The 72,089-nt window shown below is 38.4% G+C and overlaps 1 protein-coding gene across 2 annotated transcripts; it reads right to left on the reverse strand.

Moving 5' to 3' along the window:
• Positions 1 to 20,149: 20,149 nt before the first annotated feature.
• LOC109692221 (butyrophilin-like protein 3) lies at positions 20,150 to 53,667 on the reverse strand. 2 transcript variants are annotated; one of them, XM_074057505.1, is made up of 8 exons: positions 53,435 to 53,667; positions 48,527 to 48,874; positions 25,867 to 26,142; positions 25,314 to 25,427; positions 24,068 to 24,088; positions 23,949 to 23,975; positions 23,545 to 23,571; positions 20,150 to 22,936 (listed from the first exon to the last, which is right to left on the reverse strand). In XM_074057505.1, exons 1-8 carry the CDS (start codon positions 53,508 to 53,510, stop codon positions 22,365 to 22,367), a joined length of 1,461 nt encoding a protein of 486 aa, XP_073913606.1. In that variant the 5' UTR covers positions 53,511 to 53,667; the 3' UTR covers positions 20,150 to 22,364. The 2 variants fall into 2 exon arrangements, with proteins under 2 accessions (XP_073913606.1, XP_073913607.1); XM_074057506.1 differs by lacking the exon at positions 23,545 to 23,571.
• Between the last annotated feature and the right edge of the window lie 18,422 nt (positions 53,668 to 72,089).

Genomic DNA, 72,089 nt, shown 5'->3' on the forward strand with positions numbered 1-72,089 from the left:
TAATTTTACTTTTTCCTCTCTAGCTTAGCGTCCTTCCTATCTTTTCCTTGGTTAATTTATCTGCTGGAACTTCCAGTACTCTGATGAAAAAATGTCAAAAAGTGGTCATCTTTGTCTTCCTGTTGATCTTAGAGGGAAAAATTTTAGTCCTTTCCCATTGAATATGGTGTTCACGGTGAGTTTGACACATATGGCCTTAGTTGTGTTAAGAAAGTTTCCTTCTATTACTAGTTTGTTGAGGATTTTTTATGATGACATGATTAAATGTAATGTAATACAGCACATTAACAGAATAAAGGAAGAAAAACAAGTGGCTATCTCAATGACTTTGTACAAAAAAACATTTTATAATATTCAATATAATCATGAATAGGTGTTTGATTTTGTGTCAAGTGCTTTTTAATGCATACATATTAATTTATGCTTTTTATTTTTTAATTGTGTGATATATTGGCATATATAAGTTGACTTTTGAATGTTGTATCACCTTTCATACCTAGAATAATTCCTAATTGATTATGGCAAATAATTCATTATATACACTGCTTAAATTAATTTAATAATATATTTTTATTTTATTGAATTTATTGGTTTGTTTTTATTGTTTTTACATTTATTCATATGTGTATACATTGTTTGGGCCACCTCTACCCCCTGTTCCTCACCCCTCACCCATCCCTTCTCACTTTCAGGCAGAACCTGTTCCGCCCTCTTGTTCTCCAATATTGTTGAAGAGAAAACGTAAAGACAATAAGAAAGACGTAGCATTTTTGCTAGTTTGAGAATATTTTATTTTGACCTTCCAAATGAATTGGCAAGCATTTACTCCTCTTGTATATGCTAGGGAAAATTGTGTAAAATCGGCTATAACTGTTCTTCATTTTATTTCTTATTTTGAGTGTTATGACTTGTTCTTATTTTGAAAACTGTTTTTGGTTTTGGCATTGCCAGGCTTTGGACTCAAGGCTTCAAAGATTTCTAGGCAGAGACTTTACCATTTGAGCCATACTCTCAGCTCATAACTGTTCTTTAAATTTTTTTTAGGACTTACCAGTGAGACCATCTTTGCATTTTAATATCTTTAGCATGAAATTTCAAGTTATAAATCAAACATTTTTAGTGGTTATACAACTATTTATTATGACTGACTTTTGGTGGCTTGTGGTTTTCAAAGAATTAGTGTGTTTCTTCCAAGTTGTCAAAAATATAAGTATAAAATTGTTCCTAGCATACCTTATTATCCTTTTAATGGATCCATGATTTGTAGTGATACCTCCAGTTTAATTTTTGACATTAGAGATATTTATATTCTTTGTTTTTATTTTTGCTAATCTTGCAAATTTTATTTAAGAACCATATTTTTCACTGATTTTCTTTATTGTTTTCCTATTTTAATTTAATAGATTTCTGCTTTTATCTTTACTAATTACTTTCTTCTATCATCTCTTTTGCCCCACCATCCTATTTTTCAACAGCTTTCAGTGTGTTTCATTCTGCCATCTTTATTCACAGAAGGAATGTATTTCGGTATTATTTACTGTTATTCTCTTTTAATTTCCCACCTCCCGAAGTCCCCTCAGTCCATATATGTATATGGTCATATATTTATTTATGTATACATTTATCTTTATCTTTTAGGTCTAGCTTCATCTGAGGGAAAACATTCAACCTTTGTCTTTCTGAACCTGGTTAATTTTGCTTAACATGATGATTCCCCAGTTCCATCTTTTTACCTGCAGAAGTCATAGTTTCATTCTTCTTTATATCTGAATAATGCTCCATTATGTATATGTACATTGGGGTTTGAACTCAGGGCTTTGTATTTGCTAGGCTCTACTTCTTGCATCCTGTTTCCATCACCTCTGTCATGTTTCTGAGTATATCACTGTGTATAGTTTGCTTAGCAGTTGCTCTGGGTTTTATGGTATAAACCTGTAACTGATCATACTTTGCTGATGCTGACTTTATTAATATTTCACTTTGTGTAAATGTGGAAACCTTATTCTCACTTGATTGTTTTTACATTTGCCACAATTGAATTAATGTTGTTTTCAGGATTTCTTGCACATACATTCAGATCACATCAGAAAGAGTAATAATTTTTATATCAGCCATCAAATATAATTTAAGAAATCCACAAGAAGGTGGTCTTTTGTATGTACCTTAATTTTTGCTGCTTTCATTGGTTTTATTCCTTAGGGATGTTCTAAGATTCTTTCCTTTATCATTTCATTTCTGTTTGAGAAATTTTCTTTAGTCATCCTTTAAGGCTTGGATTGGTTGAAACAAATTCTTTCTCTCTTTTTTTTCCTTCAGGAGAATATCCTGACAGCTCTTTTCTTTTAGTACTTGAAAATTACTGGGCCACTTATTTCTGATGAGAAATCTGCTCTCACTCAAAAGGAAGTTTCCTTATATGTAATGTACAGTCTTTCTGGTCATTTCCCAGATTTTTTCTTTGTCTTTGGTTCTTAGTAGTTGAACTACAGAAAGTCCAGGTGTGAATTTATTTTGATTTTCCTTATTCAGCATTCACTCAGCTTTTATTTTCTGCAGTTTTATGCCTTTTCATCAAATTGAGAATTTTTCAAGCACCATTTCATCAAATGCTTTTTTTAGATCCATTCCTTGTCCTGTCCTTCTGGGACTCTGATGATATAAACATTGAATACTTTGATTTTGTCCTATAGGCCACTGAGGGTATATTTTTAAAAATCTTTTGATTCCTTGTTGTTAAAATTCAGTGAATTATATTGCTCTATACTCAAGTTCACGGATTATGTCTTCTATCAGATCTACTTTACTATTGATCCCATTCAGTACATTTGAAATTTAAGTTATTTTATTTTTCAGTTGTGTAATATCCATATGATTTTTATCTAAATCTTTTTGAAGGTTTTCTATGCTTTTCATATGTTCAAGAGATGTTATAATCATCATCATTATCACTATTATTGTTATTATCATTATTAGTCTGTACTGGGGATGGAACTCAGGGCCTGGTGCTTGCTTGACAAGTGCTCTACCCCTGAGGCCATGGGCCCAGTCCATTCAATTTTTGTTTGTTTTTCAGATAGAGTCTCATGCTTTTGTCCATCATAGCCTAGGACCACAATCCTCCTACCTCCATCTCCTGAATAGCTGGGACTGCAGGTGTGCACCTCCACACCTGACTTATAATCATTCATTGAAACCTTTTTGTGGTAGTTACTTAAGACTCTTTGTCAGATAATTTCCAACATCTGATTAACTTTGGTTTGGTATTAGTTGATTATCTATTCTCAATGTAATTGATATTTTCCTGGCTTTTAGAATGAGGTGTGATTTTTGTTTAAAGGGGGCATATTAGCCGTTATGTCAATATACTCTGGATCTTATTTAATGCCTGTATTTAATCAGATAACCATACTCTAGGGTTAGTACTAAGATCCAGGTCTGTTTTTTGCCAGTTGTGGTGATAAATACATTTTTAAAAAAACTTTTGTTGCTTCCATATATTTGGATAATTTGAAAATCCTGGGGTTTCTACTGAGTGCTTCTAGAGCCGCCTGTAGAAATAGGACCTGCTTAACCAGGGGAGACTTCCTGCATTTCTAGGTGAGTCTCTAGGACAGACCCCAGCCTATAGGGACAAAAGTGCTTCCCCTGTTTTCTTGTCAGTGAGGCTGCTGTTCAATTCTTCTCCCAGTGCTACTGGGCCCCCTGTTGTTGTCAGTGATGTAGGGAAGAGTGAGACTGCCTGGGACAACTTCTGTTGCTGAGTAGGGGACTGGTAATAAAGTTCTGAGCTGCAGTAGCGTTCCTTCAATCCTAGGTTTACAATTTTACTTAAAAGATCAGAGAGAGATGAGTCTACACTGCATTATTATATGGATCCCTTTCTTACAACCTACACCATTCATTTGTCCATTCCCTCAATTAATATTTATAAGGTGTATGCATTGGGCAAAACTTAGGGACTTGCCCAGAATGGCAAATTTCTGTCTGGAGTGGGGAGATGGGTAATAACAAATAATGAAATGTGTTTTAACTCTATAAGGATTGCTCACCACAGTGTTCAAATTATAAATGGAAGTTAGGCTAAACCCTCCTTGGATCTAATTAATTCTTTGACACAAATCCCCAAACAACTCCTTTCTTAGCGCCTTTCACATCTTTTGCCCTGTTATTCTCTGATCTGAGTGAGACACTAATGTGTCTGGCTGGCCACCCTTCTCTTTAGGACTCCCTGAAACCCTGTTTCATGATGCTACACAGTGGATTTCTAAGATAATTGTCAAATCATAGCTACCACCTGATGGAAACCAGTCAATAGCCTTGTGGTGACTTTAGTATCTACTATGCTTACAAGGTATGGTCCACTTTCCTTGAGTCAGTGCATTCATCCACGGTTTAGTCTGATTCTGTGCTAGTCTAAGATCTCATTGCCCATCCTTCTGTTCTTGTACACTACAATGTAGAAATACCAAATGCTAGAAAGTGTTTTTTAAAAGCACTGTGTCATGGATTTCATGGTTTTTACTTGCAACTTTGCCTGGAGTGCCTCTCTTATCTCCTCTACTTGTCCAGCTATAGAACCATATTTATGTGATACAACAGGGTACCAATGTCACCCTAAGGAATGTACCCTTAAAGTCATTCCTTTTCTCAATGTGAGTAAGAGAGAGAGAATGAGAGATTTAAGGTGAGTTGTTTTATGGATGGGTTTGATAAACCTGGATTAGGACACCTGTGACTTTGAAACATGACATTTGTTTTCACTCTGTTCACTCTGCAGAGATGGGCTTAACTCCTCTCATTTCTGTTGTGGGATATGCTGGTAGAGACTTCCAGCTACTCTGTCAGCCCTCAAGTTGATCATCCCAGCCCATAGTGAAGTGGAAAGACCTAGAAGGATTTGAATCACCTGTAGACTCTGAAATGAACAAAGATGTTTCATAGTCAGTTTGATGTGGAGACCTCCTTTACAGTTCAAGAAAATTCTGGGATCATATCATGTTGCATCCAACTCACTAAATCAGAGCCCAGAAATGAAATCCAGAATTTTGACAGGAAGTGAGTAGAAACAGGCAGGTATTGTGTAGCATTTTTGGAGGAAAAGAGTATCAAGATTGTTTTGTATTGTCTTATTTTAATTCTTAGTTTTGAAAAGTCAAAGTAAATGAGGTGTAAAAAGAAAGTATAAACATTCAATTAGGTGGAAACAGAATGGCTTACTGTTCTTAGGATTAGAATTAAGTGTTTCCTAAACCACAAGAACACTGTATGGGAACTGTTTAGGAGGAAAGCTAGCAAGAAAGGGCGGGGGGGTGGTGAAAGAAGAGGGTGATGGGGGAATCTGCTCTAAGTATATTATGTGTATGTATTAAAATAGAATAAAGAAACCAATTAACATTGTTTTTAAAAATGTGGAGGGGGAGGGAGATAAGAAAGTATAATAGAGGGATAAATATGACCTAAATACATTGTATGACCATATGGAGATATACAGTAACCACTTTGCATAATTAATATATATATATAAAAAATCACTCCATGGAGCACCTATTCAAACTTAATATATACAATTTAAGAAAACTAAATTTGGAATAAAAAATATTGGTTACTCATTTAAAAGCCATTACTCTATGAAACAGAATAGAATAAAAATATAATTTCAGGATGATTTAGAAAGTAATAGAACAATTAATGCTAACTCAAACATTCCAGTTATTACAATCAATGTGAAGAAGTTTTATTTTACAGTTAAAACACAAAATTGTCAGACTGGATTAAAATTACCAATTGTTGTATTCAAAGAAAAAGAAAAACATTTGAGTCATTTATTGAAACATAAAATGGAAATAAATAGCCAGGCTCTGGTGGCTTATGACTGCAATCCTAGCTACTTAGGAAGCAGAGATCAGGAAGATCAAGGTTTGAAGCCAGCTCAGGCAAATAATTCATGAAACCCTATCTCGAAAAAACCCATCACAAAAAGGGCTGGTGGAGTGGCCCAAGATGAAGGCCCTGAGTTCCAACCCCAGTACTGCAAAAAAAAAAAGAAATATTTGAGACAAGTGCAAGTTGTAACCAGAGAAAAACCATAAGAGATATATTAGTGTCATAAAAAGTTTTAAGAAAAATTATTATAAATGGAATTATTTCATAAATATGAAAAGTTAATTCACCAGGGAAATATAAACATTAAAAAATATAAAAGAACCTTGTATGAACCTTATATACTTAACACATATAAAACAAACATCCATGGAAATAGAAGGAAAAATTGGCAAATTATGTGTTCCAAAACTGTTTAGATGAACTTAAAGTTAGCAAGAATATTGATAATTTGAATTGCAAATGAATTAGCATGAACTAATAACTATTAAAAGGCTGCACTTCAAAAAAGTTTTTTGCATTGTTGGGTATCAAACTCAGGGCCCTGAATATGCTAAGCAAGCACTCTACCACTGAGCTACACACACTGGCCCCCCAAACATTAATTTAAAGCACAGAGGGAACATTCACAAAATTTTACCATGTATAAGCACATAAAATTGTTTTCAGGGGCTGGTGGAGTGACCCAAGTGGTAGAGCACCTGCCTAGCAAGCATGAGGCCCTGAGTTCAAACCCCACTACCACCAGAAAATCCAATTTTCAGAAAATTGCCTGGATACACTGACATTGAGACAATGCTCTTTAATTACAATAAATAAAATATCTGTTTAGTATATATTAAAATATTCTATGGCTGTGATGAAAGAGCATGTCACAATTATGGGCACAGAGACAGAAGTGGACCAATGGCACAGAACAGAGCCAGAACACATGTGCAAGCCTAAACAGAAACTTAACGTAGACAGAGGTGACACTGTGTATAAGTGTGTAAGGAAAGTCCATTAATACATGATACTGGCACAATTGTTCATGTAGAAGAAAACGAAATCGAACCTCTACCTTATTTAGATAGAAAAATAAAATTCAAGTGGATCAAAACTTACTCAGAAATCCAAAGGTTTTTATCTTTGGTTTTTGTTTGTTTGTTGCAGCAGTCTTGCTATGTAGCCAAGGTTGGCCTTGAACTTGCAATCCTTCTGTCTCAGCCTTCCAAATGCTGGGATTACAGGTGTGGCCAGAAATGAAAACTTTTAACATACAGAAGAAATTATAGAAAAACGTCCTTGGGATGCAAGAGGATTCCTTAAATGCAAATCAAATGGCCTTTGCAGTTAAACAAACATTAAGAGTTCTCACATTGTTTTTCAGAGGCATTTTTCAGACTTCACCCTGGTTACTGCCTTTTATTGTACTGATGTCACTGATGGATCTCTGCATTGCTGTCACTGCTGAATTTGTTTAAATCATTAGGAAGAGGTTTATTCTCCAAATGTTTGTGTGTGGGGAGGAGAGAGGAAGAAAATAGGGAAGAGGAAGAAGAAGAAAGAGGAGGGGGAGGGGGAGAAGGAGAAAAAAAGAAGGAGAAGAAGGAAGAAGGAGGGAGGAGGGAGGGAGAGAGACAGAGAGAGAGAGCGAGAGAGGGAGACAAGGCCAGGATCAAAGATATTTTCAGACCTCTTGGATCTTTTTTTTTGTGGGACTGGGTTTTGAACTCAGGGCTTCATGCCTGCAGTTGGTGCTCTATTGCTTGAGGCACACCTCCAGTCCTTGGGTCTGTTCTTACTGTCCTGTGCTTCAGAGTCCATTATCTTGTCCACAGAAATCAGTCCTTATCTTCCCCTATGCACAACCAGGCTTTTCCTACATGATGGAGGACCCAGATGAAAGAATGATTTTTTTCAGATGCTACAAGGCTGATAAATATTTCTGACAATGACATCAAGTCTTCAGAAAAGAGGGTCACTATGTTGAAAAGAATTTGAATGTGTGTGTATATAGCAGTAAAAGTGGAAGGTGAAGCTATATTTAGCCTCAAGAAGAGTTTCCATCCCCAAGAGTCAATATTTTCTGTTTTGGAAGTGATACTCCCCCTGAGGATGCATGCCTTAATCTCACCTCCCCAACTCAGTCAACTTCCTCCTGATATCCTCCATCATCACAACCACAGGATCCTGGACTTTAGATGATCCTGACACTTGTTTGACTTCAGAGAGAGATGTTCAGTATCAGGACTGGGGATTTGTCACAGAAGGAGAGTTCCAGGAGAGGCCCTGTCATTCACACTCTCAGCTTGTCCCACCTAAGTTGTGAGCCATGTTTTTGTTTGTACTTTCAACATTACTCTGTTGAACAATAAATGATCTGTTTGTGTTTTGGGAAACATTCAGGAACATAAAAAACTTAAGTATCTTGTTATGTTTGGACCCTTCCACACACAGTTTTCCTGAGGTTTAGATGGTTTGAACCATCTGTTCTCTACTGTATTTAACACTGGGCAGTAAGGTTCAGCAATGATAACAGTTGGTTTGCTTTCAGCATTTGTTAATAAGAAATCAATTCTTATATATCTGGAAGTGTTTGTAAAATGAGAAACCAAAGTATTTTGGCTTTAGAATGGGAATCTCAGTGTAGAAAAATTCTATAACTGTCTACAAATTTTACCTATTGTTAAATTTCATGCAGTAAAAGAACAGTAGATTACATGAGCACTCTGAAGGTGTGTGGACCCAGAAGGCTGAGGAGCCTGTGGGGTTTCTCCCTCCACTCCCTTCATTATTTGAGTCATTATCAAAGCCTGAATCACCACTGGATATTCTGCTTTCTCTCTCAGGGAAAATTCAGGAGAAACTGGGTAAGAGCATTGTCACTTGCAGAACTTTCCTCCTACACGCTCCCCATGGTCCTGTCCTATGATTTGTTTCTCTTCTGTGTTTTTGGCTTCAAATTGGAGAGAACTTCAGAGATAGGAAGGTTAAGAGAACCATTCCTCCTCACCCTCCATTTGTTTCTTCCTTTTATGTCCCCAGGTTTATGAACTCTTGTACCTGAGGCCCATAAATCCCTAAAAAGACAACCTTTTGATGGGCTTCAAAGTTGTTGAGACTCTGAAGCTGTCAGTGAATACTGGGTGAAGCACATTTGAAAAGAGGTCTTCTTGGTCTCTTCAGATTTCAGATGAATCCATGTCCCAAAGAGGGCAACCACCTTTATTTCTCTCATCTCCTGTTTCCTGCTCTTCGCATGAAGAGTCTGCTCTTTCTGCTTGTTTTCAAAATGAACAGAAGCCAGGAAACATGCAAATACCAAGGGATGATAGGGTGGCAATGGGACAGAGCCTTGGACAGGCATAGAACAGGGAGCTGATGAGTAACAGATATTGGGTGGCTGAGTGATATTGAAGGCCATGTAATCTGCATATGATGACTAGGTGATCCACCAACAGGGTGCCTTTCCACATACTTCTCAGTCAAGATCTCAGATGCCAGATTGTCAGTGAATGGGGATCATAGACAAAGCTTCTGGAAATTGAGGACACTAGTGACTGGACAGAGTGCTGAGCTTGGAGAGGTAAGTTGGGCAGGAATTGATATATGGGAAGAAATTGTATAGTAGAGTCATTTGAGGTTTCCCAAAAAACTAATGGATTTATATTTAGGGACAGTGGTAGGGTCATGGTGGTACACAAACTGTACATCTAGACTTCCAATGTCAGTGAGGCCCCAGGCTACATTAGAGATGAAGGAAGGTCTAGGAAGGCAGCGTCCAGTGGAGTCTGTCTCCTAGACCTAACCTAATACCATCCTAAGTATCAGCTAGGAGACAGGGTGACCTCTGGGCCCAATTCCAGTTCCTTTCTCTCACAGAAACACATGTTCTTTCTCCTTCCCTTGCTGTGACTAGTGAAGTTGACTCTGGATCAAGATGTATCTCACCGCCAGCTCTATGTTTCAGATCTGAAAGCGTATCCTATAAAAATATTCCTCAGGATGTTCACTTATTGAAGAAGAGTTGAGAATGTGTGTAGTGGCTCCCCAGGTTTTTCAAGGATGTAAATATTCCTGGATATGACTGTGTGAGTGGTGCTTGGGAGTGTGCCAGGATAGTGTGAATAGGAAGAAGCAGTATGTGAATTTGACTCCAATCAATGGGTACTGGATATTTCTGACAAGAGACAAAAGTTGGCATTTTGTAAATAATCCCAACAGAATCCTTTTCTTCCTGAGTACCAACCCCCCAATGCATGGGTATCTTCCTGGACTATGAAGGTAGTATCTCTTTCTTTAATATAGATGATCAGTCTCTCATGTATACTCTGACACATCAGTTTCAAAGGTTACTGAGGTCCTATATTCAACATAATTCATATGATGAGAAAAATGAGACTCCCATTGCCATCTGTATAATATCTCTGGAGAGAAACTTGTTTTCATATGTCTCCATGGGAAAGTGAACCCTCCACAAAGTGCCCATCCCCTTCATCTGCAGGAAGATGCCCAAAGTCACATTTCACAGTCCCCTTTAGGTATTAAGTTTCCTTTCCCAGACCCAGATCCGTAGGCTACCAGCAGAAATGGGTTTTAGGAAAAAAGAGACTGGCCCATCCATGTCAATGATTATGGCTGTCTTGACATGTAGAGTGAAGAAGTTAAACATAGGATTCAGTTTGTGAAAACTCCATTCAACTAAGAGATCTCAGATGAGTCTCATTGTCCTTGTTAGTTGGAGATAGTGATTCCCACCTCAAAAATCATAGTGAAACATAGAGAGAAAATGAATGTGCATCATGCTTGCATTTTGTCAATGGCATAGAGTTTACTAATGATGTATTCATAAATTACATTTGTCGCAAATGATCTCTATCTCACATTAACATAATTTTCAAATAACCTATGGTGTAGGTATTTAACATCTATTCTGTGCTAGGCAGAAGAGTTGAAGAAGGGTGAGCATTTCCTAACTCATTCTATAAGATCCACATTACAATACCAAAAATATCCAAAGAAATTATAGTAATAGAAAACAGAACTACAGATTCATGTCCCCATTGAACATTAATATGTCACTTAACAAAATATTAGCAAATCACATTTACGAGTTATGGTGGTACACACCTGAATTCCAGCACCTGGAAGGCTGAGTGAGGCAGAAGGATGATGAGTTTGATGTCCTTTGGGCTCTACAGCAAGATTCTTTCTTAAAAAAAAGTAAAGATGAAAGAAAGGAAGGAAGGAAAGGGAAAAACCAATCTATTCAAGGACATTGAATCACTACTGAGTGTGACTTAGCCTGTTAATTCAAAATTGGTGTAGTAATAATCAATATCAGCCAGTATAATTCACCACAGTCACAAGCACCATGATACAAAGAACACTTGAATGCCTTTTAAGGATATTGTATTGAGTCAAAAAAGTGGTTATCTCAAATGGTTATACACTGCATGATCTTAGTTATAAAGTATTCTCAAAATATATAGAAATGGAGAACAGATAAATGTTTGACAAAGATCGGGAAAGTAGAGGGTGGGTGTCTACATAAAATGGAATCATGAAGGAAACTTTTTATGGTAATGGATCATATTTTGATCAAGATGATGGCTATGAACGACACACGTAATAAAATTGCAGAGAATTGCATATATACGTGCACATACATACACTGTGTGGATGAAGAAACTGGTGGAGTCTACCTAAATATTATATCAATGTTAATTTCCTGCTTTGAGTAATGTGCTATAATTATGTAAAATATTATCATTGGAGGGTATTTGGGACTACTATTTTTGCAATTCCCTGTAACATTGATTTTTAAATAGAAAAATTTAAGAATTGCTTGTAAACCTACATTGTCTGAAAATAAAATGTTTATTGGAAAAAGTGGTTCTATTAGGTTACATGCTATTAAACAAGTGTTACTAAACTGTTTCAGAGATTTAACTAGTGTAACTCACATAAAACAATAATGAAGCACAGGTTTCTGCATGACGGAAGACAAGGATGTCTCCTCACCCCTTCTCCCACAGAAACACCAAGATATAAAGAATATGTGGATCAGAATGCCTCTGTGAGAACTCTAGAGTCCACTTTAGAAGATATAGCATCCAGGTCATCATAAAACCAAGAGAGGGATTCAATGAGAGTGATTGGAAAATTCAGATGGTTTGCACCTGACACCACCTGTGTCCCTCTCCCTATCCAACCTCACGTAGCGAAATTGGTATGAAGTGACACACACTGGAGATATTCCCTGAGGATGGAAATAAAAGGCTAGTTGGTGAATCTCACATTGTAGCATGTCCTGGAGATGGCCAGGGTATTGATTTTCCCCTCCCTGACTTGGAATGTGGAAGAGATGGTCAGCATTGCTTAGAAACTACTGAAAATAGGAAGTGGTGTCAGGATTGGGGAATTCTAGGAAGCTTTAAGCACTTGTTCTCATCTAGAGACATCTACTTCACAATATATGAACCAGAATACCTATATGGAAACTTAAAATATTGAAAATCTATTTGAAGCCAATTTGAAACCAAGATAATATCCCTGTCAAGAGAAAACTTTATAGCATTTTACCTCCACCTGGGTCCCACATGCAACATAGCACAGTGCTGTGTCCCACACACTGGAATTCCTCAAACAGGATGGAAGTGAAAGATGGGCCCTGCATTCATTGCTCTGGCTCACTTGAGGGGCAGCTCAAGTGACTGCTTTATCTCTTACCTAATTGAGAGTGTTGCTGGGACTGGCAGCAAAATTTGGAACTCCACTCCTCCAATTAGATCTAAATTGACTCTGTTTCCCAAGAAGGTAACTTTCTGGGGTATTTGGAGTTAGGACTTCAACATGTGTATTTTGAGGAGTAAACAATACAACACATACCACTACTTTCAGCCATAAAAAAGAGAGAGCTCATTATGAGATGACAGGAGCCTGATGCTAATCTGTATTCCCAGTTACTCAAGAGGATAAGACAAAAGGATCCCTTGAGCCCAGCAGTTTTGAGGCCAGCCTGGGCAACCCAGTAAGACCTGGCCTCAAAAAAATATAGGAAAATATCTAAGATGCATAATATGTAATGAACTTAAAGTGCTGTCAGCCGTGGTGGTACATGCCTATATTCCTAGCACTAGGGGATATGAGGGAGGAGGATCAAGATTTAAGGCATGTGTTGGCTACATACCCAGACTTTCTCTAAAAAACAATGTTCCAAGAAATAAAATTTATAATTTGTGTAAGAAAGTGTGAAAAGAACACGAACATATTTGTGTATATTCATGCAAAAATGTCCCTAAAAGTTTGTTCTAGAAACCACTTAATATGACTGACTTTGGAAAAGTACCAGGGTTTCTGGAAAAGAGGGGCCCAGAGGAGATTTTTAGTGTGTATCCTTCTACTCCTTGCATTTTGAACCAGATGTATATACTCTTTATTCAAAAATTAAGTTTAAAAATGTAAAACCTAATTGAAACAGATTTCTAAACTAATCTCAGGAAGAATTATATGCATTTATGAAGCCCCAATTAGTAAAGTGTCTCCCAAGAACTGAGTTTACCAGGTTTTTCTTATTTAAACTTGTAGACAAATAGTATATATGATTGTTTAATATGCTGCTATCCATTTCAGTGATCTGCTTTAAGGGCTGCCAGTCCTGACTGTAACTCAAGCAACTGTCTTGCTCACATATTTTGTGGAGTTTTTCTTCATTGTAGGAATACATTCTGTATTCAAGAAATTCACCTTTTGAATTTGCTGGAATGTTCTCTTTCCTGCTTGCCCTTTGGTGTGGATGATTGATTACCTTTCACACATGGAAGCTTTACACTGCTGTGCAAACCTGTATGTCACCTGGTACTGTTGAGCTTTAAGCTGGAAGGGATCAACCTGGAAGAAAGTTATCAGCAGCTCTGGAGGACTAAGTCACAATTCCTGGAAAAGGTCTAAAAGGAGCTGTCCTTATTTCTGAGCCCTGTGCAAAAGGTGATGTGTCTTTTTTCTAGGAGTCCTGATGGAAGCTTGCATCTAAAATAATAACAGCAAGATCTTTTATGAGGATATTTTTTATGCTAAGCACTGTTCCAATTACTTTATACATATTGGGATATTGGATCTTTTTAACTTTATGATGAAGGAACTTTATATATTCCATTATATAAGTAGGTAAGCAAAGAAGGTAAGCAAGGACACGCAGCTTGGCAGTTTGAAGCTGGGATTTTTACATCTTTGAAATGCTCTGTTTGGGGCGCCAGACTGCTTGTCCAGCTGCTTGTTCTCCTCTGGAATTTTATTCAGCCATAAAGAAGAATGAATGTTGTTGTTTGCAGGTAAATGGATGGAACTGAAGAACATTATCTTAAATGAAGTTAGCCAGGTTCTGAAAGCCAAAGGCCACATGCCTTATATGTGGAATATAGACCTAATACAAATAGAAGCAATATTACGAAAACAGGTCATACTAAGGGGAGGTCACTAATGAGAGAGGGAGGGTAAAAGAAAGAACTTAAGAAGGTGAATATGCTTGATGTACTTTTTATACAAGATTGAATATTGAATTATTAAACCTGTTGAAATCACCACAAGAAGGGGACCAGTGTAGAAAGGACAAATAGAGGAGGTGAACCAGTTCAGGGTATAATACATGTATACATGGAAATGTCACAATGAAACTCCCTGCACAGCTATCTTAAACAAACAAAAATTTCTTTTTTTTAAAAACGGAGAACAGGGTGGTAAAATAGGTCCTGTCTGAGAGTTTGTACCAGTGTGTGTGGGAGGATATAATGAAAGAGTAGAGGAGGGTGAATGTGGTGCAAATATTATGTACTCATGTATGAAAAACGAGACTTGTTGAAACTCTTCTAGGAATGGGGAGAAGGGGAATAAAAGAGAATAATGGATGGGTGAATTCAACTATGATATATTGTAAGACCATTTAAAATGTCACAATGTACTTCCCCCTGGTACAACAATAAAAAAGAAGCATAAAATAAATAAAAATCAAAAATTATACATATTTATAGGGTACCATAGGATATTTTATACATGATACACTGTGTAATGTTCAAATTGGGGTATACATTTATCATGTTCTCAAACATTTATCATTTATTTATGATGAAAACATTGAAAACTCTTATAGCTTTGGATATAGATTATTGTTACTTATAGCTAGTTGCCTTATAGTACAATATAACACCAGACTTCTTACTCCTACCCAGATGTAACTTAGTGCCCATAAACAGCCTCTTCTCCTTCCTACTCTTCCAGGGCTCTGGTAACCACCATTCTTCACTCAACCTCTGTGAAGCCAACTTTTTAGATTCCACATAGGAGTGAGGTCATGTGTACTTGTCTTTCTGTGCCTGACTTATTTCACTTACAGTCATGATCGCTCATCCTTTTTATGGTTAAATAGTGCTCACTTGTGAATATATATACATTTTCTTTATTCATTCATCTGGTGATAGACATATAGGCTGTTTCCTTGTCTTGGCTATCATGAATAGTACCACAATAAGCATGAGAGTGAAGATATCCCTTCAGTGTACTGATTTCATTTCCTTTGATGTGTATCCAGTAGTAGGATTGCTGTATCATATGGTAGGTCATTTTCAAGAACTTTCATAGTGTTTTTTCTATAGCAGCTATGTACAAGAAAGGGCTCCTTTTCCTCATGTCCTTGATACTACTTGTAATCTTTTTTACAAAGGGAGGAAATTTTTTTAAAGAAAGAGTCAATTAACCTTCTGTGGTTTATGCATGTACTCAGTATGTAACCTTGAGGAAGCTGAAAATCAAGGAAGCTGTTCTTTGCTTCCTTAATTTGTAGGAAGAGTTCTTGGAAGATGCCTGTCCAGTCCAAGGTATTTGTCTAGCTTCCTTGCTGGCCTCTGGGTCTCTTAGAGGGTTGGGTAACTATGCAACATTGAACTGATACTTAACACACCTGTGTCTCAGTTTCCTTACCTAGAAAATATCCAATAATAGTACCTACTTGGTAGGATTGTTGTAAAAACTAAATCAGTATGTGTAAAGCATCTAGAATAGGGTCTACCATACCCTAAGCATTATATAAATATTAACTATTGCTACTGTGGTCACATTCTTGTAGGCATTTTGCTTTTCTTAGGGGAGTGGGTCACGTCTTTCTCTCTGGTAGGAGAAAGGACAGGGCCTGAGGACTTGAAAGCACAGCTTTAGCATTGGTCATTTGTTCCCTTGAAGCATAGAAAAACACTCATGGGAGCAGGTGAGGTGCAAGGGGTAGAGGTGCCCTGAAGGGGCCTCAGGGAACTTCCCAGAGTTTATAGGCATCCAAAGTAACCAGTGTAGGCTCTTTGGGTAACAGTGAAGTCCTGTGAAACATGGATGGCCCACCCAGAGAGGGGCTCGGTTATGCATGTTCAAACCCATACATTCACAATGCTCAGAGTTACTTGAATATGTGGGTTTGTGTTACCAAGAGAGAGAAGGAGAAACGGCAGAGGCAGAGTGGAGAAAAGGACAGGTCTTTGTGAGTGTGTCTATGGGTTTTCTTTCTTTATATTGAGAAAAAAAAACCTCAGTCTATTAACTGATGCAGAAAACTTGACTGAACATCAATATCTCATTGAGACTAAGAAACACCTTTCCTTTTGTGTTGTTTTTTTAATTAGTGAATTTTAATTTTTATGATTTTATTAGCATATAATAGTTGTACAGAGAGATACATTGTGATATTTACATATATGTTAAAATATATCTTAGTTGGATTTACCCCCTCCATTGTGTTCCCTTGTCCCCCTTCTCCTCCTTCTTAGAATGATTTCAATAGGTTTCACTTTTCTATTTTAAAATATGGAAACAAAATACATCCACCATATACACTCTTATTCCCCTTTTCCTTGTGCCCACCCCCTCCCACTGATATGCATCCAGTGGAAAAGATTTACTTTTCCCTCCTGCTCTTCTTTTTTAAAAATTAAGTGAATATTAATAGTTCAAGGGTGTTTCTAGGTACTTCAGGTGTGTATATATTGTGCTTTTATCAAATTAACATCCTCCTCTCAGTTACTTACCCATGCTCTATCACCATTCTCCCTTAATATTCAACACTCTACTGTACAGTGCATATTCATATACAGACAGGTTCTGGACACCACCTAAGTAAGAGTCCGTGATTCCCTTGAGGCTATATGTGGTCCTTCCTGCAGGTGATGGGGTGTTTCCAGTAAGATGCCTGCAAGGTGGGGGGGTCCAATCCTAACATGGCTTCCCTTTGTTCACTCTAACATTCCTGCCTTTATATATATATATATAGGAACTGGACACCAATATTCCTGTATTTCCTGCTGAACGGGGGTGTTGAGGTAACTTAAGGGAAAGGGATATAGGCAAGATCTTCTTGCTTTAGTGGGCCTGTTGGAGGAACAAAACTGAATTGATCTGTTTATGGGAGTGTCCTGGAGGAAAGCCTGGAGCCTCTGGGAAACAGTGAGAAAGGGTTTGAAAAAGACAAGGTCCGATAGCCAGCAGAATGAGGGAAAAAAGAGATGTCCCAGCAGAGGGATTACCCCTGGCATGGACATAAGCCATGTCCATTGTTTGTTGTTAGACGTTGGCGGCACATTCCTGAAATCTCTTAAAGGCATCAGGAACAACCCCAGTCTGGTTGACATAAATCAACATTCTTCCTGATGAAGCATGAGTGTGTTGATGACATGGTTTTGAGTGGCAACCTGTGTAAAAGAATGTAGCCTTTGGGAGATAAAGTGAGATATGCAGTTAAATACACATGGGCCAGTGGTAATCAGCCTGAGAAGGAAAACCAAGGGATCTTGGGGTATAGACATTGGCTAAAGGTTTAAGTAGAAAGAGCTGGGAGGAGGGGAGAAAGGTGTGTATAGGTAAGCAGTCCAGACACAGGTGTGGCCTGGTTAGTTGTTATCTCATTTCTTGTTTTGGGAGAGATTTCAGAGTTGTTATCTGGAGGGTGCTCCAGCCTGAGCCTATTGTTGGGGGCAGTTTTAGTACTTTGACATGAAGGTAGGCAAACAAAAAATAGGATTTATTAGAGAAAGGAAAGGCTACAGTTAGAGCAGTGCAGCAAAGCCTGGAAACTAGTGGCTTTCCACTCATGTGAATGCTGGGACTTTTTATGGACACTTTAACTCTGGGTTAGGGTAAGGGTTAGGAGGGTTCTTTCGACTGGCCATGGATTCACATGCACAGGCTCTCTTCAATGAGCTGGTTTGTTTGCCCCTTATGGGAGGAAACAACCTTGACAGCATTCTGTTTATAGGCCCTGTGGCAGATTTATGAGGCCATGTATCTCCTCTCAGGGTGCAGGGCTCATAGTGCTGTCAATGGGGGATGGGATACTGACACACTCATCTGTACCTTAGGTTCCAAGACCCAACAAGTCCCCCCTCTGAGACAAGAACCCAACTGCTGTTGCAGGGAGGGGTGATGACTCATCTAGCTGCTGACAATGGGCAACAGGGGGTAGGTGTGTTCGTACTTGTCTTAGGGCTTGACCCGTGTAGTTTCTAGAGGCCCCCAATAGAACTGGATGGAGGGCTCATGCATAGGCAAAGGTGAGTATTCCTTGACTAAGAGCTGGAATTTGATCTGCTGGACCTGTTCAGATATGAATCTGGAGACAGCATTTATTATACAAGGCCCAAATAGGAGTATTAGAAGGAGGATAAAAAGGGGGTCAGCCAGAGGTAGTGCCCAAGGAGCCCAGCTCCATATGTTGTTCCAGAGGGACCATGAATTGGCTAGCTCACTGTTGTGAGGGGTTATTGGGATCTAAAAAGGCAAACAGAGGCTGACTGTTAGGATGTAGAGGAATGTAAAAGAAGGCATCCTTTAAGTATACTATAGAGTAATATTGGGCTTTTTGAGGGTATTTGAGCAAATAGCAGATGGGGATTGGGAACAATTGGGTGGAGGGGAATGACTGTATTATTAACAAGGTTTTATTTGTTTGGTCCTTTTTGGACAGCAAGAATAGGAGAATCATAGGAGTGGAGCAACTGATTAGTAGTCCTTGTTTTTTTTAAGGAATTTATGATAGGAAAGAGGCCTCATCATTGTTCAGGCTTTAGGGGATACTGTTTTTGATGCTGAAACTGTGAGGGATCTTTAAGTCTTATTTGAATTGGGAGGGATGTTTTTGCTTTCCCTATAGTCATTCCACCAGTCTACATTGTGGGATCTACTTGTTCCTGAAGAAGGGGGCAACAGAGATAGTCCCACAGGGTGGGGGGAGTAGAATTTGAACCTTTAGTTGAGATAGTAAATTCTGTCCCAGTAGGGGCACAGGAATCTCAGGGACTATGAGAAAAGACTGACAGAAGTGGAGGTTTCCCCAAGAGCAGGCTAGAGACCAGATAAAATAGCACTCTAGGGGCTGGCCAGAATGTGCTCTGAATGATAAACTTGTTATTGGAGCAGGGACCAGGTGAGAATGGTAAGACAGAGAAACAGGCTCCACTCTATAGGAGAAAGATGACCTTTTGCTTCTCTACTATTATGGCTACCAAAAGCTCCTGAACTCCGGGTTAGGGTAGGGGTTAGGTGGGTTCTTTCCATTGGCCATGGATTTGTGCATGCAGGCTCTCTTCAATGAGCTGGTCTATTTACCTCTTATGGGGAGGAACAACCTTGAGAGCATTCTGTTTATCAGCTCTGTGGCAGATTTATGAGACCCTGTATCTCCTCCTCAGGGTGCAGGGCTCACAGTGCTGTCCTTGGAGGACGTGATAGTGACGCATCATCTGCCCCTGAGGTTCCCAGACCCAACAGTACCGCTTATAATTTTTTATGTTTGTACATTTTTAATCTTGAGGGAATTGGCGTTTCTTGGCCACTGATAAATTAGGGCAGGAAAAGGGGACAAATAGCTGGCAGCTAAGTCAAAAGTATTTGTTATAATAAGTCTAAAACTAGGAAAACTTTTGTAAAGCAGAATACAGAGTACGTAAAAGTCAGAAGACTGTATACAGGAAAATTTAAAGGCCATGTTGAATGAAAGTTCAGCAATGGGGAGCCATCTAAGAAAAAGAACAGGATGGAAGAGATTGAACAGGAAAAAAGAGTGGGAGGGGCAGCAGGGGACATAGGATGACTTCAGTCTTCACTTATGATCTGGGAGCAACCTGGGAAGAGCTGCTGCTGTCTTCTGCTTTCCAGCAAGAGCAGAAACCTGGGAATTGAAACTTCATGCCCATTCTGGGTTTCAGCACGATCTGTTAGACTGAAAGAGGCAAAGAATAAATAGGCAAGAGACAGCTCAAAGGCCAGCAGAGAGTTTATTCAGGGTGAAACCCTGCAGGGGGAGTATCTAGCCAAAGCCAGAACCCCACTGCTGCTTACAGACTTGGAATAGATATAGAAGAGGGGTCCAGAGGGAAAGCTTAGCTGGGCAGGAAAATTTTTCTGGGATTAAAAATTACTAGGGGAATCTAGAGGAGATGAGTGGTAATTGGGTAGATTGACTAGCTCCTGACCCCTAGCCAGGTGAGAGTTTGTCATTCCCTTGAGATTAGGTGTGGTTCTTCCTGTAGGTGGTGGGTTCCAGTAAGCTGTCTGCAAAGGTGGGGGTCCTAACATGGCTTCCATTTTGTTCACCCTAACAGTGGGCAGGCCAGTTTAGAGACTGAGCAATTGATGTGATACAGAAAATTGCGAACTATAGATTTTGGGGTATTCCAGCCAGATTGTCCATATAGAAACCTTCCATCAAGAGCATCCCTGACAGAAAACACTCAGAGGTCAGCAGCCCCACCAGAACTTTCCACAAAAGCCCCAATGAATAAGGTCAATTTAAAAAACCAAACACCCAGCCCTCACTGACTGAGAACCTCAGTTATTGCAGTTGTTTGGTAACAACCAACAAGCATGAACTATCTAAATGAGCAAGGCTGGGATTTATAAGGACACACCCTGGAACACTCCACGTCTTCAAACCACTATTTCTGCTTGGAAACTCACTACCAGAGGCAGACATAGAGAGGGGGAGGATTGGACAGGGTCCAAGTGGGAAAGGCAGCCAGTGAACCTGCCCTCTGAAGCCACTGGCCCCCACTTCACAGATGAAGTGACCCCACCAGCTCCCAGCTGTCCACATTTCACCGGGATGTCTTAACCCCTATCTATGGAGGCCTCTTGGACCCAAAATGATTCAGAGGACAAAGTTCTGCAAACTGACAGTCTCAGCTGCCCTTCCTGGAGGCCCCGGCTAGAAATGCAACTCTGCTGAATCTGCTTCCATAATGACCAGGACAAGCACAGAGAAAAGTGATTCTCGTGAACAAGGAGTGTAAGCTTGTTGCTGTTGTTTTATGTTTTTAAAAAATGTGTTCTGTTTATTTGTTGTTGCTGTTATTGATATTATCTTGCTTTTGCTTTGGTCCTTTGTTTGATTCCTCTCAGTCAATTTTTTCCGTTAGCCTATTTCTCTCCTTTCTCTTTCATCATGTATTTCTCAGTTATTAATATCTAGAACCCTCTTGTACTACTATCTCCTACAGCGCTCTTCCATACTTCCCTTTATCACCCTCCCTTCCCCACACATAACCCCCACAATACTCAATTTCCAATCCTTATACCTCAAACTTGTGAACTTCCTACCTCAGCCTCCCAAGTAGTTAGAGAAATGAACTACCACACCTGGCTTGCTTTTGAGATAGGGTATCACTAATTTTTTCTCTGGACTGGCCTCAAACTGTAATCCTCCTGTCTATGCCTCCTGACATCGGTGAGCATCTTTATAAATTATTTTAAATTCTCTGTTGGGCAGAACATGTACCTGCCCATTCTTGGGGTCAGTTTCAGGAGTTATATTTGTTTGGTCATTTTCCCTCTTTATTTGTATGTTATGTAATCTTTTGCTGGAATATTGATTGACATTTAGGAAAAATAGACCATCTCTCCTGGTCTTTGCATATTGGCTTCATGCAAGGGAAAACCTTTACCAGTCAGCCTGACTAGACATTGTAGGACCAATTTGATCTCATTCTGTGGGCTATCTGAAATATGGAAATTTGAATTAATGTGGGAAAGATAGAAGTCATACTGGGGAAAATGTAATTTAAGAACACATCATTAGCAAACACTATGCCATTGACAAAATGTAAGCACTATTCACATTTGTTTTCTCTTTATGCTTTACTATGAGTTTTGAGGTGTGAATCACTGTCTCCAAATAATGATAAGTAAGGAGCACGAGAGGTTGTGACTCATCCGAGATTTCTTAACTGAAGGAAACTGTCACAAACTAAAGAATTATGTCTAATTCTTTCCTTTATTCCTCAAGACAGCCATAATTCTTGACTCCCATATGGATGAACCAGTCTCCTCCTAACTAAAACCCATCTTTGCTGGCTGTGCAGGGTTCCGGGTTTGGCAAAGAAACTTTGTATCTAAAGGAAAGAGTGACTGCTACTCTTTATGTGCATCTTCCTGCAAATGAAGGGCAGGGACACTTCTGGAGAAGGCTCTCTTTTCTAAGTGGGAGGGTGTAGAGGCTTTTTTAAAAAAGGCTTCTTTCTCTGTGACACTGGACCAATGAATATGCTACTCACATTTTCCTCATTGTATGGACAATGCTGGATATAGGGTCTTAATAAGCCTCTAAACTGATGTGTAAGAGTATAGATGAGGGACTTATCATCTAAATTAAAGAATGAGAGGATCCCAGCCTCATAATCCAAGAAGATACCCACTTGTGTGGGGTTTGTTCTTACAAAGAGGTGGACTCTATCAGGAATGAATACAAAACACCAATTATCTGTCTCTTGTCCAAGGACCCAGTACCCATTAATTGGAGACAAAGTCACATACTGCTTCCTATCCACATCATCGAAGCACACTCCCAAATACCACCTTTTGTTATGTCCTACATCTACTTCCCAGTAATGTCTCCCTTTCTGGAAACCCTGAGAAGTCACCACACACATTCTCATGAATCTCTTCTCTGAGATGTCCACTTCTTGGGGAGCATTTCTCCATATTACAGTTTTCAGATCAGAAATGTAGAGCTTGGGATGAGCCGTGTCTGGGTCCAGAGTCAACTCCACTAATCATATTAGGGAAAAGAGAAAGAACATATGTTACTGTGAGGTAGGGGAACTTGAACTAGGCCCAGAGCTCACCTTCCACAGCACACTGACACAAGTTGGGATTAGGTGAAGTCTAGGAGAAAAATATCCTTTGGACACTGTCCTTTCAGACTCTTCTCTCATCTTTACTACAGCCTGGAGATTCATTGACACTTGAGGTCACAAACGCCTTTGTATCATCCTGTCTCTACCACTGTCCCTCCATGTAAGTTCAGTATTTGATTTTGTGAGGCCTTACATAACTCTACCATCCAAGTTTCTCCCATTTATCCATTTTTTCCCCCAAATAGACTATGTCTTCATCATCTGAGCCACCTGACCAGTTACTAGTATTCTTGATTTTCTGGAGCTTGGGATATAACCCCCCCTTTCACTTGCATCTTAGATGGGTGGAGAAGTAAGTGTATCTGGTGGGAGATGCTCCCTGATGTGAACCACAGTTTCATCATATGCTGGTCACAAGTCCTCAGTATCACTCAGAAACCCCACATCTGTCACTTGTCAGCTCCCTCTCCTATGCCCATCCAAGGCTCTGTCTGACTGCCGTTTCCTCATCCCTTGGTACCTGCATGTTTTTGGATTTCTCTCCATTCTGAAAATAAGCAGAAAGAGCAAGCATCTCATTACTCATGTGGAGAGCAGAAAACAGAGAAAGGGGTGAGACGAAAGGAAGTTGCCCTCTTTGGGCCAAGGATTCATTAGAAATCTCATGAGGCCAATAAAATTTTTCAAAATGTGCCTCACCCAATTATTCACAATAGCTAAACTATGGAAATAGCCAAGAGCCCCACTACTGATGAAATATGATGAAGTCAATAAAGCCTCTTTACAAAATGTGCCTCACCTAGTACCTGCCAAGTATCTCCACACAAGTGTGTCCTTTGTGGCACCTGTGGGCCTCAGGTATAAGAACCCAGGGACATAAAAGGAAGATACAAATGGGGAGTGAGGAAGAATGGCTTTTCTTACCTGTACACCTGTGCATCTTTTCCAATTCTGAAACCAAAAGCACAGAAGAGGCTCAAGTCACAGAATGGGACACAGGGGAAAGTGTGAGAAGAAAGTTTTGCACATGATAATGTTCTTACCCAGTTCATTCTCAAGTTCCCCTGAAATAGAGAAAAGCAGAATATTGAGTGGTGATACAACCTAGACAAAGGTGCAATAATCAAGGGGAGCTGAAGGAGACACTCCACAGGCTCCTCAGCATTCTGGGTCCACATACCTTCAGAAAGATCATGAAATATATTTTTCTTGTCTTGAATTAATAGGAAAAATTTCCACACAGTTTTAGAATGTTTCCTGACCTTGATTCCCACCCTAAAGCCCAAATACTCTGGTTTCTCTTTAGATTTTAATCTTTTTACACAAGCCTTTTACTAAAGCTCCTAGATATTTAAGGATTGGTTTCTTGTTAAAGAAGAGGGAGAGAAAACCAGCTGACCTCATGACCCAAACTTTCTGTCCAGGGGCTCAACAGATAGCTCAAACAATCTAGGCCTCAGAAGAATAGTGTATAGGAAGGGTCCAAACATAATAAAATACTAATTCTTTCTGATTTTTTTCCTGAAACACAAACAGCATTTACTGGTCAATGGAGCAGTGTATAAAGTATAAACACAAACCTGACTCCTTGCTCAGGTGGGACAAGATAGGAGTCTGGTAGGGCCTCTCCTGGAACTCTCCTTTTGTCTAGACTCCAATCCCTATACTGAACATTTCTATGTATAATCCAACAAGAGATTAGTATCACTCACACTGAAGAAAGGGATGAAATTCAAGGATTCTGTAGTTGTAAGGATGAGGATATCAGGGAGTAGATTGATGAGTTGGGGAGGTGGAATTATAGCATGGACCCTTAGAGGGGAATGTCATCTCCACAGAGGAGAAAAATGACTCTTAGGGATGAAAACTCTTTTTAAAGATAAACATTATTTCATCTTGTTGTCCACTTTTACTTATATGTATATATATACTTACATGTATATATATATATATACATACATATACACATATAAAATAGGTACTCTTTTCAAGTACAGTGATCCCTTTGTATGAAGACTTTGTGCAATCCTCAGAAATTTCTATCAGCTCTGAAGTTCCTGAGAATCATGCGTTCCTTAAATCTGGGTCTTCTATAATGTAGGAAGAAATGTGGTCATGCTGGCATTTCCTGAGTGAGTTACTTAAGGTCAGTATAAAAGAGAAGAAGGATTGGGATCCTTGAGGACAACAAGATGGATCTCAAGAGGTCTGAGAACCCCTGATGCTAGATCATGAATCAACACAGTCATGGGCCCATGATTTCTCTCTCTCTCATATATCCTTACTTACTCATTAATTTGAAGGGCAAAATGCTCATTCTAATGATCCAAGCACATCCGCCAATGCAGAGGAGCATCAGTACAATAGAAGGCGGTAACCAGGGTGAAGTCTGGAAAAATGTCTCTGAAAAACAGTATGAGATCCCTGAATGTTTGCTTAAATGCAATGGTCATTTCATTCTCAATTAAGAAATCCTCTTGCACTCCAGGGTATTTTTGTATAATTTCTTCAAAATTTTAAAACTTTGCATTTCTGGTGGTACACCTCTTTAATCCTGGTACTTGGGAAGCAGAGGCAAGAGGATCATGAGTTTGAGGGCAGCCTGGGTGACATAGCAAGGCCCTGTCTCAAAAACCAAACAAACCCTAGCACAATACCACCAAAACCAAACCAAACAAATTTAAAAGAAACCTTTCAATTTCTGAATAAGTCTTGATCCACATGGATTTTATTGTTGTATCTAAATGAGGTAGAGGTTCTATTTCATTTTCTTCTAAATGAACAATTGTACCAGTATAATTTACCCCAAAGCACTACACAGTACCTGCCATTTTCTACTTACCTCCTATCAATAATCTAGATTTCACTTCTGGGCTCTGGTCAGTAAGTTGCATGGAACATGATATGATGCCAGAATTTTCTTGAACTGTCAGGGAGGTCTCCACATCAAATCGACCATGTATGTCTTTATTCACTTTGAATTGTGCAGGAATTACAAATCCTTCTGGACCTTTCCACTTCACTATTGGCTGGGATAACCAACCAGAGGACTGACAGAGTAGCTGGATGCCTCCACCAATGTATCCCACAATGGAAATGAGAGGAGTTGAGCCCATCTCTGGGTGAGGGTGGGAGTGGGGGAGACAGAGAAAGAGTGAAAACAAAAGTCATATCCCAAGGTCAAAGCTGTCCTAAACCAGGTTCATTAATCCCATCCACAAAACAACTCTCCCTTTATCTCTCCTTCTCTCTCTTACACATGTGTAAGGCTTTTAAACCCTGCCTGTTTATTCAATGAGCATTTATTTAGTAATTACTACATACATGGCTACTCCTAATATTTAAACTTGATGAAGTAAATAAGACAGAGCTCCTTCTGATATGGTACTTGCTGAGTAAACAGGGAGATTAATAAACAAATAAAATTGCAAATCCACAAGAATGGTCAAATTAGCACTAAAGAGAGAGTGGATGATTGTTAGGAGATTCATAGTTTCCCAGAGGTGACATTTGCACTTTGCTGTATCAGATGAATGGGATTCTGTAGCTGGACAAGTAGAGGAGATAGAGAAGCATTCCAGACAAATGAGAAAGAGCATACCATGGAATGGAGAGTAGATGTGCCAAAGTGCTTTCAAGAAATACCTATTAGAATTTAGTATTTCTGGACCATGATGTGCAAGAGGAAAAGGAAGCAAGATGAGATTCTGTGCCAGACTCAGATATGGAGTGAATGTTTTGATTCTAGGAATGTGGACCATACCCTGTAAGCAGAGTATGTACTGAAGCCTTATAGGCCATTGGCTGGTTTACATCAAGTGGTAGTTATGACTTGAACTTTATCTTTGAGATCATTTCTAAAGCATCATGAAATAGGGGTTCCAGGGTCTCCTAAAAAGAGGAGTGACCAGACAGACAGACTCTGATGTCACTCAGGTGAGCAAAGAGAAAGACAAGAGAAGAAGGCTATGAGAAAGGAGAAACAGATATAGGAGTTATTTGAGAGTTTGATTTAAAGCACTAACTAAAATACAAGGAAAGTTTAGTATAATTTCCATTTATGATTTGGGATGCTAAGGTGAGCACTCATAGCTAACACATCCTTGATCATTTGCCATTGCCCATCTCCCCAGTCCAGACAGAAATTTTGTTCTATGTGCCACTCCATGCCATTCCCAATATCTTGACCAGGGTACAGAGCCATATAAATGTTTGTTGAAGGAATAAATGACTAAATGAAAGGTGTAAGTTCTCAGGAAGGGAGTCCTTATAAAACAGTGCAGATTCTTTTCTCTCTCATTCTAAATTTCTAAGTAAAAATTTAAGCCCCAGATATAACACAAAAGGCAACCATTGGGAAACTCTGGAAATGGAGAAAAGAACATAGGCTGACTAGGGAAATAGGATTGAAACTTTGTTACTTACCAATAGAAGTTGTCTTAGGTAGTCTCACTCCCTCCCACAGCCTATCACTTTCACCAGCTGAATCCAGTAATACTGGTAGAAGAGTTGAGCAACAGCCCCATTGACAAGAAATCAGGGGGAACACTGTTTGTCCCTGTGGAACAGAGTCTCTCCTGCCTCACCTAGACGTAACGGGAGTCTTACCTTATATAAGACTCCTATATGGGGAAGCAGATTCCATCTCTACAGGCAGCTCTAGAATTAATGAGCAGGAACCCCAAGATCAGCAAATCATCCAAGCATATGAAAAATAACAAAGGCTCAAAAACTGTCTTTGTAACCACAATTGGCAATAGCAGACCCAGTCCTGAGTACTAACTCTCAGGGTAACTATCTGATTAAATTAAAGCTTTCAATAGGACCCAGCATATTCTGAAACAATTACCTAAATATCCATATTTTTAACAAAAATCACCCACCATGCTAACAAGTGGGAAAATGTCAACTTCATTGGGAACAATGGATGGATTCCCAAACCAAGAGTAATCAGATGTTGGAATTAGGGAGTTTTAAATAGCCATAACAAAAATGCTTCAATAAATAATTAAAATATCTCTTAAAAATGTATGCAAATATGAAAAAATCTTACAATAAAGAGTTATAAAAAGTATCACACTGATACTATATAACTAAAAGATTAACTGAAATAAAAATGTATTGAGTGGGATTAAAAGTACAGTAGAAATGATAGAAGATACAGCCAGTGAATTTGAGTATAGAGCAATAGAACTTACTGAATTTTAAGAGTAGAAAAACAATTGATTTTTTATTAGTATGTATTAAATTGCACAAAGTAAGGGGTTTCATCCTGACATTTCCATACATGCATTTAGTGCACTTAGATCATGTTCACCCCTTTAATTACTCTTTCGTATGCCCCATTCCTTTTCCCCATTGTTCTTCCTCTTCCTATTAATCACACTTTCACTTTCATAACCTTGATTTTTGTTTGTTTTGTTTTCCCCTAGCATCCACAAATAAGAGAAAACATATGATATTTGTCTTTGTGGAATTGGCTTGTTTCACTTAAAAGGATGATCTTCAGTTCTATCCATTTCCCAGAAAACAACAGAAATTCATCGTTCTTAATGGCTGAATAAAACTCCATTGTGTGTGTGTATATATATATATATATATATATATATATATATATATATATAGCACATTTTCTTTATCCACTTATCCATTGATGGGCATGTAGGCTGACTCAGTAGTTTAGCTATTATGAATAATGATCTGGTACACATGGATATCCAATTCTACAGGAAGGAAACATAAAGGAAAATCTCCACAACAGCAATCAAGATAAAGATTTATTTTGACATAAGTACAAAAGTACAGGCAACAAGAGCAAAGTAGAAAAGTGGGTTGATGTCAAACTAAAAGCTTCTCCATAAGTAAGGAAGTGATCAAAAAAAGGAACAGACAATCTACAAAACGGAGAAAATATTTTCAAACCTTACATTTGATTAAGGGTTAGTATGAAAAATATATAAGAAACTCAAACAACCCATTAGTAAGAAAATAACTAGCACGATTTAAAAATAGATAAGGGACCTAAAGGGATATTTCTCAAAGAAGACATACATGACAAACAAGTATATGAGAAAATGTTCAACAATGTTGACCATTAGGGAAATGCAAATTAAAACTACAACTAGATATCACTTCACATTTACTAGAATGATTATCATCAAAAAGGTGGAAGATAACAAGTGCTGATGAGGATGTGATGAAAAATAAGCCCTAGTGCACTGTTGGTAATAATATAAGTTAATATAGAGTGATTAAAAGAAACAATATGGAGTTTCCTCAAAAAATAAAATTAGAAGCCAGGAATGGTGGTGCACAAATGTAATCCCAGCACTTGGGAGGCTGAGGCAGGAGGTTAAAGAGTTTAAAGCCAGTTTGGGCTACAAATCAAGCTAAAAAATGAAACACCTAAAACTAAAATTAGGACTATTACATGATTACCAATCCCACTTCTGGATATAAATCACTATGTTGAAAAGATATCTGGACTCTCATGATTATTGCAGCACTATTCATGGTAGCCAAGATATGAAAATAACTTAAGTATCAATTTATAGATAAATAGAAAAAATGTGGTATAGATACACAGTGTAATATTGTTAAACCTTTCAAAAGAAGAAATCCTGTCATTTGTGACAATCTGGATTAACCTGGAAGATATTATGTTAAGTGAAGGAAGCCAGGCACAGAAAACAAATACAGCCTATTTGTACTCATATCTGGAACTTTAAAACCTTCATTTCATAGAGGAAGAGAATAGAATTGTGGTTACCAGATGGTAGGTTGGGGAGAATTGAGAGAAACTGGTCAAAGATTACAAAATTTCAATTAGACAGGAAGAATACATTCAGAGCTATATTGTATACCATGGTGACATAATAACAACATATTATTACTTAAAAATTGCCAATTAATTTTGTTGAAGTATATTAGGAAATTCATATAGTATCTATATTTAGTCATTTCATGATATATACCTATATCAAAACATGTTATATACACCATAAATATATACAATTCAATAAAATGCAAACATTTAATTAAAGTAGACCAGAAAAAGAAATGATGGCTGAAAATGTTCCCAAGTTAAGGAAAGATATGAACATCCAGGCATATAAGGCTCACAGATTTCTAATCAGATTCAATCCAAAAAATTTGCAAAAGCATGTTAAAATCAAACTGAAAAAGTCAAAGACAAAAAAGATTTGGAAAGCAACAAGAGAAAAGAGGTATGTCACATACAAGGTAAGGTCAAGAAGACCATCAGCAGATATGAAGAAAAAGTTTTGTGGACCAGGAGAGAGAGGGATGATGTATTCAAAGTGTTAAAAGAAAAGAATGACCAACAAGCATACTTAACCTGCTAATACTCCTTCAGAAATGAATGAGAAATAAAGACTGCCCAAGACAATTAAAAGCTGAAAAAGTTCATCACCTCTAGATACTAGCAAAATATACTAACGGGAGAAAATTCTTTAAACTGAAATGAAAACTACTAATTAGTAACATGAAAACATTTGAGAGTATAAAACTCACTGCTGAAGGCAAATATCAAATCTTTTTTTTTTTTTCTGGTTGGCTCTGGAAAATTTTTATTTTTTTAAATTTTTTTTCTTTTATTATTCATATGTGCATACAAAGCTTGGATCATTTCTCCCCCCTGCCCCCACCCCCTCCCTTACCACCCACTCCATTCCCTTCCTATCCTCCCCACCCTCTCAATACCCAGCAGAAACTATTTTGCCCTTATTTCTAATTTTGTTGTAGAGAGAGTATAAGCTATAATTGGAAGGAACAAGGGTTTTTGCTGGTTGAGATAAGGATAGCTATACAGGGCATTGACTCACATTGATTTCCTGTGCCTGTGTTGTTACCTTCTAGGTTAATTCTTTTTGATCTCACCTTTTCTCTAGTTCCTGGTCCCCTTTTCCTATTGGCCTCAGTTGTTTTTAAGGTATCTGCTTTAGTTTCTCTGCATTAAGGGCAACAAATGCTAACTAATTTTTTAGGTGTCTTACCTATCCTCACCCCTCCCTTGTGTGCTTTCGCTTTTATCATGTACTCATAGTCCAATCCCCTTGTTGTGTTTGCCCTTGATCTAATGTCCACAAATGAGGGAGAACATACGATTTTTGGTCTTTTGGGCCAGACTAACCTCACTCAGAATGATGTTCTCCAATTCCATCCATTTACCTGCGAATGATAACATTTTGTTCTTCTTCATGGCTGCATAAAATTCCATTGTGTACAGATACCACATTTTCTTAATCCATTCGTCAGTGGTGGGGCATCTTGGCTGTTTCCAAAACTTGGCTATTGTGAATAATGCCTCAATAAACATGGGTGTGCAGGTGCCTCTGGAGTAAACTGTGTCACAGTCTTTTGGGTATATCCCCAAGAGTGGCATTGCTGGATCAAATGGTAGATCAATGTCTAGCTTTTTAAGTAGCCTCCAAATGTTTTTCCAGAGTGGTTGTACTAGTTTACATTCCCACCAACAGTGTAAGAGAGTTCCTTTTCCCCGCATCCTCGCCAACACCTGTTGTTGGTGTTGCTGATGATGGCTATTCTAACAGGGGTGAGGTGGAATCTTAGCATGGTTTCAATTTGCATTTTCTTTATTGCTAGAGATGGTGAGCATTTTTTCATGTGTTTTCTGGCCATTTGAATTTCTTCTTTTGAGAAAATTCTGTTTAGTTCACTTGCCCATTTCTTTATTGGTTCATTAGTTCTGGGAGAATTTAGGTTTTTAAGTTCCCTATATATTCTGGTTATCAGTCCTTTGTCTGATGTATAGCAGGCAAATATTTTCTCCCACTCTGTGGGTGTTCTCTTCAGTTTAGAGACCATTTCTTTTGATGAACAGAAGCTTTTTAGTTTTATGAGGTCCCATTTATCTATGCTGTCTCTTAGTTGCTGTGCTGCTGGGGTTTCGTTGAGAAAGTTCTTACCTATACCTACTAATTCCAGAGTATTTCCTACGCTTTCCTGTACCAACTTTAGAGTTTGGGGTCTGATATTAAGATCCTTGATCCATTTTGAGTTAATCTTGGTATAGGGTGATATACATGGATCTAGTTTCAGTTTTTTGCAGATTGCTAGCCAGTTTTCCCAGCAGTTTTTGTTGAAGAGGCTGCTATTTCTCCATTGTATATTTTTAGCTCCTTTGTCAAAGACAAGTTAGTTATAGTTTTGTGGCTTCATATCTGGGTCCTCTATTCTGTTCCACTGGTCTTCATGTCTGTTTTTGTGCCAGTACCATGCTGTTTTTATTGCTACTGCTTTGAAATATAGTTTGAAGTCAGGTATTGTGATACTTCCTGCATTGTTCTTTTGACTTGGCTATTTGTGGCTTCCTGTGTTTCCATATAAATTTCACGGTAGATTTTTAGATCGCTTTAATGAATGTCATTTTAATTTTGATGGGAATTGCATTAAACATGTAGATTACTTTTGGGAATATTGACATTTTTACTATGTTGGTTCTACCAATGCATGAGCATGGGAGATCGCTCCACTTTCTATAGTCTCCCTCAATCTCTTTCTTCAGAAGTGTATAGTTTTCCTTGTAGAGGTCTTTCACATCTTTTGTTAGGTTTACACCTAGGTATTTGATTTTGTTTGAGGCTATTGTAAATGGAATTGTTTTCATACATTCTTTTTCCATTTGCTCATTGTTAGTGTATAGAAATGCTAATGATTTTTCTATGTTGATTTTATATCCTGCTACCTTGCTATAGCTATTGATGATGTCTAGAAGCTTCTGAGTAGAGTTTTTTGGGTCTTAAGGTATAGGATCATGTCATCTGCAAACAGGGATATTTTGACAGTTTCTTTACCTATTTGTATTCCTTTTATTCCTTCTTCTTGCCTAATTGCTCTGGCTAGGAATTCCAGTACGATGTTGAATAGGAGTGGAGATAGTGGGCATCCTTGTCTGGTTCCTGATTTTAGAGGGAATGGTTTCAGTTTTTCGCTGTGAAGTATAATGCTGGCTGTAGGTTTGTCATATATAGCTTTTATAATATTGAGGTACTTTCCTTCTATTCCTAGTTTTCTTAGAGCTTTTATCATGAAATGGTGTTGGATCTTATCAAAGGCTTTTTCTGCATCTTTTGAGATGATCAAGTGGTTTTTGTCTTTCTTTCTGTTGATGTGGTTTATTACGTTTATTGATTTTCGTATGTTGAACCACCCCTGCATCCCTGGGATGAAGCCTACTTGGTCGTGGTGAATAATCTTTTTGAGTGTTGTTGAATTTGGTTTGCCATTATTTTGTTGAGGGTTTTTGCGTCAATGTTCATTAAGGAGATTGGCGTATAGTTCTCCTTTTTGGAGGTGTCTTTGCCTGGTTTTGGGATAAGTGTAATACTGGCTTCATAAAATGTGTTTGGCAGTTTTCCTTCCCTTTCTATTTTGTGGAACAGTTTAAGGAGGGTTGGTATCAGTTCTTCTTTAAAGGTCTGATAGAATTCAGCAGAGAATCCATCAGGTCCTTGACTTTTCTTTTTGGGGAGACTCTTGATTGCTGCTTCAATTTCATTTTGTGTTATACATCTATTCAGGTGATTAATTTCTACTTGGTTCAGTTTTGGATGGTCATATGTATCTAGAAATCTGTCCATTTCTTTAAGATTTTCAAATTTATTTGAATATAGGTTCTCAAAATAGTCTCTTATGATGTCCTGGACTTCCATGGAGATTGTTGTTATCTCCCCTTTTGCATTCCTGATTCTACTAATTTGGGTTTTTTCTCTCCTCATTTTAGTCAGGTTTGCCAGGGGTCTATAGATCTTGTTTATTTTTTCAAAGAACCAACTTTTTGTTTCATTAATTCTTTGTATGGTTTTCTTGGTTTCTATTTCATTGATTTCAGCTCTTATTTTAATTATTTCTTTCCTTCTATTTGTTTTGGGATTTGCTTGTTCTTGTTTTTCTAGGAGTTTGAGATGTATCATTAGGTCACTGATTTGGGATCTTTCAGTCTTTTTAATATATGCACTCATGGCTATAAACTTTCCTCTCAGGACTGCCTTAGCTGTGTCCCATACGTTCCAGTAGGTTGTGTTTCCATTTTCATTGACTTCAAGGAACTTTTAAAATTCCTCTTTTATTGCATCGATGATCCATTCTTCATCAAGTAATGAGTTATTAAGTTTCCAGCTGTTTGCATATTTTTTGTCTTTACTTTTGTTGTTGAGTTCTACTTTTACTGCATTGTGATCAGATAGTATGCACGGTATAATTTCTATTTTCTTATATTTGCTGAGATTTGCTTTGTGTCCTAGGCTATGATCTATTTTGGAGAAGGTTCCATGGGCTGCTGAGAAGAATGTATATTGTGTAGAAGTTGGATGAAATGTTCTGTAGACATCAAGTAGGTCCATTTGATCTATTGCCTATTTTAGATCTTGGATTTCTTTATTGATATTTTGTTTGTATGACCTATCTATTGATGATAATGAGGTGTCAAAGTCTCCCACAACCACTGTGTTGGCATTTGTATATGCTTTTAGGTCTTTCAAAGTATGTTTGATTAAATTGGGTGCGTTGACGTTCTGTGCATACAGGTTGATAATTATTATTTCCTTTTGGTCTATTTCCCTTTTTATTAGTTTGGAATGTCCTTCTTTATCTCTTTTGATCAATGTAGGTTTGAAGTCTACTTTGTCAGAGATAAGTATTGCTACTCCTGCCTGTTTTCAGGGGCCATTAGCTTGGTAAATCTTCTTCCAGCCTTTCATCCTTAGCCTATGCTTATTTCTGTCGGTGAGATTGGTCTCCTGTAAGCAACAAATTGTTGGATCTTCCTTTTTAATCCATTTCGTCAAGTGGTGCCTTTTGATGGGTGCATTAAGTCCGTTAACATTAAGTGTTAGTACTGATAGGTATGTGGTGATTCCTATCATTTAGTTGTCTTAGTTGTTTGAAGGTTTGATTGTGTGTACCTAAGTTGAGGTTATTCTCTACTGTCTTGCTTTTTCTTTTCCTGTGGTTTGGTGCTGCCTGTCTTTTCATGGTTAAGTTGGGTTTCACTTTCTGTGTGCAGAATCCCTTGAAGAATCCTTTGTAGTGGTGGCTTTGTGGTCACATATTGTTTTAGTTTCTGCTTATCATGGAAGACTTTTATTGCTCTATCTATTTTAATGCTAGTTTTGCTGGGTAGAGTATCCTGGGGTTGAAGTTATTTTCATTCAGTGCCCAGAAGATCTCACTCCACGCTCTTCTTGCTTTTAATGTTTCTCTTGAGAAGTCTGCTGTGATTTTGATGGGTTTACCTTTGTATGTTACTTGTTTTTTCTCTCTTACAGCCTTCAATATTCTTTCCTTAGTTTCTGAACTTGTTGTTTTAATGATGATATGTTGTGGGGTAGTTCTATTTTGATCTGGTCTGTTTGGAGTCCTGGAGGCGTCTTGCATCTGTATGGGAATATCTTTAGATTTGGGAAATTTTCCATTATTATTTTGCTAAATATATTACGCATTCCCTTTGCTTGCACCTCTTCTCCTTCTTCAATGCCCGTGATTCAAAAGTTTGGTCTTTTGATGGAGTCGGCGAGTTCTTGCATTTTCTTTTCATAGGTCTTGAGTTGTTTAATTAATAGTTCTTTGGTTTTTCCTTTAATTACCATTTCGTCTTCAAGTTCTGAGATTCTGTCTTCTGTTTGTTCTATTCTACTGGATTGGCCTTCCGTTTTGTTTTGCAGTTCTGTTTCGTTCTTTTTTCTGAGGTTTTCCATATCCTGGCTGTTTTCCTCTTTAATGTCGTCTATTTTTGTCCTGAGTTTATTTATCTGTTTATTCATCGTGTTTTCTCTTTCACTTTGGTGTTCATACAGTGCTTCTATGGTTTCCTTTATTTCTTCTTTTGTTTTTTTAAATTCTCTATTTTTGTTGTCTTGGAATTTCTTGAGTGTCTCCTGTACATTTTGGTTGACCCTATCCAGTATCATCTTTATAAAATTCTCATTGAGTACCTGTAGTATGTCTTCTTTTAAATTATTCTTGTGGGCTTTATTGGGTCCTTTGGCATAGTTTTTCTTCATTTTGTTGGAGTCTGGATCTGAGTACCTGTTTTCTTCATTCCCCTCTGGTTCCTGTACTAATTTTTCTGTCTTCCCGTCATTGTCTTTGGTGTTGTTACTGTCCCTGTACTGTGTGCAATTGAGTATTTTCTAGCTTGTAATAATAACAATGGTAATATTTAGAATGGAAGGGTGAGCTGAGATGGAAAGCAAGAAGTTAAAGAAATGGTAAAAACAAATACACAGACTGGAGGGAGAAAACAGAACAAGGTGTCAGACAAGAAGATTTTAAAGGTATAAACAGGGAGCTTTTGTGTAGTAATCGACAGTAAGCTGAACAGACATTAGAGAGACAGAGAGGATTGAAAATCAAAAATAAAAAAATAAAAGTAAGAATAAAAATAAAAAATAAGTAAATGAAAGAAAAATCTATTCATGAAAATGTATTAAAATAAAATGAAAAAATAGATAATTTGAAAAAACCGAAAAACCCAAAAACCAAAAATCCTCCAAGTTCAAATGTAGTGAAGTCTCAGTCTCCAATCCTGGAGATGGTTCCTCTGATGTTGTTCTGTAGTTGTCTCATCAAAGGGATGCATAAAGAAGAACAAAACTACACATACACGCACAAGAAAAACCCCACCAAGTGTCCCAAGTTCAAATGCAATCCAGTTTCAGTAAGTTTTTCAGCTTGCAGGTGTAATTCGGTTGTTCTCTCATCAAAGGTAGGGAGACAAAGAAAAAAAAAAGAGTCTGGAGACAGTTCTGAGAATGTTTTCTGCAACTGTGGCTTGCCTGACTGCTGCTGTCAGCCTGCTGTTGCTGGAGGCGTTATTTATGCAGATCTCTGGGGTGAGCTTAGCACTCACCTGGCCCCACAGGCTTTGTTTGCTCTCAGATTTCTTCTGTGCATGAACCTCTGCTACAAGCTTTCCCTTTTCCAAGCACTGGGAAAGGTGACACTGCACCAGCGTTCTCAGGCCTGCGTGTTTATTTACAGTTCATGTGGGAGGTGGGTCTTCCCCCTTCTCCTGTGCAGTTTCCTCCCACCTCCGCTTTCACCAGCTTTCCTGCTCCTGATTACTGGGCGGTGCTGCTGCTCCTGCCAGCCGCCATGTTTGTTTACAGTTCACGTGAGAAGTGGGTCTTCCCTCCTCTCCTGTGGAGTTTTCATCCCTCTGCCACTCTCACAAGCTTTCCCGCTCCTGGTTGCTGGGTGCATGCCCCCCCTCCAGCCAGAGGCTCTCTGGCCTGCCTGGCTTGTTTATTTACAGTCCCGGGAAGGATTCCCTTCCCCCAATCTTCAGCGCTCAGTGTGGTCCACCCTCTTTCCTGCATGTCTTATTTATTCTTATTGCTTATTACTCAGTTCCTCTTTTTTTCCCCAGGTGGAGGTCAGTCTGTCCAGGGGTCTATGCTGCTCTGGCTCAGGCTTGTCTGTGGGAGTACCGTGGTACTGCAAAGCTCACCTGGTCCGCTTCTTCCCAAGCTGTCTCGGCGCTGGCGACTGGTGGCCCGGGGGCCCTCCTGGTTTCTCTGTTTAACGTGACATGGAGATTCTCTGCGCCGGTTGGAGGTGTGGAGGGGTCAAAGTTATGCCTCTTCTCAGTGATTATGCCTGCAAAATGTGTCTCCAGCGTCTCTCCAAGATTTCACTATAGGAGGCTCTCTTTCTGCTTCCTCCCTCTAGCCACCATCTTGGAATCCTCCTCTGCATCCTCTGTTTCATTCCTTCCTACTGACCTGGGGATATGAATACTGTCTCTTGTCTCTTCACATTCCAAGGCTCTTTGCTTTGCTCCAGAAACATGACCAGGTATGGCTTAGAGACAGCAAGACCTGTCATTTCCTGGCTTTCAAGGTGCCTTGCGTCCTCTGTGTGGACTATCCAGCAAGACCGCAAATATCAAATCTAAATTTATAATACTCATACTAATTATAGTATAGTTTGTACATCATTTATAATTGACATACAAAGACTAAAAGATAAAATTGTTAAAAGTAAATATAGCTCTGTTGACATTAATAGATGTAAACCATGATTTCAAAAAGATAGAACAGGGTTTCCAAGATGATGGTCTGCTGACAGGCACCTCTTTCCCATGTCTCCATGAATCTCCTCAAGAGATGGCTGTAAGGAGAGATGGGCAAGCAAAAGAAGGATGCCAGTATAAGGATAGAGAGTAGCTAGAAATACTGATCTCTAACTAAATCTCTAAAAGTGCAAATCTGCCACAGGTGCAGACAGACCTGGACCTGCTCCATCTCACACCCCTTCCTGCCCAGTTTTTTGTTTGTTTGTTTTTAACTGTCCTTAACTTGAATTCTTTCTACAAGAACCACTAGCAAGGGCCAATCTATGAATAAAACAAGTGCACTGAGGACTAAGAAGAGGATGGCAAACCTTGTCCAGACCACTGGACAGAAGTCAGTTGGTGTTTGTGCTTCACACCCTGGGGCAAAAAGGCCAACACAGAAAGGAGTTGGATGGGAAAGGGGAGTGAGTGAACCAGTTTCAGTCCTGAGGGACACCACACAGCTCAGCTGAGTGCATGGATGCAAATACATCAGACCCTGGAGAAATCTTTTGGCCAAGTGTACTGATTAAAGGTCCCCGACATGGCCATGTACTGGTAGGGGTGATGTGAAGCCACAGAAATGAGCAGGCTAGCTTACAAGGAGGGCTTGGAAGCAAATTGACCAGCTAGTTAGAACCCTTCATCCATTGCCCAACCCAGCAGTGTATACATACACAAAAGCGACAGGAAGATGGTGACAAGATGGCAGAGGAATAGATGCTTCCTGCATCAGGCTGCTTGAATAAGAGGCTGAATAACAAAGATACTAAATACAGAAGAGGCAAAGAGAGAAAAGCATGGGAGAAATATAGAAGAGTAAATGGATATCTGAAAAATACATTGAATCAAAAAGAAAACACAAACAGTTTTCATCACCTACCTGTCTGTGCTCCCCTGTGGGAAGGGGTAGACTACTGAACGTATGTCAAGCAATGGACTGAGCAGAATAGCAAAGCAAGGTCTGGAACAATATTTATGTCACCCACAAATCCTAATCCCAGATTGGTAATTCCCCACAGCATTGCAGGTTGTCAGCAAAACAGCTAACACATTTCTCATACCTCAGAGGGCTATAGCGAAGTGCCATCTTGAGAGAGCCAGTGGACACTGCCTCTAGATTCTCAAGGTACCTGACTTGAACTTGCAGTGAGCTGGGAAGTTAAAAGTTTTTGGGGTAGGAAACTGGACTCTCTGCCTAACTGCCTGAGGGAAGTCACCAAAGTCAAACAGCAAGCCCTCCTGGGCAGAGAACTTAGATATCTGAGTTAGCTTGGAGACTGAGCACTGGGGTGATATGGAAAATTGGAGACCATAAATTTCTGGGTCTCCTAGTCACATTGTCCAGGTAGAAACCTTCCACCAAGAGCACTTCTGTCAGGAAACACCCAGAGGTCAAACTTGCTACAAAAGCCCCACTGAATGTCAATTTTTAAAAACAAAACACCCAGCTACCACTTTTCGAGAACTCCAGTTAGAACAGCTGCATGCTAGTAAACAAGAAGAAATGAACACCTAACTAAACAAAGCTGGGATTTAAGAGGTCACACCCAGGGCCACTCCAGGTCTCCAAAACACTGTGCCTACTTGTAAATCCACCACAGGAGGTAGACATAGAAAGGGGGAAGTTTGGACAGGGTCCAAGTGGGAAAGGCAGCCATTGGACCTGTCCTCTCAAGTCACCAGCTCCCACCTCACAGAAGGAATTGCCTGCCAGCTCCCAGCTCTCCACATTTCAACAGAAAGTCTCAATCCCCCTTTTGATGGAGGACTTCAAGACTCAAAACAACTTAGAAGGCAAAACTCTTAAAGGGAATTAACTGTCTCAGCAGCCCCTCCCTGAGGCCCCAGTTAGAAATGCAATTCTGCCTTTCTGAAGCTGTTTCCATAACAACCAGGGCAAGAAGGACAGAGAAACTCCCTTCTCATGCATAAGACATATAAGCTTTGGTTGCTGTTTTATGTTTTAAAAAAAAAGTTTTGGTTTGTTCTATTTATTTATTGTGACTGTTATTGATCTTATCTTACTTTTGTTTTGGTTCTTTAATTCCTCTGAGTCAATTTGTTCTCATTGTACTATTTGTCTCTTCTTTCTTGCATTCTGTATGTCTCAGTTACTAGTATCTGGAGTCCTCTCATACTACTATCTCTTACAATTCCCTCCCCTTCTTCCCATGATCTCCACTCCCTTCCCCATACCCAACTCCACATTATTCAATTTCTAATTCCTATGCCCTTCAACCAGCATTAAGCTCCCAGATCATCTTCCTAGAAATAAGAATTTTACTTCCATACAACCTTACTGGAGAGACAGAGTCAAGTGTCAATTGTTCCTTATGCATTCAAATACTTGATTTATTGCTGAATTGTTTACCTCATTTGTGCAGTAGGTTCTCCATGCACTCGAGGAAGTAAAAGGAATATTAGACCAACAGATGTATAAAACACAGTGTAGAAATTTAAATGTGAAAAGCCCAGGGAATGTTTCACCTCCAAACTCTCACCACTACAACTCAACATCTGAATTCAAAGATAATGAAGTGGCCAAAAAGTCAGAGAGAGAATTCAGAAGTCACTGTTAAAAATGATCAGAGACCTTAAGGAGGAGTCAAACAGATAAGGAACTCAATCTAAGACTTAGACAAGAAAGTTAGCACTATGGAAGAGAAATTCAGCAAGCAAATGGAAATTATGAATTAAAAACAAGTTGAAATGTTAGAAGTAAAAACTTCAATAAATCAAATAAAAACCACAATGGATAGTATTATTAGCAGACAAGACAAAACAAAAGAAAGAATATTAGAGATTGAGGACAAAATTGAGGAACTATTGCAAGCAAACAATCATGAAGAAAAATTTAATACGCATGAATACAACATGCAAGAACTCTGGGACATAACCAAAAGACCAAACCTAAGAATTCACAGGGTGGAAGAAGGAGTTGAAATACAAACCAAAGGCATAGAAAAATCTATTCAATGAAATCATAGCAGAAAATTTCCCAAATCTATGTAATAATAGAGACACCCATGTACAGGAGGAATTTCAAACTCCAAATAGACATAATCAGAAAGAACAACCCAACAACATAGCATAATTAAAATGATTTAAATCATTATTAAAATCTAGAAAACAAGGACAGGATACTGAAAGTTTCAAGAGAAAAATGCCAGCTCATATACAAAGGTAAACACAAAAGAATAACCTCTCAGCACAAACCCTAAAAGCCAGGAAATCACGGAGCAATATAATTCAAGCTCTAAGAGAGAATAACTGCCAACCAAGAATACTTTATCCAGCAAAGCTATCATTTGACCTCGTTGGAGAAATAAAGACCTTCCAAGACAAGGACAAGCTAAAGCAGTTCATGTGCACCAAGCCCACATTACAAAGAATTCGCAAAGGAATAATAGACATGGAAGAGAATGAAAAACAATCACAAATACAAGAGGCTAGGAAAGAATAAAACTCAAAGGGAACTGGCAAATCTACAGGAGTTAGGAAAACAGCAAGCAAGGTCAACTCAGAAAACTTGCAAACCCCAAAGTTGAACAGAGTCAAAAGTAAAGAACAATTAACATGAAGATCAATATGAAAAAAGCAATAGAAACACAGGAATCAGTAAACACATCTCAATCCTAATACTAAATGCAAATGGGCTTAACTGTTCAATCAAAAGATACAGATTGTCAGATTGGATAAAAATAAAAACAAAACCAAAAAAAACTTCCCAAGATCCAAAAACACACACAAAAAGGTTGAAAAAAGATTTACTAGGATGTGGAAACTGAAAACAAGCAGGAGTAGCTATTCTCATATTAAACAAAGCAGATTTTATGCAAAAATTAGTCAGAAGAGGTAAACAAGGTCACTACATATTAATAAATGGAACAATCCAGCAAGAAGCTATAACAATTCTAAATATATATGCACTGAACATTGGAACTCCCTCATTCATAAAACAAAGAATAGATAGGACTGGATACAATAATTGTGGGAGATCTCAACACTCCACTCTCTTCAACAGACAGAACATTGAGGAAGAAAATCAAAGATAGCCTAGAAATAAACAATATCATTGACAAAATGGACTTGGACATTTATAGAGTATTTCATCCTACGGCAGCAGATTACACTTTCTTCTCAGGAATCCAGGGAACTTTTTTCAAAATAGAACACATCATAGGTCATAAAACAAATCTGAACAAATACAAAATATTTGAAATAATCCACAGTATCCTAACAACTATATGGAATAAAACTAGAAATAAGTATCAATAAAAACCACAAAACCATTCAAATGCATAGAGATTGAACAACACACTTTTGAATGAACAATGGGTCATTGAAGGTATTAGGAAAAAATTAAGAAATTCCTAGAATCAAATGAAAATGAGGACACAAGTTGCCAGAACTTGCGGGATGCAACAAAGGCAGTCTTAACAAGGAAGTTTATAGCCATGAGCACCCACATCAGAAAACTAGAGAGATCTCAGATAAATAATCTGATGATGCATCTCAAACTCCTAGAAAAAGAAGAGCAAGACAACCCAAAAAGTAATAGAAGGAAGCAGGGCAGAAATCAGGGCAGAAATCAAAGAATTGGAGACCAAAACAAACAAGGAAAAATACAACAAATAAACAAAACCAAAAACTGGCTCTATGAAAAAATAAACAAGAACAACAACCTCTAGCCAAATTAACTAAAAGAAGAAAGGAGAAGAATGCCAAACACATTCTATGAAGCCACTATTACCTTAATACCAAATCCAGGTAAAGACACATCAAAAAATAAAGTTAAAGGTCACTATCTCTGATGAACATAGACTCAAAAATCTTCAATAAAATTCTTGCTAACAGAATCCAACAACACATTAAAAAGATCTTAGGTTTTATTCCAGGGATACAAGGATGGTACAACATTTGCAAATCAGTTAACATAATGCAGCACATAAACAGAATCAGGATAAAAAACATCACCATAGCAATACAAAAAGCCTTTGACAAAATTCAGTATCTTTTCATGATAAAAGCTCTGAAGAATAGAAGACACATTCCTTAACCTTATAAAGGCTGTATATGATAAGCCTATAGACAATATCACACTTAATGGAGAAAAACTAAAAGTATTTTCTGTAAAATCAGGAATGTGGCAAGAGTATCCATCCTTCCCACTTGTATTCAACATAGTGCTGGAATTGTTAGCCAGAGCAATAAGTCAGGAAAAAGAAATACAAAGATTCAAATAGGGAAGGAAGATGTCAAATTAATCCTACTTGCAGATGATATGATCCTGTACCTCAGAGACTCTAAAAACTCAACCAAAAAACTCTTCATCCCATAAACCTTCTCAGCAAAGTAGCAGGATATAAAATCAATACACAAAAATCAGTAGCATTTCTATACAAACAATGAACAGTCTGTGAAAGACATTAGGAAAACTGTCATTCTCAATAGCTTTGAAAGAATTAAAATAGCTAAGAATAAATTTAACACAGGATGTGATTGACCTATTCAATGAAAACTACAAATAACTAAAGAAAGAAATCAACAAAGACATCAGAAGATGGAAGGACATCCCATTCTCACGAATCAGCAGAATCAATATTGTGAAAATGTTTACACTACTGAAAGCAATCTATATGCTCAATGCAATCAGTCCCTATCAAAATTCCAATGACATTCTTCACCGAAATAGAAAAGTCAATCAAAGTTCATATGGAAGCACAAAAGACCTTGAATTGCCAAAGAAATCCTGAGTGAAAATGCTGGAGTTTTTCACAATACCTGACTTCAAACTATACTACAGAATCATAATAATAAAAACATTATGGTACTGACATAAAAACAGATATGAAGACCAATGGAATAGAATAAAAGACTTGGACACAAACCTATGCAACTATAGCCATCTAATTTTTGACAATAGTGCCCAAAATATGTGTTAGAGAAAAGACAGGATCTTCAACAAATATTACTGTTATAAGTGGATTTCCACCTCCAGAAGACTGAAACTTATCCCCATTGCTCACCTCATACAAGCATCAATTCAAAATAGATTAAAGATCTTAGTGTAAGATGTGAAGCAGAGAAATTAATCCAGGAAAAAATAGGTAACACATTGGACCATATTGACATAGGTAATAACTTTATGAATGGAACTCCAATAGCTCAGCAATTAAGAGAAAATATTGACAAGTGGGACTACATGAAACTAAAAAGCTTCTGTACAGCAAAGGAAATACTCACCAGACTGAAGACACAGCCTACAGAACTGGAGAAAATCTTTGACAGCTATACATCTAACAAGGGATATTATCCAGAATATATAGGGAGCAAAAAAAAAAAAAAACTAACCCCTCAAAGAATCAAGAACACAGTGAATAAATGGGCAAATGAACTGAACAGACAACTCTCAAAAGAAGTACAAATGGTCAATAAATATATCAAGAAATTCTCAACAACCTTGGCCATCAAAGAAATGCAAATCAAAAGTACATTAAAATTCCGCCTCAACCCAGTCAGAATGACTATCACCAATAACACAAACAACAATAAATGCTGGGGAGGATGTTTGGGAAAAGGAACCCTAATCCACTGTTGGTTCCCACAAACAGCATAAATTAGTGCAACCTCTGTGGAAAGTAATATGGAGTTCTCTCAAAAAACTAAGACTAGAACTACCATTCCTGGGGATATATCTAAAAGGATGTACTTCAAGATATGATAGAATTTCTTGCACATCAATGTTTATTGCAGCACATCCATGTTTATTGGTTATTTACAATAGCCAAGCTTTGGAAGCAGCCTAAATGCTCCAAAACTGATGAATGGGTTAAGAAAGTGTAGTATATACACACAGTGGAGTTTTATTCAGTCATAAAGAAGAATGAAATTATGTTGCTTGTAGGTAAATGGATAGAACTGGAGAACTTCATGTTAAGCTAAGTAAGCCAAGCTCAAAAAAATCAAACGTTGCATATTTTCTCTCATATATGGAAGCTATAAGTTAAATGTATACATAAAAGCATATATGATCATATATATATATATATATGTATATATGTGTGTGTGTATAGTGATATACCAAAATTGTATTATTGAGTCTGTCTGAGGTATCTATGTGAGGTAGAAGAGAGAAAGAAAATGTTAGAGCATGAAAAATATTGAAATAAGCCATGTATTATGAATATGTATACTGTACAGTTCAGTAATTTGTTGAATATTATGACAGCATTATAATAGAGGATGAGTAACAGAGAGGAAGAGATAATTTGATAAAAGTATGATATATATACATCTGAAGTACATAGGTGAACCCTCCTTGGACTATCAATATAATTTAATTTAAAAATGAATGGCAGGAGGGAAAAATAAATCTTTTCCAGGAGTGGGTACCAATGGAAGAGGGGTGGGCACAAGGAGAGGGTGGATTAGGATGTATATGGTGGATGTGTTTTGGATTCATATATGAAAATAGAAGAGTGAAACCTGTTGAAATTGTTCTAAAAAGGTGGGGAGGGGGGAAAAGGAAGAATGATGGTCAGGATAAATCTAACTAAAATGAAAGCATGTATATAAATATCACAATGTATTCCCCTGTACAACTATTATATATGTTAATAAAATCATTTAAAAAGTGACAGGAGCTATCTGCTCCTCACTCTCCAAATAAAACATTATACTGGAGGCCTACGTCGAAAAGGGGAAGAAAGCTATGGATGAGCCAGAGCAGGCACTGGACTTTCTGAACAGTGAAAATATCAGAGTGAGAGCAGAAGGGTGCTTTCTGATCCACTAGTTGTGCTCAGGGAGCTTACCACCCCATCCAACTGCTATATCACACACCTGGAAATGCCCTACCTCTCCCCAGTAGCTGCCCTAATCCAGAGTGCCCTGCCCCCCAGATTACACTTGGGCAATCCAGGGCTCTGAAGTGACACATAAGTAAACACGACAGGAGAACTGCAGACAAAATCCACAGAATCAGAGATTGAAGGGGAGCATCAAGTGTACTGACAGAGCCCAGCAGACATTCACTGTCAACAAAGAAGAAATACTAAATTTTTTAAAATTAAAAAAATCAATTTGGGTTGGGAGGGAGCTGAGGGGGAGTAACAATGGGAGTGATGTAACTAATATATAATATAAGCCTACTTGGAATTGTCACTATGAATCCTCCCTGTATAATGAATATATCCTAATTCATTCCTAATTTTCTTCATTTTATAAAAATTACTAATATTCCTAATTTTTAAAAAATTTATTAAAAAATTGTAATGATTAAAAATTAATTTATTTATCTCTTTTATATTGTTCATTTTCTCCATTCTTTTTTTTCAAGTTTCCTCTCTTGCTTACAAAATCTTCCACTGGTGGTTTACTCTACCTCCTTCTTTTATTATTCTTAACTATTCTATCCTGCAATCTCTGATAATATCACCCTTCTCCAAAATAATCAAACAATATTCCTATACATTAGTATTTTGTTTACCTGTAGCCCTCTCATTTCATTCCCACTTTGCTCCATTTTCAGTGTTTTTTTACATCTCAGTTGGACTCTTTTTTAAATCCATTTTCTTTTTTCATGTTTATTAGCATATATTCATTGTACATGGGGGGATTGAACATTGGTTAGATTGTCCTCACCATCTTCCCATTTTGCTTCTTATTTCCTCCCTCAACTCTTTATTTTAACTATCTAAGTTAAAATAAATTAAACTTCTATGCAAACAAGTTTTATTTTTCTAACCCCCTACTGTACCATGCAAGAATGCTAGTTCCCTTCATATATAATGTGATCAGTTGTATAGATATGCTTCCAATGGTATTTTACTTCATGTAAATATGTGGTTTGGTATTGAATTGGTAAACTTGTTATTACTGGGTTATATCCCCAGACCAGTGGCTGGAAATGACACATAAACTCTGCCACTAACCAATTCTGCCAGAACATAGGGAATAATTCAAGGGAAAGATTTTAGATGTCTAAAACTCCCAACCAACCAACTAACTCATATATCCATATATTAAAAAGTTTTTGATGAAATCCAACAGCCATTCATGATTAAATGTAATGTAATACAACTCATGAACAGAAAAAAGGAAGAAAAACACATGATTATCTCAGCTGGTACAGAGACAACATTTACAATGTTCAGTATGCTGTATCATAAAAATACTCAGCAAATTTGGAAAAGAAGAGAACTTCCTTAACATAAGTAAGGCCACATGTGGCAAATCCACCGGGAATATCATATTCACTGGGAAAGGATTAAAATTTTCCTTCTAAGATCAGGAGCAAGACAAAGACAAACAGTTTCAACATTTCTGTTGAGCACAGAACTGGGAGTTTCCAGTGAGAGCAATGAAACAAGGAAGAGTCATAAGGACTTCCACACTGAAAAGCAGAAAGTAAAATGTAATTTGGGAGGTTAATTAGGTCATGAGATTGGAGCTCGTATGAATGGGGATTCCAGGGATCTATTGTGTCTATTTTGTGCCCTGTAAAATTACAAGAAATCAGCAGGTTGTAACCTTGATGTGCACTCTCACCAGAACCCAATCATGCTCTACCCTAATCTTGGATTTCCAGCCTCTAGACCATAAGAAATAAAATTATTGTTACCACAAGTCTATGGTATTTTGCTACAACATCCTGAACTGACTAAGACACTCTATTAGTAAAAAGGAAAAAACCTAAACATACATCTACTATACATCCCACAAATTTGGTCCTAAGTATTTATCTGAGAGAAAAGAAAACATGCACAAGCAAAAATCTATTGATTTTTGAACTAATAATAAAAGAAACAACTTGGATTGATGTCAAATTCATTTTTTTCTTTTGTGGAACTGGGTCTTGAATTCAGGGCCTTCAACTTGAGCCACTCCACCAGCCCTATTTTTGTGAAGGGTTTTTTGAGATAGGGTCTCTTGAACTATTTGCCTAGGACTTTGAACCGTGATCCTCCTGATCTCTGCCTCCTGAGTAACTAGAATCACAGGTGTGAGCTACAGGTGCCCAGCTCAAGTTCATTATGCTGAAGAAAAATATCAAAAAGTCACATGCTGTATGATTCCATTATTATATAGCATTCTTAGAGAACGTATTAATGATTTCCAGAGGTGGGAGATGGTGGTGAGAGAAGTGAGAGAGGACTGTGGGTGTGGGTATCGAAGGGCATCAGAGAGAGATCTTTGTGGTGAGGGGACAGATCAATGATTTGATGTGGTAGTTGCATGAATCTATACATGGGATAAGATGACAGAACTCTACACTTAGCTGTCTGCTAAGTAAATGACCTAAGACAGGAAAAAAATTCACTTTTACAAGACTGCTTACAAAGTCTAGAATGATTCTACCAGCAAGTCAGTCATGAGTTCTCTGAAATCAGCAACTGACCTGTTACCTGCAGTTCCCAGATGGCCTCCTGCTCATGAGTCTGGGAGCTGAACCAGCACCCATACAGGCCAGCATCTGAGGGAGAGACTTTCTTCAGCCTTAGGAACACATGCCCATCCATGATGAAGTCCTTCACCAGCTCTGTTCTCCCTTGATAGGCTGGCATCTGCATATATTTCTGGTCTTTACCATCCTGGTAGAGGTGGACTATGTCAGAGAAGTGTTCTTTGAAGAACCGCACTTCCATGACATGGGCATTTGCCTCAGGAGAGAGGAAGCAGGGGAACACTGCATCCTCCCCAGCAAAGACCCGGATGGGCTTCTCTGGCCCAACCACCTGCCACTGTCCTGTGGGAGGAAACACAAGAGATAACTGAGTAAAACCCATGTTGGTGTGTCCTGTGGAGAACTGGAGTGAGGAGGTGAAGGGCATGGAACACTTAACATGATCTCCTTACTCCACTGAGGGACTTAAATCTGTATATCCCCTTACACTTGACAGAATATGTCCTCATCAGTTACCTGACTCAGTCCTGACAAACATCCCCAGGGGTGCTTTACTAATGTTCCCATTAGCAAGATTAAAAACTATGTCCAGATAAATGACAGGCGTGTTCCAAATGCAGATCTGCTGACTAGAGGAGATCCTATATTGGCATTCTTTCTCTTTTGCCTATATGCCTCACTAAAATTCACATCACTCCCCTTTTCCATCCTCTTTGCTTAAAATCAAATACCTCCCTTTTTACAATGACCCAGGGAGGATGGGTATGGCCATGAATCTCCAGTTTGGGGCTATTTGTTTCTTTCTAACACATGAATATGTTTTGTAAATATTCCATCAATACAACAGGGGAATACACACTTTCTGACCATAGGTCAAATTTCTGCTTGTGCTTCTTGGTTTTGTTATCTATTTGTGTAACAGGTACTTAAGCTGCTTTTGCTGAAAAACACTAACACTTTACTAGAGAACACAAAGTGGGAGAAAATCTGGGCATCTCTGTCTCCCTTTTGTATCTGTGATTGTTCTAAGCCATTCACCTTGCAGCTACCTTGGCATCCAGGAAGAACAGGAATTACAGATAATGTGTTTACAAAGAGGAATGGAGGAAACTGCCCTGAAGAAGGAACAACAGAGGCCCCTCATGACAGACCACTAGCCAGGCAACAATGATTTTGCTTATCGTAACCAGATTGTTGCTCCCCACAAGTGATAGCAGTGATAACAAACCCATAACACTCCATAATGATCAACCAGGCCAAAATTTGACCAGGACTGTTTAATTGTGCATATCTTTCACCTTCCACCCCAATACCTTTTCTATTTAAACCAAAAGCTCATCTGTACCCTAAAGATGGCTCATCATGGGCTGAAGTGCTCACTTCACCTCTTCACGTGGCTGTCTATGCTGTGCAATATACCTTTCCCTGCCCTTTACCATTACTTGTTGCTTTATTTGGTGTGGGGTGAATGGTCAGACCTGACATGTGGAACCCTTGGATTTTGGGTCTGGATCCTGAAGCTCTGGTTTCCTTTGTTCTGCCAAAATCTGAAAGATTCACTATTATAGCACGGCAAGGAGATACTGCAGTTTTCATCTCAGAGATTTCTCTTTTAGTGTGTTCCTATTGTGGTATATTCTTTCTATACTTTTATACCTGCATAATATTTTCTTCCACTTTATGATTTTAGCCTTTAATCATACTCAATTTAATACTTTTTTAATATGCCTTATCTTCATTTTGTTCATATTTTCTTGATTGATCTTGAACCTCACCTTCATTTTCAAACTTCTTCCTGGTCTGGTTTCAAATGTGATCATTATTTGCTTTCCATGAGCTTTTCCTTGCAGAAGTCTTAGCCGTGTGTGGACAGGGCCTGCCTGTTTTGCTCAGCAAAGCATTCCCTGCATCCAGCACAGAGCATGAGCATCACAAACAAGGGTTGCATCTGTGAATCTTGAGCACCATTTTCTTTTCATTTTTTTCTTGTTTATTCATATGTGCATACATTTGTTTGGGCTGTTTCTCTCCCCCCACCCCCTACCCTCTCTCTTTCCCCTCCAGCCCATTTTCTTTTCTTACTGCTCACCTGTTTAATGCTCATTTCAGCAATTTTCCTGGCTTAAGTCCTATTTAACACTCTGTAAGAGATTCCTTCTTAGAGAGAGACCACACACTGGGGAGACCCACTCCCTTTAACTTTTGTGTATGCATCCCTTTGAACCCAGCCATTTTCTCTTGATTAATTCACATGTATTTGCCTACAAATTTAGGCACATAACTATGCAGGGAATGCATATGAATTGGAGAGAAGATAGTTTCATGTGTAAATTTCAAAATAAGTAAACTTTTTTATTTTAGCACCAATTATTTATTATTTTAAATATGCTTTTACAAATCTTTCTGAAAAGAACTTCACACATCTCTTGTAGAAGACTGTTACTAAGATGAACTGTGATATTGTAAGTGTGGTCTCTGTTCAGTTGCTTACCTGGAACAGCAGAGGTTAAGAACTAACCCTTAACCCGTACTCTACCCCTGAGTATCCTGCAGTAGGTTGGGCCCACCCCACACCTGCTGGCAGCTTCACCCTAGGAGCCTAGCCTCTGCCTTCTGCTCTCTGCTGAGGACTCCCTCCCCTATTCGAAATGTACAGAAGCAGGGCAGCTCAGAAGTCCTGAGATTTTAACAACCCAGAGGTCACATCATAACCAGTGATAGATGGAAGCTCTCAATCTGTCCTCAAACTCATCGAGATAATTCTAGCCACTATCTCAATAATTCCTCTACAAGTTCCCTGTAAGTTTCTCAATGGGTCTGAGTCTCAGTTACTCTCATCAGTAACTTGCTTTTTAGCACAACCTCGGTGGCTTTCCTATTTTCACCCTTTACTCTCCCCATCCCTTCACTTTTGTCTCCCAGAATCACCTCCTAAACAAACCACCTACAGACCAGCTTCTTCACTGGATCTTTTTTGGAGAACCAGCTTGGCTGCTGTTAGTGCTGCCTTCAGAACTCTGAAGAGGCTCCTGAGCTGAGGGAACCTATTTCTCAGGCCAGGCTTTGAAGCTGTCATTTGTGTTGTGTACAGAAACTCCTTCCAATTTTTACTTTTTCTTCCTCTGGGAAGAAGCAAGAACACAGTGTGCAGTACAAGCAGTTGAACACACTGCACCATGAGAGCCATGTGCTGGGGGTTTTCCATGCACAAACTCATGAAGTCCTCTTACAGTCCTGTCAGGAATGTGATACGAGCTTCATGTCATAGCAAGCAAACTGACACTTTGAGAAGTTATGAGCCACAAAGCTCAAAAGCAGAGGAAATGGGAATGTTAAAAAATTAAATTTCTGCCTGGACTGTGCCTTCCACGATCCCCTGCTGCCTCTCCTGAAAACAGCAAGGAAGCCAAGAAGCTCACTAGAAAATGTGTGAGAACAAACTTAAAGGAGAGGTGCTCCGAAAAGTAACATGTATAGATTTTGTGTGAAAAGTTAACATATTCCTGAGTTATGCAATCAGCCTAGGTGCCCATCAACAGATGAATGGAAAAAAGAAAATGTGATGTATATTCACAACAGAGCATTTGTATTCATTTGTATTATGTATTCAGGCATAAAGAAGAATGAAATTCTGTCATTTTCAGTAACATGGATGGAACAGGAGACCATCATGTTAAGTGAAACAATCCAGCCTCACAAAGACAGGCTTCACATATTTTCTCTCATGTGGAATTTGGGGAGGAAATGAAAGTAAAAGGGGAACTTTTAGGAATGTGGGAAACAGAAAAGGGGGAAGAAGGAAGAGGAAAGGGAGAAGAAAGGGTGATAGAGAAAGTGAATGTGATCAAAGAACATTATATGCATGTATGGAAATATCATAATGAAACCCATAACTTTGTAAAATTAATAGATGCTAAGAAAACATAGCATATGTTTTAAAATTAATTTTTAGTATTTTAGCTGTACATATTTATGGACTACTATGTGATAATTTGATACATGCTTACAATATATACTATGAAGTATTAGTTAACATTTTCCTCTCCTTAAAATTACTTTGTGTTTGGAGATTTTGAGTTCCTTTCTTCTAGCTATTCATGAAATATGTAATAGGTTATTGTGAATTATAGCCATACTACTGTGTACTATAGGATGTTATGAATGTTTTTATTTACCTTTTTTTAGTGTTTAGTGAGACAGACATGGGTAGATAGGCAGGCAATTGGATGGTGCTTCATAGAGGGAAGGTAAGGACTCATTTTAACCTTTTACTGATGAACACTGACTACCCAAAGACTTGTGCCTGTTCTAGACTCCAGTGTCCTTTGGGAATTTTTACTCAACTAGTTAATATCTTATAAATCAGATTTTTTTATTAAGTGATCACTGGAAGGAAAGAGAAGAATAGATTTCTGTCCAAATAAGGCAGCTCCCACATCAAAGATAAGGATATCTTTCCCAACCTTATGTTACATATGACAATGTTTCTGACTCAGCCGACATGACCATTCCTTTTCTCAAATGTACCAGTACCCACCCACTCAAATCAGAAAGCAAGCTGTTTATAGACCTCACTTGCCTCGTCAGACCTCATCACTGACAAAAACCTAACACACTTACCTCAGAGTTCTGGGCTTGCCCTTCCCAACTTCTGTGACCTCTCTGACACCCACACAGCATTTCTTCACTACTTTCATAATGTCTACAGTGCCTGAATTCTTCTTACTGATCCATTGCCCCCCCCAGGTCCTTGTATTGTAAATTCTAAGCTTGAAAAAGAGAACCTGGGAGACTACAAACAAAAAAGATGCACCTACCCCATTGTTCTACAATTATAAGTAAAGAACTCAAAGTGTTAATTAGCAAGAAGTGGACCAAGAGAGTCTATCCTGGATAGCTTACCTAAACATGGCTTGAGGAGACTGACAACCAGCATGAGCACCAGGGGCATGAATGTGTTGCAGTGGAATGATTTCATGCTGTGGAAACCAGACAGCAGGGATGGCTGGAAGATTTAGTTACAGAGTGGATGAACCAGGCCAGCTGCTTCAGAGTCAGGAGCCATGGAGGAGCTCATCATGAACTGTGCCATTCTTTTCGTAGTCTCCCTCACATCAATATATCTGTGTGTGTTAGACCTATGGGTATGGACTTTGAATCTCTGCATTTATTGGCGGGCCATAAATGTCTATCTCAGATCAGGAAATGAAGATAGAAACGGGGTAGGGAACACTGACAGAGGACTTTGCCCTGGGTAAGGTCTACGCCCTGGGTGGTGTCAGGGAAATGCCAGATTCAGGGATATTTTCAGGTCCAGTCTGACAGAAAGAAGCAGGTGGTCAATGGGTAGGGATCTAGTCCTAACAGAGAGGTCATCCTGGCAGAGAACAGCAGGGTCTCTCACACAAAAGTAGATGCTCTGGGAGGTTCCTGAGGTATGCCTTCCCAGTGCTTTATTGTCTTGAGTTTAGATTTAGAATTCTGATCATGAGATCTGATAGGGACCATAGTGTTAAGGAACCCACAGTATTGGGAAGTATTACAGTGCAGGTTCAGATATGGGGAAAAGGTGAAGATCAATTCATTAGTCATTCATCAGATACAGTAACCTTGGGCATTCACAACTTGAAATCATGCAATCTTTACATACAATGAAACTCACAATGATTGACCATTTACTAGCTCAAAAGCAAATTTCTACTGATACCATCACAAGGAACAGTCTTTTACTGCAATGTCATTAAGGAAAAAAGCAATTTTGAAATAGGAAACCCTATCCACAAAGAAATCTTTAATGACTCGATTTTAAATAACTCATGGGTCTAAGACAACTCATAATAAATGTGGAATTTAGAATAAAGCAAGAATGAAAATACTATATTTGGCTAAATTTCAGGACATTGGCAATAGCAACATGTGGCAAGGATGTGAAGAAACAGGAACTATCACTCCTTGCTAATGAATAAAAGATGTAATTACTTTGGAAGACAGTTTGACTATGTCATATAGAGCTAACCATGCCATATGTTTGAGTAGTCATGTATGAGCTGACAATTTACATTCATCAAAAAAAAACATATACATAAATGATTATAGCTGATTTATTTATAACTGCCAAAATCTGGAACAAGCAACATGCTCTTCATTAGGGGAATGGATAAACTGTGGTAAATTCATACATTGGAATATATCCACTATAAAAAGAGATGAGGTATCAAGGCATAAAAAGACATGGAGAAACTTTAAATATATACTACTAAGTGAAAGTTGCTAGTAGGCAAAGACTGTATACAACATGATCCCAACTATATAACATCTAAAAGAGAAAGCCGTACAGCCTGGTGTAGTGACATATACCCAGGAGGAAAAGGCAGGAGGATTTGACTTCTAGGCCAACCTGGACTACAGAGTGAGACCCTGTCTCAAAATAACAAAAAAAGGAAAAACTACAGAAATGATAAAAAAAAATCATTAATAGGCCAGAGTTTGGGGTTGAGGTAAAGGGGAAAGAGGGATAAATTGGTACAGCAAAGGAGATACTTTTTGCTGCAAAATAATTATGTATAAGACGAAAATGCTGAATATGAGACATTAGAAATGTGTCAAAATCCAGAGAACTGTATAAAACAAGGAGTAAATTTCTTATTTCTTTTTTGGTGGAACTGGAATTTGAACTCAGGCTTGCTAGGCAGGCACTGTACCATCTGAGCCACTGCACCAGTCCTGAGTAACCTTATTTAATAAAAATGAACCAATATTCCTTCATCCATTACAACCAATGTACCTCAAATGCAGATGTATCAAATGCCAGATATTAATAACATGTGTAACTATTGGGGGAACATATGGGAAACTAGATTTTTTTGGCCAAACTTCTTTATAGACAAAAATACTATTTTTAAAAGCTCATTGAAATAGAGAGGATGAACCAATTCATGTTATAATACATATATACATGGAAATGTCATGAGGAAACTCCCTGTACAGCTATCTTAAACAAACAAAAATGTCTTTTTTCAAAAATGGAGACTGGTAAGGTAAAATAGGTCCTGTCTAGGGGTTGGTACCAGTAGGAGAAGAGAGGATGTAAGAAAAAGGTGTAGAACAGTGAATATGGTGGAAATACTATGTATACTGTATGAAAATGGAAAATTGAGACTTGTTGAAAGTATTCCCAAGAGGGGCATAAAGGGGAATGATGGAGACAGTGAATCCAACTATGATATATTGCAAGAACTTTTGTAAAAGTCGCAATGCATTCCACTACAACAACTATATGATAATAAAAAAGTTCATTGATATAAAATGAAAAAATGCTGCATTTCAAAAGGTGCATGTAAACTAGTTCTCTGACAGAAATGTTTACCATTAAATGTTTATATGAGGAAAGAAAATGAGTCAGAAAACTAGCTGAGCAAAGCAACTGACTAAAATGTCAGAAGTAAGATTGAGATTGTGGATACATGTGAGGATCTCTGCTATCCATCTTATCCATCAGGTGGATACGTGCAGTAAACTGAAAACATTTCTTCAGTAAAAAAGATTAAGTGCTTGAAAGGTGTGTGTGTGTTGGCTTCTAGAAGCAGAGAAAGGGCATTCTCCCAGACCAGGTTTGGGGGGGTCGTGGATTCCAGCAGAGGGACTGCCTAAACTGACCCTTGAAACTAAGAAGAAACTGTAAGTAGGGCACAAGAGTCATCATGGGTGATTATATGAAGGAATGGAGCAATGGCACGTAACTGGAAATCATCAAATAAATTCTAGGCATATAACAAAAGGTTCAGGAGAAAAGACTAAGAAGGTACAAGTAAGAGATGTTGAGTGCTAATCTTACACATTTAATTTTATCTTGAAGTTTACAAATCTTAATAACAGAAAGCAATGAGATTGGCTTTGTGGTTAGAAGCATCCATAAGTCAATATAATGCAAGCAGTGTGGGTTTTGTGAGTGACTCTGTCCATTTGGACTGGGCTGCAACTTGTTGTCTAGAGATTGACATATGGGAGTCATGGTCTCCAGTGTGATGTTACTGAAATGGTGGAACCTGTAACAGGTGGGGCTTAGTAGAAGATAATGAGGTCATGGGCACACCAACCTTGGAAGGGATTAATGTGGTCAGTCTCACACAGTGAGTTAATTCTTATAAGAATAGGTTATTACAAAGTGAGACTATCCCTTGCATTGGTCCCTTCTGCATGTGGTTATTTTTGTTTCTGTTATTGTGTCATGCTGTGACACAGTCAGGGACCTTATTTTTTAGTGGGACTGGGGTGTGAACTCAGGACCTCATGCTTGCACAGCAGGTGCTTTATTGCTAGAACCACACCTCCAATCCATCTGTGCTGTGGTTGTTTTGGAGATGGGATTTTATGAAGTGTTTGCTTGGGCTGGTCTCAAAACATTGTGAGGGGAGCAAATAACAGAAGTGACTTTGTCTTAGATAAGGGAGACAAGCAGGCATTCTTAGCAATAAATATCTAAAGAGACAAGAAGTAGGCTCCCCAGAAAAGTAAAACTGCAAATGTCTCACCAAGACAGAAAAATGTCTCACCAAGGCAGAAAAATATAGCAATAAAGTATAAATGTTGGGCCTCAAGGCCAGGATTAGCTGACCAGACCCTTCTGGAATGTCCAGTTCAACAAGGATGGGAGTAGCCAGGTGGTCAGGTTCAGTAAGAAGTCAACTAGATGGTACCTGATCACCAATGTAGCTTCAAGGTAGAAAAGGCAGCTCTAAGTCAAGCAGAGTCCTATATCTCCCCTAGATTCATCTATACTATGGTTTCAGCTTTCCTAAGTCCCTCCCACATTGGAATCTTTTTCTGTCCTTTACAATAAACTTTACTCTTAACTCCTAGTCTGGCATCTTCAATCATCAGCTTCACCAGGACATGAACTCGGGATCAACCATCCAATATCACTCTGATCCTCCCAATCTCAGCCTCCCAAATAGCTAGGATTATAGGGATGGGCCACCATGCCTGACCTGGTTAGGGAATTCTTGTGAGAATTCCAGAGCCATGTGATATGACCCTCTAGTCACCAAAGCCATGAATCAAATAGACCTTTTCAATTTTATGAGTTACCCAACCTCAGGCATTTTGCTATGCCAACATAAAATGGACTAATAAACACATAACCTCTCATTGTATGGTATCTGGTCTAATGTTGAGGTATGGGCTCAAGATTGTTTTTTTACATATGAAAGGCATGTTCCTAGGAGAGTTGTTTGTCATAGGAATTAGGTTACTTGTGAGAAGTAGTAACTCTTCAACCACTTAGGCCCCAAAGGAGTCTAAGCATAATAAAACAGAAAATACAAAAGACAATTAATACAGGCAGTTGGTACATGGTAATGCTATTATCAGACAAGAACATGGAAAGGTAAAGCCCTAAAGGAGGCAGGCATGGTACTTATGCAGCCATGAGCTCTCTGTTGACCAAGCTAAGAGGCTGACTCCAGAATCCACTAGTGCCCTTGCACCACCTCCAAGCCTGCCTACCTGGTGTGCCCAAGTCTGCAGCCACCTGCACCACTTCCTGCATCTATGTGAGAATCTGGGCCACATGGTTGATGTCTGGGGCTGCAAACCTGAAGCAGCTACCTCATACCATGTGAGGCTGCCACCCCTGCAATGTCATCTTCTTCCTGTATGGTTTACACAATCCATCTCCAGTGGAATCCTGACTTAGCTGAGGTGTTGAACTGACAGTGACCATTTCCATCAGAAGCAGATAAAAATTCCATATCAAAAGAAATTTGGTTGACATCTCCACAGTTCTACAAAATAAGAATGAGACAGATAAAATGACCCAACACTCCACAAGGGTACTTTTCTAAGAATAGAGCATTGTTAAATACCATTCAAGCATTTTAAATGCAGTTAAAGACCTGTTAAATTCTGTTAAAACACTGTTAATGTTAATGATAGGCCTTTATTGTTAGCACCACTTTTAATGTTTATTTTTCCTTATTTTATTGTATTTTTGCAGTACTGGGGTTTGAACTCAGTGCCTACATCTTGAGTCACTCCACCAGCCCATATTTTGTGATGGTTTCTTTTTGAGATAGGGTCTTGCTGTTTGCTCAGGCTGTCTTCTAATCATGATTCTTCTGATCTCTGCCTCCTGATAGCTAGGATTACAAGTGTTAGCCACTGGGTCTGGCTATTTTTTCTTTAAATAAACTCAGATGTTGGGGACGGGGCTGATTTGACTAACTGACATTTGTTAGATCCTTCCCTGGTGTTCCAGGTGCCTTGAGCAGATGACTATCAACTAAACAACCCATTGGACTGCCTCATGCCAGCCTGCTTGCTTTGGGCACTTCATGAACACTTTGAGGAAGCTGCATTGCAACCATAGCTTCTTAATGCCAAAGTACAATTCTGACTCCAAAAAGCACTATTCTAGTCACCAATGTTTCAAACCTCTTGTACCAAACTTTTTGCCATCATAAACCTTGATGAACTCTAGCAGTCACTTTCACCCAGGCCAAATGGGAAGTACTTTCCCTGGTGGCCCAGCAGAAGGCCTAAAGTTGAAGCCTCTGTGTCTGCCACTTCATCCCCCATGCCTCTAGCACACAAGGGCCCAGGACTGCCAACACTTTGCCTATCCATGAGTCCTATCTGGGTAGAGCAAAAGAACCCTGGACAGTTGGTTGGCATCAAAAACAGTTGAAAAATTTTCCTCCTCACCCTGTGCAAATTTTGTTTGAATCATGCATTAGAAGGGGCTGAAAAATGGATACATCTTTTAAGCTGTGATGGGATGCTCCAGCTTTTACCAATAGATGATCTGTGCTTAAAATATTCAGTATCTTTTGTATGCTGAAAAAAAGGTTGTAGAAATCACGACAGAAGGCAAGATAGTGATGTACAATCTCCATCTTTGTAATAAGTACATGACTATTCAGTAAAAGTATGAATGTATTTATCCTAAGGACTATATAGTAGTAGCAGCCATTTCTAGTAAATGGCTATTAAATGACTAAAGGTGGATGTTTATTATTCTTTAGGGCTGGGTGGAGAGTTTCCAGTAAGCCATCTGTGATGGGGAAGAGTCTGGTCCTAACTTTGCTGTCCTATATTTACCTTAACAATAACCACATAACTATTCAGTTAAAGTGTGGATGTATTTATCCTAAGAACTATGTAGTAGTAAAAGCCATTTCTAGGGTGCTGTTTGTTTGTAAAGTGGCCTACTTGAAATAGTACTAATGAGTAAAGCAGGGTGACTAAATTTGTTTGAAACTTAAAGAACTTTGTGTTTATTAAAGTTATAATGTAGCATTTCTTATTTCAAATGGGTTTATAAAGTATAAATGGTCTTGTTAGTCAAATAAAAAATTTCATAATGGTTCCTTCTTCTGTATTGTTTTATTATCTCAAAAGTTTAGATAAGATGGTCTCCTTCCACTGTTCTAGTTGTCCTGGATATTAGCACATTCCCTAATGTATTTTGGAGGTTGATTCATAAATTTCTTAGACTTCTTACTGGAATTAGTTTAAGGGTGTCTGGTTAGATTGTGAATCGTAGACTGATAGAAACTGCACATGATATCGTTATTTTCTTGTTCTATTTTAACTTGATAATTAGGATACAATTTTTGATTCAAAACCAAGTAGTATTTATTATGTTTAATATGAAGTTAACATGCTCTGAATGAAACCCATCAACTTTTATGCTCTGAAGTAGTTATAATGCAAAGAGATTGGAGAGCTATAGCATTAAAGACTTTTGTTCTCAGTATGCTTAATATAGGTAATTTTTTACCACTATTAAAAAGCAATTTTTTATTGATTAAAGGTGGGAAATGATAGTTAAGTCACCAGTTGTGGTGAAGAGGATAGAAGTATACTACATATATACATATGAAAATAGCATAATGAACTTCATCAAACACTGTTTGAAAAGGTGGGAGAAGAAGAGGGGTGAGCATGTTCAAGGTGCACCATATACATGTACAGCATTATCATAATGAAATCTCCTTGTATTATTAATGTACACTAACTAAAAAATAAAATAAAAGGAAACCAATTCTATTTCAAGATCTTTGGCTACATGTATGTTACACAAAATAATAATTTTTTTCATGAAATGTTTTAATTTTCCCATATAGAGTGAGAAGGAAGGAAAGAAGAAGGAAGGAAGGAAGGAAAGAAAGAAAGAAGTTTGGAAGGAGAGGTTTATTAGTTAGTGTAAACCAGGCCAGTTATGTAGCTGCTTTATATATGGAGTTCTTTGCTTTTATTTCTCAAGCAGTCCTGGAAGAATCATCATGTGGGCATGAATAACTCCCTAGATCAAATACATAGGCTGATAGTTCTCTGTCTTCTTTAAGAATTGGTTTCTGTGATGATTAATTTTATGTGTCAACTTGATTGCACTATGAGGTGCCCAGATTATTATTAGAATTATTTCTGTGTAGTTTTGTGAGGTATTTCCAGATAAGATTAGCATTTGAATCAGTAGACTCAGTAAAGATTTCCCTTTCCAGTGGGAGTAGAACAAAAGTCAAAGAAAGAGAAATCTTCCCCCTTTTTAACTACTTAAATTGGATCATCAACTTTTTCCTTGCATGGAATGGGGGATTATCTATCCTGATATGCAGGTTTTCCAGACTCAGATGAGAATTTTACCACCTACTTTCCTCGGTCTTCAGCTTTTAGTCAATTGAGCATAGTATACCTTAGCCTCTATAGTCACATGAGCCAAATCCTCATAGTAAATAGATATATAGATGTACTGCTTATTTATAATGTTTTTCTGGAGAAATTGCAATAAAACAGATTTTGATACCAAGAGTGATTATAGAAGATCCGGAAACTAAGGATGAGTTTTCTATATTGGTTTTAGTGTTTCTGGAATTGTGACTATAATATGACTTGATTTTAAAATGACAATGACTTTATTTCCAGGAATAAAGAAATCATGGTTAGTTCATGGCATGACCTGGCAATAGATGTTTACAAAATATTTGCATTGGCTGAAATTAATCATTCACTTATAAAAAACGACCTGGATAACTCTTTGATACTTTTGAAAATTTTTGTGAAAAACAGTGAAGAAATTACATTGGCTGGTAGCTCCTAATGTTGTTGGAAAAAGTAATAGAGGAAAAAGATGAGCTCTGCAGCTCAAATTCCCAGGTCAAACATTGTATAGATGACTTGAGAGCTTTTATATGTCCCCTAAGGGACAGAAACTCAAACAACGATTGGCTTAATTACAATGCAAGTTGAATTCCCCCAGCCTCACACAATGTCTACTGTTAAAGTGAGTGCATTAATTAGGAAAGAATAGAATCTTATAAGTGAGAATGGGAATGTGTGGGAAGACCCTGATGAAGCTGGGGATGTTGAGCTCTTAAATTCTGATGTATCTTTTTTGTCAATGGAAGAAGTTTCCATATCTCTAACAGAAAATGTTGGTCCATTCCACTGCTATCAGACTCTTCATCCACAGTCATATAACCCTATCCACCTTCACCTGAATTGCCTAAGGATACTATAATGGACTCTTCCCAGTCAATTTCCCTACCAGACAATGCTGATTCTCTTTAGGACTCACCTTCACTACTTTACTTTGAGAGTTACAACTAAACTCAAGTCCCAGTGGAACCTGAGCTAGATTCTTGGGTACAGAAATGGTGGAAACCAGACTACCTAAAATATATAGGCAAGAGTTTATTAGGACATCTGCTGGAGCTTGGTGAGAAATGAAGTTTGGACTAAGAGCAAGTCAGGCTCTTGACTCCCCCAACAAAGAAAAAAGGGTATTTTATATAGGAAAAATTAACATTAACAGTTCCCATTCCAGTTACTCATGCAAATAAGGTATTCAAAATTTGTAGAGAGTGTTGTCCTGACTGGTTAGTGTCAGTCCTCTACACAAAAGAGGTACTGAAAATTACAGATGGTGTACAGCCTGACTGGTCAACATTTGAGTTCATTTGTGGGGAGCTCATTGTTTACCTTCAACTAGTTGAGTAAGACAGATTCTCAGAGGGTTTACCCTGGCCTGTATTTGTGTGAACAGGAATGTGTGAACCCTGGGTTCCAATTCTGTCCTTGTTCGAATTTTCTGTGAAAAAAGTAAACAGGTATAATTCCTATAGAGCTTCTTTCTAGTTTTTGATCTGTTTATCCTCCTTTTTGGTAGTTCTCAACTTTCCCTCCAGTAGGTCTCTAAAGTTAGGTGCAATTGTGACCCATGAAGAAGTGTATTACCCCCTGAAATGAGCTTCTTGGATTTTCTAACTTATTTAGACATAAATTTGGGAAATACGTGTGTGAATAGATACTTAGGGTGTAGAATAAAGGTGGAAGGAACATAAAATTGTACAGCCCAAATTTATTGGCTAATTTATTGTCATCACCATTCCAAGATACAAGGGTTTCAAACTAGGCTCAAGGCTTTGGCTTAGGCACAGGTTGACACTCCCAGAGGGGATGCCCTGTCTGGATGACAATTGGCTCTCTCTTCATTTTTTCCAGATGGGAAACACATTATCTATTCCTGCAGACATGTGTGGCCTGTGCCATCTTGGTATGCCCTAGGAAGGATTATAATCTGGCTAAACAATCTAAGAGTACTCTAAAATTAATATAACTGTGTAAAGGTGTACATTAGCCTATCAATCATTGGGCAAAGACTTCTTTTGCTTCTGGAATTCCAGAAACAACTGACAAATGTTCTTGTGGCCACTTAGTTAATTTTTGCATGTTCTTGAGCTCTTGAATCTATGTGCCCTTAAACTGACATTTAGGGCATGCCTAATTTAAAACCTTTTTGCATATGCATGTGTTTGGACATCTTTAGGATGATTCTTATTATAGGGTCAATGTAAAGAAATTAAAAGCTTCTGTTCTCTTCTCCCGTACCTCTTCTGCAGCTACTTTTAAGAAAAAATAGTTTTTCAAGGTGTTATGTCAACTAGGTCTAACTAAAACACAGGCATTATTTTATGAACTTTACCCTTGATCTGAAGTGGGAACTGCTGGGACCACTCTAAAGAGGTTGATGGGAGAAAGTGCCTATAAAGGAACCAGCTATCTTCTTCCCTGAGTTCTGTGCACAAAGACGTTACCTTTACACTCTCCCCCAGCCCCAAGCAATTCCTGACAAGTTCTTCAGCGCCAATTCTAACACAATACAGGTGGAGAATCCTCGTACAAATGCCAGAAAGCCCACCCAGAACTGGGGGGAGGAGGGGGAAAAAGGAAAAGTTAATGGGACCCATAAAAGGGGAACTCCCTGAGAACTTTAGTGGACCACTGCCTTCCAGGTCCTGCTTCTCACTCTTGATAAACCTTTACATTTGCTTCATAATTAAGACTTTCTCTGTCCTGCTACTTTTAATTCTTTAAGAGACAGTGGGAAAATGGACCCACCACAGATGCTAGGTGGCATCCTATTTCATCTCTATAGGTTTTTCAAAATTAAAATCAGTGACATTTAATTAAGGAGTGGACATTGGTCACTCAAAGTACATCTATAATAAAGACCATTTTGTAAAATATTCATTGACTTTAAAGGCAAAATTAAAAGGGGGACTTATTTTATAAGTAAGGTGTATATTATGTCATTTTAACACTAAAATAGAAGTTTAAAAAATATACTTAAGTGATAAGAACTTAATGGTACTAATTAATGTTGTCCATCATAATTATTATATTAAAATCTTATATGCAACAAAAATTGTTTTATCAATTGCTAAACATTTTTAAACATTCTAACTGACTATTCCAAGTGTTTTGCCATCTACAATTTGGATTCTTCTCTAAGGTATTTACAATCAAACTTCCAAAAAACATCTCTAGCAAGAATCTATTTCTCAAGCAGTTGTCTATTTAGATATTTGCTATCCTTGGTTTTGTTTTGTGTTTCCCTTGATAAACTTTAACTGTTCTCTGTTGATGTTTTACAGAATACAACATAAATAGCATGTTTTAAAAAATGCTCCCACATTACCTATAAATCATAAATTAAGCTTATTTGAAAATGGGTGCCTGATAAGCCCAGTCTAAGGGCTACTTCTTCTAAACCTTTTCAGTTTGCTTAAATTGGGCACAAAAAAAGGTTTTATTGGCACTGACTCTCTAACTGAGGAATGGAAACTCTCTAATTCATTGGTAGTTGGAGTCCAAAGTAATAGTATCATTTTAGAAGGCAATGAAGTGGTTTCTTACAAAGCTTAACATACTCTTATCATACAATCTAGCAGTCTTGCTTTATGATGTTTACCCAATGAGCTGAAAACTTATATCCACATGTTAGAAATGCCATTCCCAAATGGTGATCAAAGAAACACTCAGGAGTCACTCAGAAGGCAAAAATTTCTACTTCTGCAGAAGGACTGTGGTCTGATAGGTAGTCCACACTGAGTGGGCCGTCAGCTCAATTTTCATCTCTCTGCTCCTCACCCTGATGGGTGGGTTTGGGTTCACAATATTCCCGATTGGCTAGCTATTGTTTGGGGGTAAGGGGAAGGTTTTCCAAGGCAGTGACATTTTTATAGGTCAATGAGAAAGTTATTTCTCAAGGTCCCCTGAAGATAGGGGACAGAAGCTGACATTTTACTCATCAAAGTTTGAGATTAGGGCATTTCGCAGTAAATAGTTCTTTGCCTGACCTCAAGAACCTTGCAGGGTCAAGTAAAAGCATGCAGGAGGTTAGCCAGCATCTACACAATGATAGTTGTGTTAACTCCTTTGATAGAAAAGACTAACTTTAAGTGATTCTCACAATTCTCCCTCCCCTTTTTATTTAAGGTTCTTTTCTTCAAACTTATCTATTATTAATTGACTTTTGGTTTAGCCCAACCATCTAGTCGTCACTATCCTTATCAGACTGGACATTTTAAGAGGGCCTCATTAGTCTATCATGTCCTTAAGGTTTGTAACCTGTATTTTATGACTACTGCTCATTATTTTGGTGAGACCCCTTTTTGTTTATTCTGGGAGAATTTGTTGTGCCTCAACACCTGTGTCTGAACCTGGTTCTCCCTAAACGTTTTGTTTTTAAGTGTGTCTTTTTGTCTCTTTTATCTAAAACAAAGTTACTTTTGTCATTTGTTCCTGTACATTTACAACCCTAGGGACATTTTCATCATTTTATTTTTCCTTACATTCCCTTATATTCCCCCCTTTCCAGAGTGTTGTGGGGTATGGAGGGGCCACTCCAGGAGTTCTTGTCCTCACTGGTCTTAGGAATAAGCTCAAGGGACATGGATAGTACACACACAGGTAGATTTATTGAAAAAGAGAGGGCTACAACTAGAGCAGTGCAGTGGAGTCCGGAAACTGGTGGCTCCCTGCTCAGGTGAAGGCTGGGGCTTTTTGTGGATGCTTTAACTCTGGGTTAGGTGGGTTCTTCAATGAGCTGCTCTGTTTGTCCCTTCCGGGGGGAAACAACCTTGAGAGCATCCTATCTATCAGCCCCGTGGCAGATTTATGAGGCCATGTATCCCTTCTCAGGGTGCAGGGCTCACAGTGTGGTGGTGCTTGTCTCAGGGGTTGTCCCATGTAGTCTCCAGAGGCCCCTGATAGAACTGGATGGAGGCTCATATGTAGGCAGAGTTAAGTATTCCTTGAATAAGATCTGGAATTTGATCCATTGGACCTGTTGAGGTATGATTCTGGAGAGAGCATTTATTATACAAGGCCCAAATAGGAATATTAGTAAGAGCATAAAAAGGGGCCAGCCAGAGGTAGTGCCCAAGGAGCCCAGCTCCATATGTAGAAGGACCACAAGTTGGCTAGCTCTCGTCAACTTTTTGTAATGCATTCTCTTAACTGTTGGGCCATGTCTCTGACCAGCCCAGATTTGTTAGTTTAAAAGCAATATTCCTCATTTAGGAAAAGGATGTTTCATTCTTTTAAGCAGTTAATAGGTCAAGTGTGCTTCTATTTTGAAGCACTACTGACACAAGTGAATCTACCTCTAAGGACTGTGGGGCCTGTTATGTGTTATTAGAAAATTCTCTTGACAGCTTTTGATAAATATGGACTGACAAGGAGATATGCCCAACGTCAGGCTGCTAGGTGCCTGGGGGGGTGGACTCAGCAGTGGTGAGGACCAACACGGGCCTTGAGGCCTTGAGCACCACACACACTCCCTAACCCTACTGACCCTGGATAGAACTGGGGATTATCATGTTCAGCAAAATAAGCCAAGTTCAGAAGACAAAGTTTCAATTTTCTTCCTCATATGAAGTTAGACCTAAAAGATAAAGGTAAATCTATACATAAATAGATGGAGGTGGGATAAGAAAAGAGAATGATGGAGACTGAATAATATGAAAATTCATTGCTTCTGTTATAAACATGGAAGAAAGAACACACTGAAAGCTGTGGGATAACACAGTGGAGGTGGACAGAGAAAGAGAAAATAATAGTGGAAAGAAACTAATAAAGATAAAATCAGAAATCAATGAAATTAAAATAGGAAAGCAGTAATGAAAATCTGTGAACGAATCGATTAAGAAAATGTGGTATCTATACACAATGGAATTTTATGCAGCCATGAAGAAGAACGAAATGTTATCATTCGCTGGTAAATGGATGGAATTGGAGAACATCATTCTGAGTGAGGTTAGCCTGGCCCAAAAGACCAAAAATCGTATGTTCTCCCTCATATGTGGACATTAGATCAAGGGCAAACACAACAAGGGGATTGAACTTTGAGCACATCATAAAAGCGAGAGCACACAAGGGAGGGGTGAGGATAGGTAAGACACCTAAAAAATTAGCTAGCATTTGTTGTCCTTAATGCAGAGAAACTAAAGCAGATACCTTAAAAGCAACTGAGGCCAATAGGAGAAGGGGACCAGGAACTAGAGAAAAGGTTAGATCAAAAAGAATTAACCTAGAAGGTAACACACATGCACAGGAAATTAATGTGAGTCAACTCCCTGTATAGCTATCCTTATCTCAACCAGCAAAAATCCTTGTTCCTTCCTATTATTGCTTATACTCTCTCTTCAACAAAATTAGAGATAAGGGCAAAATAGTTTCTGCTGGGTATTGAGGGGGTGGAGGGGAGAGGGAGGGGGTGGAGTGGGTGGTAAGGGAGGGGGTGGGGGCAGGGGGGAGAAATGACCCAAGCCTTGTATGCACATATGAATAATAAAACAATAAAAAAAAAACATCTGGAGCTTGATTATCTCTAACATTGAAAAACAAACTTGACAAGCAGATTGAGAGACCAGGGGCAGAGTAGAGGGAGTAACCAGGTTGTAGACGGTGGTCAAGATTTAACTTTTCTTATAGCAGGAGATGTTGGCTATAATACATTTTTAAAAAATGTCTGAACCTGTGGTTTTTCTTGTAGTGAGTAGAATTACCATGGCAACAATACATTATCAGTATGCATGTCCAAAAAACCCCCTCACTGCTTAAAAAATAGTTAAAAACATGTCTAGAGCCAGTAAAAATAGTCAACTTGTCTCTATTTAGGTAGAAGACCCTTGCTAAAAGTATGAGTTTATGCCTGGAAGGGCTTTAATGCCAGATAGCCACACCTGCATTAAGTACCATTTACTCAATCCTTTTGGCCTTGGTTATTTTTGAGAGGTCTGGCATGAGTGACTCTATTTGAACTTTGATGGCACTCCCCCCTTTTTCCCACATCGCTTGTCTCTGAGCAGTCTCTTCTGAAGATCTTTTTCTCATCCAAGTACTAACCAGGCCTGACCCTGATTAGCTTCTGAGATCAGACAAGATTGGGCATGTCTAGGGTGGTATGGCAATAGACTGAAGATATTTTTGGATTGGTCATTTTTGTCCCTCTTAGTGAGGATTCACTTTTTCCTGGATTTGTTTGTTTTCTTTTGGTGTCACATCACGGGTGGAAGTAACAAGCAGATCAGGTGGGCGTCAGTGCCCACTAGACCCTTTTGGCCAAATTTAAGCAACAAAGAGGCTTAGAGGGAGTGGTTCTTAGGTAGTGGGAATCTAGATAAAGACAATATAAAACAAAATCCAACAAAAGCAGACATCCAAAAAGCTAACCTGGTTGATGGATAAGTACTTGTTGGAGTCATTTTCCATGGACTCGATTGTAAATGCCCTAGAAGGATCAGAATCCCAACCCTCATATCAGTGTAGCTGCACTCCCTGGCTCAGCTTCCTATTGTCTCTCTGTGTTTTAGTAAACTCTTGTTGTCTTGATAAATTTTTGGATCAACCTGTAGCACTAAAAATTTCTGAGTTATCTTGACAAAACAAAAACCTTTTTTAAAGACAGGGTTTTTTTTTTTTGGTAAATATCATCAAAAACAGAAAACCATCTTTAAGATAGCCTTGTTGTTATGAGATCAGAAAATTAACTCAGTCTAACATCAGTACATTGAATTTCGACCTTACAAAACCTTTAATGTAACTAAGATTTTAGTTAACTTAATCACTTACATAAGCATTTATAAACTTCATCTTTTTGTGACAATATATTTGGTACTTTTATGATGACTTACTTTATAATCCCTGGGGGAGGTTTTCCTTACCTTTTTTTTTTTTTAACTTTGAGGGCAAACCTTTTTATATAATCCTTTTTTTATCTGAAAGCATTTTTTTCCTTTAACATTTTATTTTTAAAAAACCATATCTTTAATACCTTTTATTACTTGTTGAAAATAAATAACTCTTAAAACCTTTTAACTGAGAGCCTTATATTTGTATGAAAAAAACAGAAAGAAAGCAACCTTAAATTATATTTGTTTATATAAAAACAATAGAAAGCCCATTTCTTAGACAAAATGAAATAGGCTAAGATTATTTCTTTAATTACCCAAATTCCAAGATTCCTGCTGCAGGACCTCCTGCCTGTTTTCCCCCTCTGGTCTGAGCTGGAGTGTTACCCCCTGAGTGTCTGCATCTTAGTGAGACCTGATTGAAATAAGTTTGAAAACTGGTTAGAAGTAAATACTTTTTTTTCATTGACTACAATAAGAACCATCCTCAAGGTGTTTACATATTCATATATAAAAAGCATAAGCTCTTCATAACAGAGATCTTCAACATAAACACCCTGGGTTTTTTGTTACCTTGAATATCACATTAACCTTAAAATGGCATTTAAAAAAAACATTTTGAAGATGCTTACACACATGCACACACACACACACGTGCACACACACAAGTTTTATAAATTAAGCATGCCAGAAAAAATGTCAATTTAAGTGTGCATAAGATGAGCTGGAATTCCAGGAACAAATTAAATTTTGTTCAGTGCTGTAAACAAAATGATACACATAACAAAATTAGAGTGTGCTCTCAGAAAAACCTTTAAAGTCATGTCTAGAGGGCTATCCATCAGAATGGTGGATGATGCATCTGTTCTCTTGTGAGTCTCCCTCTTTGGAACTGACTTTTTGTTACCCATCCTTTAACCTTGGTGTGACTATTTCCTCAGGAAAAGATCAACCCCCAAGTACTGGAGGTTTCTTGGATTTTACCCAAAGTGCTTTGTCTCTGAAATCAGCACTTGTTTTGTGTCTGAGACAAGTCCCAGTCACACTCACACAACCTCTGGGATGTCCCGGCCTCCAAGGAAATAGTCTTACCTTGGTCTGTGCACAGAGTTGCCCTGGCCACGATGGGGTTTGCTATAAGGGCCCCTTCCCTGTGTTGCTGAGTGACTCGCAATGTTGGGTTGGCCCAGGGATGGCAATCTCCCCACTCTGAGGCCACACAACTAGGCAGTGGGACATATCTCCTCTGATAAGGGGGTTCCTGTAATCCTTGTGTCAACAGTCTGTCCCTGTTTGGGCACCAAATTGTTAGAAATGCATTCCCAAATGGTGATTAAAGAAACACTCAGGAGTCAATCAGCAAGGCAAAGAGTTTTACTCCTGCAGAAGGGTGCAGCCACACACCATAGTCTGAGAGGCAGAGCACACTGAGCACGAGTCAGCTCAGTTTTTTTCTCTCTGCCCCTCAACTTGATGGACCAGTTTGGGTTCACAATCTTCCTGATTGGCTGGTTATGGTTTGGGGTAAGGGCAAGGTGTTTTTTTGAAGCAGTGACATTTTTACAGCTCAGTGAGAAAGTGATTTCTTAAGGTCCTCTGAAGATAGGGGATGGGAACTGACATTTTACTTATCAAGCAGCTTGAGATTAGGGCATCTGGTGGTAAATAGCTCTTTGAGCACAAGAACCTTTCAGGATCAAGCAATATTTTACAAATCATGTAGGCAGCAATTTGGGGAGGTTAGCTAGCATCTACACAATGATAGTTATACATTAGCTCCTTTGACAGAAAAGATCTAACTTTAATTGATTTTCACACAACATAAAAGTCTATACATAAATATTTATAGCATTTTTTAATACCAAAACTTGGAAGCAATTGAGATTCCCTTAAATGATAAATGGATAAAAACTATGATATATCCATGCACTTGAATATTACTCAGCAATACAAATAATCTATCATGACAAAAATAGAGACATGAAGAAAAATTCAATACATATTACTTAGTGAAAGAAGCCAATCTGAAAAAAAGTTATACTACATCATGTCAATTATATGACATTTTAGGAAAGGCAAAACTATGGAGACAGCATAAAAAGGTCAATGGTTACTAGAGATTTAGGGGAAGGGAGGGATCAACAGGTAGAACACAGATGATTTTTAGGGTAATAAAACTACTCTGTACAGAGCATTACTGTAATGTTAGCCACTAACTGTTAGAACTGAAAGAGGCATGGAAGAGGCAGAGAGACAGCTCAAGCGCAATACAGGGTTTATTATTTGGGAAGGAACCCTGAGGAGGGAGTCCCCAGCAAGAGAGCAGGAGCCCACAGCAGCTTATAAACTTGGAGTAGATACAGAGGAACAGGCTGGAGGAGAAACCTTGCCAGGTGGAAATGTTCTTCTGGAGTGAAGTCAACCATCACTAGGGGAAGCTAGAGGAAGTCATTGGTTAACCAAGTAGACCAATTGCTCAGAAGCTAGAGGAGGTAAGTGGTAGGTAGATAAGTTGCTCAGCTCTGGACCCCCTGGTGAGGTGGCAGCTTGTCATTTCCTTGAGGCTAGATGTGGTCCTTCCTGTGGATGGTGGGGTGTCAGTAAGCTGCCTGCAAGGGTGGGGGTCCAATCATGGCTTCTTGTTGTTCACTTAACACTAACTTTTAGGGACAAACTCCTATATTAAAGCGTCTTCCTAGGGTCCTTTCTTTTTTCTCAGCTAAACATTTATGACATTTTTGAGTTGTCCATCTTTCCTTTTTGAACTATATCCATATAGTAAGCGTGCTTAGGAATGTGCTCACCCCTAAAGTGGTTTCCTGTATGAGTAAGTATAGGCTTTCCAAATAAAATCCTCATGCTTCCTTTGTTCAAGGAGGGCAGTGTTTTGGAAGTGATACTCATGCTCTCCTTAACTACTACAGTAGTTATTTCTTGATCTGACTTGTTTTGGCTTTGCACTCACCAAGATGTGAGCCCTTTGTGTTTGGTTACAGTAATGAAGAAGGTATGTCAGTAAACATTTGTCAAAATCCATAGAATAAACAATGCAAACAAGTACAGTAAGGTAAATACAACTA

The sequence above is a fragment of the Castor canadensis genome, chromosome 16 (genome assembly GCF_047511655.1).
Source record: "Castor canadensis chromosome 16, mCasCan1.hap1v2, whole genome shotgun sequence".
In the NCBI taxonomy this organism is placed as follows: Eukaryota; Metazoa; Chordata; class Mammalia; order Rodentia; family Castoridae; genus Castor; species Castor canadensis.

Bases quoted from the DNA above. Each gene is read 5' to 3' on its own strand.
- LOC109692221 (XM_074057505.1), bottom strand. From the start codon at position 53,510: ATGAAATCATTCCACTGCAACACATTCATGCCCCTGGTGCTCATGCTG. The intron at 48,875-53,434 runs GTAAGCTATCCA...TTCCTCCCACAG, and splicing joins TCTCCTCAAGCCATGTTTAG to GACAGTGGCAGGTGGTTGGG. The intron at 23,572-23,948 runs GTAAGAAAAGCC...GCTTATTTTCAG, and splicing joins AAAGATGCACAGGTGTACAG to AATGGAGAGAAATCCAAAAA.